A 72,089-nucleotide genomic window follows, 5' to 3' on the forward strand; every position below is an offset into this window, starting at 1 on the left:
ATGAACCCGGGAGGTGGAGCTTGCAGTGAGCCGAGATCGCACCACTGCACTCCAGCCTGGGCGACAGAGCGAGACTCCGTCTCAAAAAAAAAAAAAAAAAAGAATTTGGATTTTTGAAAAAATGCTGCTTGTTAGATAAATCTGAGCTCTTGCCATTTCCTAATCACACTGATAATTTAGAAAATTAGTAGAGAATCTATAGACGGGGTCACACTCCTGTCACCCAGGCTTGAGTGCAGTGGTATGATCATGGCTAACTGCAGCCTTGACTTCCTGAGCTCAGGTGATTCTCCCGCCTCAGCCTCCCGAGTAGCTGTGACTTGAGGAATGTGCCACCACACCCGGCTAATTTTTTATATTTTTAGTAGAGATGGGGTTTTTCCATGTTTCCAGACTGGTCTCAAACTCCTGGGTTCAAGTGTTCTGCCTGCCCTGGCCTCCCAAAGTGCTGGGATTACAAGTGTGAGCTACCGCACCCAGCCATATTTTTATTCATTCATATAATGAATGGCATCTGATTTATGTTTCATGCCAGACCAATGTTCCAGGGTCTTGCACTGATTCCCACATACATTATGTCAATGTCTGGCATAATAACACTGTCTTATAGTAACAATAATAGAATCTATTTATGAGGATATTTTAGAAAATCAGTGAGCTATAAAATCTACTTGATTGAAGCAGATTGTAAACCACAGCTATTGTTTTGTTGGGTTAATCAAAGCATCAAAAATTATAGATTAAGGACTTCTCTATTTTCTGTCAAAAGGGAACTAAGAATATGTTCTCATGGGTATGAAGTGAACAATAATTCTCTCTCTTTCTCTCCCATATTCACTTTTCTATTTGTCTCTAAGTTGAAAATTATCCAGTAGACACTAATGGTCTACATGGCTGTTTAGATAATTTTTTTTTTTTTTTTTGAGATGGAGTCTCACTTTGTCACCCAGGCTGGAGTGCAGTGGCGCAATGTCGGCCCACTGCAACCTCCACCTCCTGGGTTCAAGCGATTCTCCTGCCTCAGCTTCCCAGGTAGCTGGGATTACAGGTGCCTGCCACCACGCCCAGCTAATTTTTGTATTTTTAGTAGAGGCAGGATTTCACCATGTTGGCCAGGCTGGTATTGAACTCCTGGCCTCAGGTGATCCGCCCGTCTCAGCCTCCCAAAGTGCTTGGATTGCAGGTGTGAACTACCGTGCCCAGCCTTAGAGAAAAATTTATGCCAATTGACTACAAAATGATCAGAGGTAACACCATCAACCAGAGACGAGTAACATGTGAAGGGCATGAATTCTATCTGGATGGATTTATTGGCTCAACCAATAAATTACAATTACATATTTGGCATTTACCGTGCATTCAGTGTGGGAGCACTTATAATTTACTGACCCTATACTTGCAACTTATTTGGACAGATGAATGTGGTAAGATGCCTTAGTCTGTTTTGTGTTGCTTATAACAGAATACCTGAAATATGGGGTAATTTATAAAGAAAAGGAATTTATTTCTTATAGTTATAAAGACTGAGAAGTCCAGGGTCTAAGGGCTGCATTTGGTGAGTGCTGTCTTGTTGGTAAGGACTCTGCAGAGTCTTGAGGGGATGCAGGGCATCACATGGTGAGGGAGCTGAGTGTGCTAGCTCAGGTGCCTCCTCCTCTTCTTACGGAGCCACCAGTCCCACTCCTGTGAAAACCCATCCATTGACCCGTTTATCCATTAATCTATGAATGGATTAACCCATCCTTCATGACCCAGTCACCTCCTAAAGGCCCACCTCTCCATACTGCCACGTTGGGGATTAAGCTTCAACATAAATTTCAGAGGCGACAACCACTGAAACCATAGTGTAGGATAATGTGCAAACAACCAATGTATTTCCCATTCTTCATTCACTCTCATTTGTATACTTTAGACTTGTGACTCGACCGCATTTTGGCCAGCCAGAGGTTTTTCAAAGGGAATCTGTCATGAATAGCTTTAAGACAGGAAAAAATTAGGAAAAGAAGTGATTGGGCAGAAGCAGCCACCCACTCCACCACTGTATAAGCTAATCTTGTTAAGCTGTAGAGGGAAGGAGGGAGTTAGACAACCATAATCTTAGAAAACATAGAAAAAGGGAATATTACAGCATTTCTTATTAAATGTAGGAATGTAAGTCTGAGAGTAGAGAGACTAAATGGCTGTTTTCACTGGAATGCCAGAAAGTGTAGTCTTACAGATGTGTCCTTGCCATAGACGTGACAATAGGCAATGAAAAGAGCTGTTTAGAAACTATAAGTGGCAGAGAGAGCTAAAAATAGCCCTAAATATCTTTTCATCCCAAGAGAGCAGCTAAATTTTCTCAGTACTTTAGTAAAAGGTGTAGAAGTTTGCTCAGCAAGAAATCCTACTTCCCAGAGAGGCGTTACACAGATGACATGGGTTATAGAATTATATTCTGTCAGTCATCTATTGCTGCGTTACATTCCTGCCCTCCAAAACCTAATGGCTTCAAACGACAACCGTGTATGTGCCCATGATTCTGAAATTTTGCCTTGGGTAAGCCAGGCTGTTTTCCGCAGGCCTCACCTGGGCTTACTCATGTAGTAGCAGTCATCGGTGGCTTGACTGGGGCCGGGTAGGGAGGCTGCATCGAAGGTAGCATCCCTCTCATGTCTGGGGTGTTGGTGTTGGCTATTGCCTTTATAATCAATGATCTGTGAAATCTCTTATCCTTCAAAAGCTGGATCCAGGCTTCCTTAAACAACAAGGGTAATTTCCAAGCATGTAAAGAAAAAGTTGCAAGTCCTATTGAGAATGAGGCTCTAGAACTCATACAACACTTTTTAATCACATTCTGTTAGTCAAAACAAGTCAGAAGGTAAGCCTATTTTCAAGGAATAGGGAAGTAGATTCCACTACTTAATGACAGGAGTTGCAATGTTTTTGTGGCCATATTTAATGTATCACAGTCCTCTCTCTGGCTACCATTATTTACATTCTTCCCAAGCAACACATGCTGATCCCTCCTACAAAAGTCTCATCTCTTGAAGTGTTTAGACTTGTACAATGCATTACCATGGCTATGTGCCACATGTGGCTACTGAGCACTTGAAATATGGCAGGTATGAATTGAGTTGTGCTGTTATTGGAAATGCACACAGGATTTCAAAGACTTAGTAGGAAGATTGTAGAATATCTTTTAGATGCCTTTTTATATTGATTATGTGTTTACATCATAATTTGGACATATTGGGTTAAATAAAATATATTTTAAAAATTATTTTCACCTGTTTTTAAGTTTGCTTACTTTTTTATGTACCTACAGAAAAAAAATCACATAAGTGGCTTGTATTATATTTCTATTGCATAGCAGAGATTTAGACCAATGGTTGGTGAACTTTTTCTGTAATGGACCAAATAAGTATTTTTGGCTTTGTGGGCCACACAATTTCTGTTGCACCTATTCAACTCTCATTGTCATACAAAGCAGCCATAGATAATATATAAACAAATGAGCATGGCTGTGTTCCAATAAAACTTTATTTACAAAAATGGGTGGCAGACTGGATTTGGCCTGTAAGGCAGTATTTTGTTTCACTTGTCTGAGATCATTAACATTTAATGTAATTATTAATATGGTTGGATTTCAGTGTACCATTTTGGGGAACGGGAACGTGCTTGTTTTTTCTGTTTTTTGTTTCTTTTCTCCTTTTTCTGCTTTCTAGTGGATTGACAGTTTTTGTTTTAATATTTCATTTTAATTTATCTGTTGTCTTTTTGGTTACATCTCTGTATTTTTAAAGTGGAATTATGAGGATTATCATATACATACTTAAACTTTTATAAATATCTAGGGCTAAATACACGTCTTAGATCTTTTTATGTTAATCCATAGATCCTTTAGGCTATAGATATTTAAAAAAACATTTTTTCTCTCAGTTCTTCATATGGATACTTTTTATGGACATATCTCCAAATTCACAGAATCTTTTCTTTGTCACTTCATTCTACTTTCTTTTTTTTTTTTTTTTTTTTTTTTTGAGAGGGAGTCTCACTGTCGCCCAGGCTGGAGTGCAGTGGCGCGATCTCGGCTCACTGCAAGCTCCGCCTCCCGGGTTCACGCCATTCTCCTGCCTCAGCCTCCCGAGTAGCTGGGACTACAGGCGCCTGCCACCTCGCCCGGCTAATTTTTTGTATTTTTAGTAGAGATGGGGTTTCACCGTGTTAGCCAGGATGGTCTCAATCTTCTGACCTCGTGATCCACCCGCCTCGGCCTCCCAAAGTGCTGGGATTACAGGCGTGAGCCACTGCGCCCGGCCTCATTCTACTTTCAAGACCATTAATTCACATTTTTATTTCAGGCATTGTATTTTTTTAGTCCTTAAGTTTTCACTTCTCTTTTTTATAGTGTATATATCTCTATTGTGATTTTCTATTTTTCATTTATTTTTTGTTTTCCTTTTTGTATGGATGTAGTTATTACAGCTGCCTTTCCGTTAAGAATGAGTCTTTGGGGCTGGGTGCGGTGGCTCATGCCTATAATCTCAGCACTTTGGGAGGCCAAGGTAGGCTAATCACGAGGTCAGGACTTTGAGACTAGTCTGGGCAACATAGTGAAACCCCGTCTCTACTAAAACTACAAAAAAATTAGCCAGGTGTGGTGGTGTGCACCTGTAATCCCAGCTACTCGGGAGGCTGAGGCAGGAGAATCACATGAACCCGGGAGGCGGAGGTTGCAGTGAGCTGAGATCGCGCCATTGCACTCTAGCCCAAGTGACAGTGCAAGACTCTGTCTCAGAAAAAGAAAAAAAGAATAGGTCTTTGTCAGGTAATTTGGATTTTATGCAGCACATTGTAAATGTTATGAGTATAGACTCTGGCTTCTGTGAGATTCCATTGGAGGATGTTGTTTTTGCTTTAGCAGGTAATCAACCTGATTAGTTGCACATTATGAGCTTTGACTCATTTTCTGTGCATGGTACCTTACATCTCTGTTCAGTTTTCTAAGCCTTTGCTACCCTGATTTCTGTCTGTCCTGTGCATGTGTGGTTCAGAACCTAGGACAAGACTCTTGTGAGTTCATAAACAGAATTAGGAGAAACTTTTTATGGCTCTGTCTCTTTTACTCTCCTGCCTGCTAGAGCTTTTTTTCATGACTAATCTGGAAAAAGAGAAGGTGGGGTTTTGAGTTTTAGATGTCTGCATTGTACTACTCTCCAACGGGGGTCCACTCTTGGAGCAAAAATGGAAGAAAAAAAGTGAAACTTACTCCTTTGTGTCGATTACTTCTTCAAGTTTTGTTTTGTTTTGTTTGTTTTGTTTTGAGACAGAGTCTCGCTCTGTCACCCAGGCTGGAACGCAGTGGTGCGATCTCGGCTCATTGCAACCTCTGCCTCCCAGTTTCAAGCAATTCTCCTGCCTCAGCCTCCTGAGTAGCTGGGATTACAGGCACATGCCACCAAGCCCGGCTAATTTTTGTATTTTTATTAGAGGCGGGGTTTCACCATGCTGGTCAGACTGGTCTCAAACTCCTGTCCTTGTGATCTGCCCAACTTGGCCACTTCTTCAAGTTTTAACTCCCTTCCCCTTTATGTTTCAGAGAGCCTCAGACAGTTCCCCCTGCCCATGCAGAGTTTTCAGTTATAATCAGCAGAAAACGGGCTGTAGGAAACTTACACTGCCTCTTGAAGACAACATCAACTTTGATTATTGTTTGATTTTTTCATTCTTCATCAACCTTCATGTATTTTCATTTATATATGTCTTTAGCTAAAAAGAATTGTTCATATCTACTCTGAAAAATTTGTCATTTCACTGTAGCGTTGTTTACATTTAATGTAATTATTTATTTATACATTTAGATTTAAATCTACCATCTTATTTTCTAGTTTCTACTCATCTCCACTGTTCCTACTATTTCATGTCCCTTCTAGCTCAGAAGTTACTTATTCATTTTCTACTTATTTGGCATTACACTTGAAATTATAAGTGCTATATTGAACTATCAATTCACTTTTTTATTTTTTTAGACGGAGTCTTGCTCTGTCACCCAGGCTGGAGTGCAGTGGCGCGATCTCGGCTCACTGCAAGCTCCGCCTCCCGGGTTCACGCCATTCTCCTGCCTCAGCCTCCCGAGTAGATGGGACTACAGGCGCCCGCCAGTACGCTCGGCTAATTTTTTGTATTTTTAGTGGAGATGGGGTTTCACCGTGTTAGCCAGGATGGTCTCAATCTCCTGACCTCATGATCTGCCTGCCTTGGCCTCCCAAAGTGCTAGGATTACAGGTGTGAGCCACCACACCTGGCCAGCCCTTTGATATTCTTGAGAAAAATTTTGCCTATAGTTCTATGATTATCATTCCTCCTCAGGTTTACATGTAGCATAATTTTACTATCCTTTTACATCATCTTCAGGTTAAGAATTCCATTTATAACTTGAAAATTTATGATAAAATTTAGTGTTAGGGAAATATCACAGTGACATTGGTATCCAAGTTCACAGAATTATTTTAATTAGAGAGCTTCACAAACATCTTTATTATGCACATCTGTTTGTAAGATTTCTTTCTAAGAATTGTTTAAAATATTGAACAATCTAGAATTTATGCAAAAAACTGAGACACTGGGATGTAAAATTTCACATATCACAGGTTCTTTAGGAAGGCAATGAGTAGATATTTCTAATAATAGGCAATGAGTAGCTATTTCTAATAAACTATCATATATTAAACTAAGTTTCTAAATTCAGAATTTTAGGCATTCTTATTAGCTTTTCATGACATTTTAGATCAATGCATTGGCACAATTTTAGATATTTGAATGAATTCTCTTTCCCTTTTTGTGTTAAATCTATTTCTTTCATTCTAAAGGAGCTTAACTATAAGATTTTATCCCATTTTTTAAAAAACTTTAATTTAAATTCTATCATAGTAGCAACATATCAAGTAAATTGAATTTTGAGAAGAGTTTTCACTATCTACTTCTAATGGGCAAAATACTGCAATGCTACCTGGACAAAGCAAAAAACCAGAAAGCTACTTACCATAATAACAAGCGAGGATTAAGATAGGAGCTTGGACTTGCCACTGCTTTTGAATAACACATACGGTGCGTTCCAAAGGCACTGTCTCTTTTAGCAATTCTTTAGCACAGGATTGTCTTGCATAGAAGTATATTGTAAATGATACATGATTCCCAATATAGCATCAAGCTACAGTCCTGGAAAAGCTTCTATTTATATCTTTTAGAAACAGCTTTTATCAGGAAATGGTTTCCCTTCCTCGTTTGCCTTCTTATAATCTTCATGAAAATATATTTTCTTCTGTGACACAGAGAAGGCCTAGAGCTTGCTTGTTAAATAAAACGTATGATAGAATGATTAGATACATATACTGTAATTAGGAAATTTAAAAAAAAGGTAGAATGACTGCCAGCTGCTACAGAACCCCAAACTGAGAGATCTGAACTGAGATACCACATTCATTTAAAACAAATCTTACTCTGTAGTGGACTCATGAGAACATTCAGTCCCATGTTTCTCTTGCTTGGTCTTGGTGAACTCCTTTAACTTTTTTCTTACTGTTCATTCCCTTAAACAAAGCTCAAGTCAACTACTGAGTTCTGAGGATAACTTTGTACCAAAAAAGTCATGTCTTAATTCAATCAGGCAAGAAGAAAAAAAAAATCACTTTTATGACATTTGGTTGGCCCTGTTGGATTTTAAATAGACTAAAAACCATAAGTCAAATTCTGCTGGTTCCTGATAATTATAATTTTACAAGAAATGTAAGCACAATATATTTAAAATAAAAACTTGCACCAGTGTTTGTTTCTGACCCATTTTCCCTTTACTGATCTGGATTTCTCTTTCTTTTAGAATGAATGGTTTTGGATCACACATCTTCGTGATTTGGGAATGATATGTGTGTTTATTTTATGAAAAATGTTAGTAATGAAGCATTTAAAATATATCAAAAGGTAAGAGTTGAAAACAGAATGGAAATATCCTTTTAGAATTTAACATTGAATCAGCATAATTAAAAACTAAGCAAGGGGAAAGATACAAGGGAATAAAGAGTTAAACTCTGACTCCAGTTTGGATCAATCGTGCACATACTGGAGACTTCCAGAGAAGAATGTTTGTCTTATGTATAAAAAACAGTTGGGAAGAGGGGGTGAGCAGGAGCAGCCACTAGGGAAGGAGGGCTATGTGATATATGCACCAGTGAAATTTTAGCATGTAGAAAGTGCATAACCATTCTTAATCACGTAAAATAAACACTTGATACTCAGGCCAAGACAAACCCTTTTAGCTTTAGAGAGAGTAGATCAGCATGGCACTTTTGTTTTTTCTTCGTCTTTCTGCTTTAGTGGTCTTATTGGAATTATAAGCCAGAATATTCAACATATATTAAGAGCTTTCCATGTCCCAGCCAAGCTTTAATGTATCAGTTCTTTAACTCTTTGTAACAAACCTATGAGGCCAAAACTATTTTGGAGGTGATGAAACTGAAGCATATGAGAGGTGAGGGTCTCTTCCCAAGATGACATGGCTACAAGTGGTATCCTAGCTCTAGAGTCTGTTTCTTCACCACTTACGTCAGACTCCAGGCAGTGTACCCTACTTAGCCTCAGTGACTACAGGATCATGTGGGTCATTCTTGCCACATCTTTCAGAATTGCCTAGAATCCTTAGGACTTAAGATTTAGAGAACCCTTTAGCCTTAGTGAACAAAACCTTACTTGCCTTTGTGTTTTGTGACTTAAAAACAATTGAATACTTCATTCGTATTCTATTATAAGGAATTTTATGGTCTTCTATAACATGTCTTACACAAGAGGAATAGTATTCCTCTCATGGGAATCCTATTTCCATACCTTCCTTTACCCTAAGAAAAGGACAAGAAGGTAGACCAGCCTACAGTTAAACTTAATAGATAAATATCTTCTTCCCTCGGGTGTAGAGTGCATTTCTGATATCACTATTCTCTCAGTAAAGAGATACTCATAGGAGACACTAGTGGTGATCTTAATTATGCTCAGAAATCTACAATACCACACAAATACGCACACATGGAGGGAAGCACTAAGGTAGTAAGAAAAGAAAAACTCAGATAATCTTTAGAAGATAATTGAAAGCAAAGGAGAGTCAATGCACTTGAAGTCTCAGTATTGACTTTCTTAAAAAGCTGTTGGACAAAAATGGGGAATGACTGTCCTGAGAGAGAGTGGTATGAATTGTATCAAGTAGATTTGGTGGCAGAAGCTCAACTGTTGTGTAGATGAGTCAAAAAAGAGGTAAAAATAGAGTTGCTAGTGCGCTTCAGAAAAAACTGATTATGAGGGAAAACTGTTAGCTTTTGGTATAATATTTGTTGCCAAGATTATAGTTAGATACTTTCAACAGCCCAACTCTATCAACAAGTCAAATATTGCATCAGGAAAACGGGCCAAGTTATGATAAAGGCACTGTGGGCTTACCTTCTACACAGATAATGAAATGAGAATACAACAGGGAGATGTTAGAACCAACCATATATTTTTTTTTTCAGAATATATGTTACCATTAGAAGAAAGGGACTATAGCGAGTCCTATGAAGGGGTCAGGGAAAAATCCTGTATCACAAGTATCTGTGCCTTTACTCACATTGCTCTCTCTACCTGGAGTGTCCTCCCTCCTTTGTCTACCTGCAAAACAACACTAATTTTTCAAGTCTATCTTCTTGTGACACTTCCTTTATGAAGCCTTCCTATTTTCCCCTTGGACATTCTCTTCCTTGTACCTCATGATTGCCTATAAATACTTATGTTGAAATGTTACTGCTTGCTGATTCTTTACTAAAGATCAGGCAGAATGCAAAATACTTTTCACAGACATACAATCCTACAAAACCCAACAATTTACTCCAGATTACAGATGGAGAACCTGAGAATCTCACAGACATGATGTAACTTCTCCAAAGTCTGGCAGTTAGAAATTTAAGGCCTGGGACCGAATCTACATATATCTCACTCCAACATTTATGTGGTTCTAAAACCACCTAAATCGTTCTATATACAGGTTTTTAAAAAAATAAACATAGAAATTGACCATATTTAAACATGGAAATAATTCTGGTCTTAATGCTTGAAATTTACATTTGTTTTATCTGAGTTCCTTCCTCAGGAAAGGACTACTAGATGTCTCAAAATGTATCAAAGAACTGAAACTCACCAGGTCCTCACATCCAGACCATGAGAGGCCAAGCCCCTCATTCATCATGGTTGCTTCCTGCCTAGTTCCTGTTTTACCACAAAGAGTTACATTTCTTCCCTACTACATAAACCCCCAATTTTGTTTGGTCAGGGAATGGAGACTGATCTTCCATCTCCTCAGCTGCAGCACCCAATTAAAGCCTTCTTCCCTAGCAACACTCATTGCCTCAGTGATTAGCTTTCTGTGTAGTGAGCAGCAGGACCTAGGCCAAACCCCTGGTGTTTCAATAACAGCTTTCTAATGCCAAATTGCTCTGTTTCTTTTCTATATCTTATACTGTGAGAAACTGAGAACCAAAATGCCACCTATACATTCCTATAATGTCTAGAAATTTTAAAATGGGTGTTCAAAAACTATTTTTTGTATGAATGAGTGTTTGGAGCAGTACTGCTATTCCAGATAGGTACTGTAGGAGCTGGAATTCCATATAACTGAAATGGGGCAATGTATGGTCAGATCAACTGTTTTAAGAATATATTGAGGAAACATGACAAAATCAGTTTCAATTATAGAATCTCAAGAAAGAAGAAAAGAGTATAATGGCATACATTGTAGCACATCTTTTTAAGGACAGGGCTATCTGAAATATAAAAAGTTTACCATAAACAGTCTAAAGAATCTGAAAATATTGGATGAAATCTCTAAGAAAAAACACCAACTGATATTGTTTAGATCTGTCTTCACCCAAATTCCATGTTGAAATGTAATCCCCAATACTGAAGGTGGGGCCTGGTAGGAGGTGGTTAGATCTTGGGGGTGGTTTCCAATGGTTTAGCACCATCCGTCTCATGGTAGAGCTTTCATGCGATCTGGTTGTTCAAAAGTGTGTGGCACCTCCCCACCTCTCTCTTCCTTCTGCTCTGACCATGTAAGACATTCTTGCTTCCCCTTCACCTTCTGTCATGATTGAAAGTTTCCTAAGGCTTCCCTAAGTGTTATGCTTCCTGTACAGCCTACAGAACCATGAGCCAATTAAGCCTCTTTTCGTTATAAATTACCTAGTCTCAGGTATTTCTTTATAGCAGTGTGAGAACAGACTAATACATCAACTATAGTAACAGAGTGGCAAAAATGCATTATGCTGAAAAACGTTCAAATTAAGTCACATCTTTATTTAAATTATCATATAAACACTACTTTTAAATATCAGTTTACTATGTCAACATTTAAATGCCTACTCTATGACAGTTGCAACTAAGATTAAGTCTCCTACATGACAGTCTGTATTAGTCAGGGTTCTCTAGAGGGACAGAACTAATAGGATAGGTATTTATAAAGGGAAATTTATTAAGGAGTATTGACTCTCATGATCACAAGATGAGGTCCCACAAAAGGTTGTCTGCAAGCTGAGAAGCAAGGAAGCCAGTCCGAGTCCTAACATCTCAAAAGTAGGGAAGCCAACAGTGCAGCCTTCAGTTTATGGTCAAAGGTCGGAGAGTCCCAAAGCTGAAGAACTTGGATTCTGATGTTCAAGGGCAGGAAGCAGCCAGCACAGGAGAAAGATGTAGCCCAGAAGACTAAGCCAGTCCAGTCTTTCCACATTCCTCTGCCTGCTTTCATCGTAGCTGGGCTAGATGGTGCCCACCCAGATTAAGGGTGAATCTGCGACTCCCAGTTTTCAAATGTTAATCTCCTTTGGTGACTTGCTCACAGACACACCCATGAACAGTGCTTTGCTGTTGTAATCTGATCAAGTTGATACTCAATATTAACCATCACAAATGCAAATATAATTCTGCTTTCTAAATGACAATACCTACAATATAAATGATTACATATATGATTGTATCTACTAGATGAGTTATATATATGACCATTACAAAGTTAAGTGATAGATTTCTTGCTGCTAAACAAATTAAAGTTTTGTAATAGATGTCAAACATACAAAGTAACAGAGGATGTAGGCTAGAGTTGTGTCTTGCGCTATTCTGAATCTGTATAGAATAGAAGAATGAGATTATCCTGATTTAAACCAATTATTTGGGGTGACATTAATGTTGGTCAGTCATTCACATTGTCACAATATCTCCATAGGAGAAACTAACAGAGAGCATCACCAAGGAGGCACCATTTGACCTGAAGAAATTGGGGAAGGCAAAATACATTAGGATAATTTAAGTAGCTGAACAAATTTGTAGAAACAAGAAAACCCTTGACATGTTCATGGAAGACTGAGTGGTTAACTATAACTGGAGAATAAGGTACAGATGTGGAATTCTAGGAAGGGCTAGAAGGGCTTGGATCACAGAGAACAATATATCACATGTTAAGTGAAATTGAAATTTATCTTGTAAGGTGTCACTCAAGAATTGTGTGTGTGTGTGTGTATGTACATGAAGTTAGTTTTTCCTTTTAGAAAGTTTGTCTATGTTAAGGAGGATTTATGATGGGAGGATTGGTAAGGGTTAGTTGATTTGAGCCTATGTTGCCTCATTTCAGTTATGTGGAATTCTAGCTCCTGAAGTACCTACCTGGAATAGTGGAATTGCTCTACACACTCATCCATTAAAAAATAGTTTTTGAACACCTGTTCACCTGTTGTTTAATTTCCAGACATTATAGGAATGTATAGAAGATTGATGATGGAGGGGAAGAGGAGAACTTCAATTGGGGAAAAGCATAAAGACTTTATCTAACATGGTGGAAGAAGAAATGGAAATAAAGGGTCAGGCACCAGGAATGTCAAAAAAGTAAACTCAGCTCTTCTGAGGGCCTAATTATAAATGTCCTCTGAGGGAGAGAGAGCAGTCTCAGATGGTGTCTTAGTCAGTTCAGGCTGCTTTAACAGTGTACCATGGACTAGGTAGCTTATAAACAACAAAATTCATTTGCTACAGTTCTGGAGATTGAAGTCTAAGATCAGAGTGCCAGCGTGGTTGGCTTCTGGTGAGGGTTGCAGACTGCCCTATTCTCATTGTATCCTCACGTGGTGGAAAGAGTGAGAGAGCTTTCTGGGGTCCCTTATATATGGACACTTATCCCACCCATAAAGGTCCACCCTCATGACCTCATTACCTTCCGAATAGCACTGTATGAAGGATTAAATTCCAACATATGAGTTTTGAGAGTCACAAACATCCATTCCATTAGAGATGACTTTTGGTTTTCTGACTTGAGGGACTTAGTAGATTAGGTTGCTCCTCACTTATATAGAAATATAAGAAAAGCAGTAGGATATGGGGAAGGCGGGGACAGTGTGTTGATGGAATTCTGTCTCATGTGGAATGTGCAAGCTTTTCAGTTATACAGATCTTAATCCATTTCTAGGTTGTTGTTGGCTGTGTGACCTTGGGAAAGTTGTTGAAGACATTGAGTCAAATTGAGAGAGACATCAATTCAGCATTTTAAGGAATAGATACAGTTATCAAGTTACCTAATGAAACATTGAATAATTAGAGAAGAATTTAGGTTAATAAGATTCTTTTATTGAGCCCTTAACACTAGTTTGTATATGTCCACAGTCTAATTTCATAAGCGTTCTCTGTAGACTAATATTTAGAGAAATTCAATTCCAGAGTGTCAATCTTAGGAAACCTTAATTAATTAGCTATTTGGAACATTATAAAATCACTACTGTCTACATTAATATTAGTAGATTGGTATAATATAAACATGTCTATATTAATCTGCATAATCTGCAGAGCCATACTAAACTGATGAATTATGGTTTAAAAATATTTTTTGTTATAATGCAAAATACAACCATAAATATGATCATTGCCCTCAAGTGAAAATAAAGCAGATGAACAAAAAACAGATATATGCTCAGAACAATGAAAAGAAATCACAAATTCCATTCCTAAAAAAGTTTTCCCTTTTCCAGGAAACTATAGTAGAAAAGATAAAAGGAAATAAGACCATCTCTTTAAAAATATTAGGAAAAGTTATTGCAAAGTCAATATTTAAAATAGCAAAAATTGACCGGGCGCAGTGGCCCACCCCTGTAATCCCAGCACTTTGGGAGGCTGAGGCAGGCGGATCACCTGAGGTCAGGAGTTCTAGACTAGCCTGACCAACATGACGAAACCCCATCTCTACTAAAAATACAAAAAATTAGCTGGGCGTGGTGGTGCACGCCTATAATCCCAGGTACTGGGGAGGCTGAGGCAGGAGAATCTCTTGAACCTGGGAGGCAGAGGTTGCAATGAGCGGAGATCATGTCACTGCACTCCAGCCTGGGTGACAGAGCGAGATTCCGTCTCAAAAATAAATAAATAAATAAATAAATAAATAGAAATAAAAATAAAATAAAATAAAATAAAATAGCAAAAATAAAGGAATTTGTCCTGAAAGCCTATCTGAACCTGTCAGGAGCAGGTATTGAAGTTCTCATTAAGTACGTGGTAGCCAGATAAAGACAGCTTTACAGGAGAGTAGATTCATTTTAATTGGAACAGGTCCCTGAGGAAAAAAGAAGTACGTCACTGAAGTTACTATCTAGACCAACAGTGGCTTTGAGTCTAGACTACTCAGTGAAGCAATCATTTTCTTATTTCATTAATTCTTCTTAAAAATAAACTTAGTCTGGATTTTCTGGAAACAAAAACTATAAAACTTGTGTATTTAACGGGAAGCGAATGTGTATGTTATGAATTCATTTGTCTGGAAGTCTGGAAAGTATTACTGAATGTGGTGAACATTTATCAATTTCAGCAACAACAAAACAGCACACAAGATCAGCAGTGAATGAGACAAAAATCTTTTAGGGAAGAGATTAGATTTCATCACCTATTTATGATCATTAACTGGCTACAAATTGAGTTAAGTCTAGCATATAGTAGATCTTCAAATATTCATTGAATGAATGTAAGATTTTTAAAAATAAGTAAAGGGCAGTGTTAATTAAGCTATATGTGTGGCATTTGATTATTATTTATTCACAGAAATCTGTTCCTTGGCTGTTATCCCATTTATTCAGTCATGACTTTTATCTGGCCATTAGTCATGGATTGATCTCATGTTTCAGAGCTTATAGCATATCTAGTATGATACATTAGAAAGACACCTTCCATTTATAATCATGTGTTTATGTCAGAAATTTATGACTGCCTTATCAAATAATAAAAAAATTATAATTTTCCTTTTGTTTCAATATGTAAATCCTTTTTCCTTGCTCCAAATAGTATAGGTTATAAATCTGGTAAGACATGTGTATACATAAGTGGGGGGTGTGCTTGTTTTCTGGGTTGAATTAGTTTATGTAACCATCTATATTTAGAGATTTGGGGGGCCTCCTTAAGAAGGAACATTCTAAGCAATCATTTTCTTGTAAATAATTTTCCAGGAGGCAAAACAAGGTTTTGGCCTGTCCTGTACATAATAGATAAATTATGTTTTGACTAGAATTTTTTTTTTATTCATCAACTGGTTCTACCTCCGGAGTTATGACTTTTAAATATTATCCATGCACTGAATGTTCTCAATATTCAAAATAAAATTTAATGAGATACAACGTATAAGTTTCTGGTTTGTAAGCTGTAGAGCAGTTATTCTCATTGTTTCTGAGAGAACAGTCTTATTGCTCATGCCTTGTGTATTCCCATTTCACTCATTCTTTTGGATTTATATTCCTTTTAGTCTGTGTTCTTTTCTCCTGTCAAAGAAGCTGGCAAAATAAAAACAAGCAGTGACTAATTTCATTTTAATATAATTCTTACACCAAAAAGCATGAGAAACATTTAAATGAGGAGGCAAAAAAAATCAACCTTGCTTTGACAACATAGGAAAGTGAATTTGAAAGTACACGGGGCTGTGAAATCAGTAATCATATTTTATTGTTCTCAGGTTCTCAAATCATTTTATTTCTCAGACCTAGGACTTAAAGAAAAACTTCTCAAAGCAAGTGGTAAGTTGTCTTGCTCTCTAGCCTGTTGACCTCATGAAAACTGTGAATACAAAATTCAAATTGCAGAGTGTCCCAAATATTTGGATTCTGTAACTATTAAGATGCCTTCCAACCTGAAATTCTGTGATTCTACAGTGGAACCACTTGAATTTGATTTGAGAAAGGAGATATCTTTACGCCTTGTATATGATGTATTAAGTTGATGGTAAGTAGTTGTTGTTTGATAAGGGGACGTGTTGACCATGAGTGTGTCTGGAGCTATATTTGAAAAAACGAGTTTGTGCTGGGATTCCAAGTATATCTGTTCTGGAATCAGTAAGTAGTGTGACTGTAGTTATATTAATTTACATTGATTGCAGATTTATACCACAGATCGTCCTCCTAAAACATAGCCTGAGGAGGAAAAACACTTAGCTAAAATTAATAGCTTGGGAAATTGTCTGTGGTTTTTGTCACTTAAGGGGTAAAAAAGGCAAGGTGGAAAAGAAATCTCCTCTCATTCCTCCACCTCCATCACTTCTCACATCCAAACAATGACAAAGTCATGCTAATGCTTCCTAAACATTCCATAAATCTGGCTTTCCTTTTTATTCGTCACCTCTACAATTACTGTTCCAGTTCAGTCTCTTATCCACCTCTCCGCTGGACTCTGCGCTGTCTATATAAGTTCTCACTTCTTTTTTTTTGCTTATGTTACTTTCTTTGCCTAGAATATTTCGTTCTTTCTAATTACCTCATCCTGTGTCTGATTAATTCCTTTAATATTTTAAGTCTCGATTCAGGACATTCCTTTGAGACTTACTGTCAGTTCTTTTGCAAAAGACTCTATGTCCCTTAGGAAGTTTGGGGGCCCCTTTTCCGTTCAATATCATGGGTATAGCATGCTCACTGCACTCACTACATTGCATTCGACTCTTCTGGAGAAGAGGGGATCTATCTTAGTTATCTCTGTGTTCTCTGAACATAACAAAGTACTTACTCCATAATAGTTGCTCCATAAAATATTTCTTGAGGGCCTGAAGTGTGCTCTGAATTTCCACTCTACAGTATCACTAGAGTCAGCTGTTCTTCCACAAATATTTCTTATCTAAGTTGCATTATCATTCATCTCTACACTGTTATCTAGCCATATCATCTCTCTATTTTCATTACCTTTTCATAATTTTCAAGGAACATTCAGGGTGAATTTACAACTCTGGTTTACCCCTTATAATACCCGTGGATCTAGCCTGTGCCTATTTCCCTTTCCAGCCTCCTCATTCTTCACTCTTCCACATGCATCTCTGACACAGATAAAGAGAACTACTAGTGCTTTCTCATAAGAAACATGTGTTTCAAGCTTTTATGACTGCACATACAATTTCTCTTTTGCCTAAAACACCTTCCTTCCAATGCCTCCTTCCTTCATCTAAATCCTGTCCCTTTCTTGAATTATCAACTCTCTTGGGAAAGACTTCCCAGAGCCACTTCCACTCACATCACCTCCCCAAATCTTAGCTACTGCTCTCTTGTGTATTCTTATTTCACACTGTGCTTTTTCTATGAAATGCCTATTACACTTCACCAACCTTGTCAGTTTCTGTTTCTATTTCTTCTATGTAAGTATAAGCTCCTCAAGAGAAGAGACTGTGTCTGCTTGGATCTGTGTTTTTGGCACTCAGTACAGTATTTAGCATATACTATAAGCTCAATTGCAAGGACAGAATAGGAACAGAGAAAAAGAGAAGGAGAAGAAGAGAGAGGAAATGGCAGTAGGCATGCACTAATTTCCAGATATTTGAAATCATTCCAAATAGTGAATTTTTTTTAAATAAACAAGAATCTCAGTAGCTGACTGAATACTGTTCTCTCTGTTTCTGTAATACTTCATAAAATAAAAATTAGTTTTATAATCAAAATATATTTGATCGTCACAAATGAGTACAAAAATTTTGATATTCCTATCGTTAAAGCTCCTAGAAGTTCATGAAGCTAGGAAGTAAGAAAAGCAGAATGTGAATCCATCTGATTTACACAAATTGGGATTATCTGATAGCATAAATAGGACCAGCTATGTAATTTGTGGGGCCCAGTGAAAAATGAAAATGTGAGTGCTTTGTTCAAAATTATTAAGAATTTTAAGACAGCAACAGCAAAGCATTAACAAGTTTAGATACCTCTTAAGTGCAGGGCTCTGTGCAATGGCAGAGGTCATACACTAGTGCAGTGGCTTTGATATGCCTTTCCATAGTTCTAAGGTGCTCTTCTGTTGAGTGCTAAGAATGTCGCTGGCAGCACATTTGCCAAAAGCAAACATTTTCTTGTTGGATTAGGCAACATCTGCCTTGTTGGACTAAAGAGCAAACGTATTAACAGTTAAGGACCAAGCACAATGTGGGATAAATGTTTTGATTATCTCATGAAGCCTCACAATAACCCTGCACATTCACTATCCCTTCTGTCTAAGCCACCTTTCTTTCAAAATCTTCTTCACCCAGGTGAGTCCTATACCTCTCTTAAAGCATCAACTACTCTGGGAAAGACTTCTTCAAGCCCATTCTTCTGCCTGGTCTAAATCATTGCCCTCCTATATATTGCACCCTCTTCTGCTCTAGTGGGTTACTCATGTTGATTTTACTCTGTTTATGTAAGAGTAAATTGAGGCTAGGAGAGTAACATAGCTAGGAAATAAATATCATTGGCTTCTAGCTCCTTTCACGACTAACTCAGCCTTCTTTTATGCTACTCTAACCTGCTGGAGGTCACTTGTCCACTTAGTGTTCAGCATTAGGCATCCTTGCCATCTTACCTTTTATGCCCCTAGAAGAAACACACTGAAGGCTGATGGAATGATAGCTATTTTCTAGGTAGAAAGTGACACACCATCACACATATGTATCTGACTTGGGCTTTGTGATCTGGTGAAGGTATATGACCCAGTGCATCCGAGTGTAAGTAGGCATCATTCTCTCTCCAGAGTTGGGAGCAAAAAGATGAGCTTAGAACACTCCTCTATCTCATTTATCTAAGAATAATACTTACCAAGCTTTCACATGAATCTGAAAAGGAAGGCCAATATTCCACACTTTCTGGGAAGCTAGAAGACAATATTTGCATTACTTACAAGACTTGATTTGCTGAAACACTAAGTGCTCTTTTTTTCTTTACTTTTTTAAAGTGACAAATAATAATTGTACATATTTGTGGGGTTCATAAGGATGCTTTCATACGTTAATGTTATATTGCAACTGTTTCAATGGCAAAATAGGCATTTTACTATGATATAATTTTTAAAAAGCTTGACTACAATTTAAATGTAAAAAATACATATTAAGATGTAATGTATGGGTCTCTACCTTTAAAAATTAGGATTAATATAGAAAGGATCGGGTAGGGATTAGTACTTGGCATGTAACAGAAGATATGTGAAAGGCAAAACAGCTTCTTGAAATGTGTTAACTGTGGAACCATCATCACGTGAACATTTTTCATAGTTTAATTGGCTTAATTAATTGAAAATGAGGTCATTGATTTTTAGGTGTTTAAAAAGTATGGTTAAGGATGGAAATCTTATAAAATGAATTCATAAATCTTTGATAATCTTTAAACAGAATAAGGAAGTGTTGGTTTCATTAAACTTCCCATTAATCCTGTAAGCCCACATGAGGTTAAAACAATGAGACCGTTGTTCGTAACCAGATGTTAATTCTCCATAAGCGGTAGTGTGGTTTATAGTAATACAGAATCTAATATGGAATTAATTTAAAAAATCAAAACAAATCAATTATCTGAGTATATTGGGAGGAAACCTCAATGAAACGAAGGAGATTTTACGTGGGTAGTCCAGGGAATCTCACTAGTTGTTAAATAACCTGTCTCTAGAGGTTTTTCAGCACTTATCTCCATTGTGACTAGAGGAGGAGCATTTACATTTTTAACTATAAAGATATGTGTGCAGCTGAGACTGACACATCTAATAAAGGACTGCTTCGCTGCATCTGCCAAGGTCTCTTGGCAAGGGCTTTGGATCCAAATACTAAGATTTCCTAATATTTCCTGAATGGGTACTCTTTCAGAAGCATAGCAATATTATCGCCTATCCTTCCAATTCAACCACTTAGCTTCTCCTTCAGTATTAGTGTAATGGGGGTCATACTTTGAAAAATTGAACTATGCATTCTTCTTTAGCTTTCCAAGCAAATAACATTTATTATAGTTGTCCCAAGAATTTATGAAACCTAGAGAAGATTAAAGTATGTTATTGCAAATGGAATGATGTAATAGCTTCTGACATGGAAAATAAGATTTTTAAAATTTCTTGTTTCATTTCAGTGTACCAAGAACACTGGTGGATGAAGACAAAGGAAAGATGTTACTAATCCAGCCAAAAATGTGTGTCCTTATTTTTCCTTCCTTGGGCTGCTGCTCAAAGACCTAAAAAAGAGTAAATAAATGAGAGTAAATGAGGCCAGAATTGGATTTTTATGCCCGCTTCTTACTTGAAGCTCTGAGCTTTGCAAGTTACTCCTTACATGATCTTATGAGATAAATGTTATTCTTATTTTTACAACTGAGGCAAGCGGAGATGAATAATTGATTCAAGATTACACAGATGGCACAGAACCTGGATTTGAACCCAGGACAGTTTGATTAACCACTCTTAATCACAATACCATATTGCTTCTCTGTGCTGCAGTGGGGTACACAGAGTTGCTAAAATTTTTAAAACTTAATTAAAATTATAAAAAAATGGAAGTCCATAAATTTTCACACTTTTATATTTATGAAATAAGTGAATTTCTGATCATATTTTTTTTTTTAGCTGGTATGATACCAGGGTATAGCATTTGCTATTCTGGTTTAGTAATGTATTATAAAATCTATTGTGTGTAGTAGAATCAAAAATTTTAAAATGTAACTTGGACTTCTGTGTATCATGCTAAAAAACGATTTGAAACATACTTTTGCTCAGTTGCATCTAAGCTAAAAGTATTTTTTTCTTATGTGACTCTCTTGAATAGTTTTGTAATTATTGATGATTGTTAATGATGATAACATTTCTGGTCTTGATTTATCAAGTACCATAAACATTCACAATAGATTTGTAATTTCCTCAGAGTTTCAGAAATTAAATTAATTGCCACTATAAAAATGATTTTTGAAGCTCTTCTAGGTAGGGTACTTTGTTTATATTCTAGCCATTTCCTGAGGAATGGTGTAAATATTTCATAAATGTTTTGGGAACCAGACTTTTTACACCAAGTCTCACTATCCAACACATAAATTATCTCTTTCGTCTAGATATTATTTTTTACTTTTAGGTACTTAGCTCTTTATTTACATGTTTTAAAGTATATTATTTCACAGTAGTTTATTTGAACTAAATGAGATATTTCTGACATCAACTTTTAAAACTTGATGTTTTCTCTTGGATTTTTTTTTTTTGTAGACTTGGTGTCTCTAGTTCAAGGCTTGCTTTTGCTTGTAAACCTATAATGTTACAATTAAATGATGTAGCAGTTCAAGTAATGTTAACTACCCTGGATTAAAATGCTCTCAGGCAATTAAACGGCAGTTGTAAATCATTGGAATTTGGAAAAATAATCAGTGTCATATGATAGTTGCATGATACACGATGGATCTGATTTTTAATACATGCCATCTTGATTAGAAAATGAAGATGGGCCTTCTATAAAATGTCATGCATAAGACAGAATTAAGTAGAGGAAGGAAAAAAAGAACAGAGAATATGTGAATTTTTATTTTCCAGAATAGTTAGGGGAGGCAAAATTTAACTCAGAAAAGTGATAAAACTGCAACAATTCCATTAAATCAGTTATGATCACTGTGAAACACAAGTCACAGTTTTCGTTTTACTGCGGTTAAATGAAATAAACATTGTATTTGATAAAAGCAAGTAAAAGTCATACACAACTTGAAATGACTCAATTAAATACTCCAGCATTGCCTTCCCCGTGCTTAGCTGGTATTGGTGGGGCTTCCTCTTACCTTTTTAGCTGTGTATCTCTCCATATAGATATTTTTATTATCACCAGTCGTTTGCTATTTTGTTCAAGATTGATTTGGTTTATTTCTATATATCTGTGATTATATACAAAGAAGGTCATAACAAACATTGGTGTTTTTATTTTTCAGGAAAATCTCCAAGAGTTGGTGAATCATGCTATTGCCAATAATGGTCATGTGACATAGCTGAACATTTCATCATCTTCAGTAAATAATCAAGATGGTAAGAATTATACCGGATATACCATAGATTGTTAAATTTGTGAAAGTAAGTTGTAGGCTATGTTAGTTAGAATTAGGTTTGCCTGCTACTGACAGAAAACTCCAAATAACAATGTCTTAAACAATATGGATGTCTTCTTCTTCAAATAGAATCTAATGTCACCTGTGCAGAGATGACATGCTGGGTCTGTGATCACCAGGGATCCAAATGCCTTCTATCTTGATTGCTGGGCCACAATCACCAAGTGGCTTCCACCTCACAGTCTGCTGTGTCTGATTAAACTCCAGCATCTTATTGATGTTCTAGCCGGCAGAAACGAAAAAGAACCCAACAAGGGCAAGGTTGAATTACAAAGGAAGGAGAAAATATCCATTGGAGGACTACTATCAACCTCTGCCACAATTTCTACATTTTCTCAACGTATGAAAAGTTGGTGGGTGCAGCGCACCAGCATGGCACATGTATACATATGTGACTTACCTGCACATTGCGCACATGTACCATAAAACCTAAAGTATAATAATAATAATAATAATAATAATAATAAAAGAAAAAAAAGAAATTTTAAAGTATACTACTAAATTTTAAAAATTATTCATATTCATATTTTCAATGGTAAAACTATCAAGCATTCTGTTGTTTGTGCCAATTGTTTTACCAAAAATTTTAGATATAAGAAGAGACATTTATAACACAAGGTGTTTCTAATTGGAAAGTAAGCCCTGGAAAAATTTAGGAAACAAGAGAGATGTGAAATGTGCTTTATGTTATTGTGATTTTGAAATCTATTTTTTGGAAAAACTATGCTTATAAATAATTGAAACTTTAAGAGAGGTTGAAGACAGTGGAGCACAATGAAATTTTGTGGTTAGAAGGTTGCATTTCTAAAAAAAAAAAATGTTTACTATTGAGAGGACATGACAGTGCTATGAGGGCAGGAATTTTCGTTCATTTTATTCACTTATATTTTTTGCAGCCAGAGTAGTGTGTCGAACAGAGTAGGGGCTAGATAAATGTTGAATTAATGATTGATCAATTGGTGGGTTAAATTAGAGTAAAAGATGAAGAAACATTTCTTTTTATTTGTTTATTTATTTATTTTTATTATACTTTAAGTTTTAGGGTACATGTGCACAACGTGCAGGTTAGTTGCATATGTATACAGGTGCCACGTTGGGTGAAGAAACATTTCAACAGATGAATTGCAAGTAGATTTTTACAAAAGAGCATACATTTAATACTAAATTTGAAAATTCACCAAACATAGTAATAACATTAGTTTTTCCTTAGCTTATTCAATAATATGAGAAAACCATGTAGCAAAAACAACTTGAGTACATATAAAACCCACTGAAGATGTCAAAATGTATCCAAATTTAAAAGAGCCTCTTAAATTTTATCAAGCTAGGAGAGAAGTCTGGGACTAAGCAAGAATTTATTTGTAGCAAGTGACAAAATAAAAATAAATTATGTGGCCTAGATTGCAACAGTCATAAAATTGTGGGAATTTTAATGAAGTTCTTTCTGAATTTAAAGAAAACCACAGAGGTTTCCTTATCATTATGCATGCCTTTTGCATTTATGAGTGATAATGTTTCATGAGTAAGTAAAAAAGTTGTAAAAACCCTAAATACTGTATGTCTTTATATGCTATCACTCAGAAATATGCAAAAAGATAAACACTTCCTCACAATATGTAAGCAGAACAAAGGCATTAGAAATAAGCTATGCAAGTTGTAAAACATGGGTTGACATGTACTTAGTCTTATTTTATTGGTGTAATTGAGACACATCTGGAGATTACTGAGTCTTGAAATATGCAGATGAATGATGAATTAAGTGTTTGGCTGACAGATTTCAAATTTGAAATTATAATTTCTTTAAAATGCTTTTTTAAAAAAAGTCTTCTGTTGTGATTAGAATTCTTTTTCAAGGATAGAAATGTAAATATATTATGGATCCTTTTCCTTGGCCTTCAACAGAGAGCCATGATTTCATTTTTTTGTCAAAGAGAGACAATAAATATTTTAAATATATTTGGGAAAGAGAGAAACTATATGTCACAAACCAATCTCTATCTAAATCTTTCAAAGTACACATGCCCTGTCTTTAAAACAGGCCATTCATAATGAATTTTTCTTACTTCAAGGAATGAACTCATATCAAGTAACGTGTAGATGTTCATTGAGAGCAGGGTTCAGTCTGTTTATTCACTGTATTCTCTGTACCTGGAACAGGTTCCTGGCACATAACAGATGTGATTGAGTGAATAAATTAATAAAGAATGAACAGCTAATCATATGCATATGTAATCCCAGAATTCCAATTTTACTAAAATTCTGCAAATTATGACCTCATCTATTATGTCGACATAATTAAGTTTTTCATTTTATGTATTTAAGGTGGCATTCATCATAACACTCAGAGCTGGCATTTAATGTTTTGAGTTGGCATTTAATGTTTGAGTTGGCCAGTCGTTACAGCAAGAACAAATGATTCACTTCCATTCTACTTTATCCTTAAGAGTACTTTAAGAATACTATAGAGAAAAATAAAATTAGTGCCTGCCATTAATGGATATTGGGAAATAACTGGTAACTAAACTGATGAACTCAGAAGGGCTCAGTAGCTCTGAGGTGAGACTTGCCACATGGTGGATGCTTCATTAATCATACCTCTAATAACTTATTGTTGCAATTTCATATATTCCCATAATTCACATTTCTGATTTTAGCTGGTCACTTCTAATGTATATTGCTTTGGTTATAAGTTGATGCTATAATAACACTGTTGCTGAGAATGACATTAGAATGACATTAGCATGATTTTATTAAAACCTTCCAGTATTATTAAATTAATAATCTATTTGAAAGATATTAGCCAGAAATTTCTCATAAAGCTTTTGTTTTGTTTAAAGTCCTTGCTTAGAGTAACCACTATTACCAGTTCCAAGCAATCACCACTATCTCATGGACAAACTCGAATTTTAAGTATTACGGTTCAGCCCATTAGGCATCTTGGGGATGAGAATATAATCATTTTAAATTGGTTGGAGAATTAAAGTTACAGAATAAGACTGATGGCCAGTTTCTGGAAAGTAGCATACCAGGATACCTAAAGGAAACCTAATGAAATTGTGGTGCAGCCCTCGGCTGAAATTATTCTCCTGTCATTATCAATGGATGCTGTGCCAATTTCCCTCACTTCTAGTCATTTATAAAGTCTCTGTTAATTTTATAGTATTGCACTTCCACTCTTCACTCAAGATTTATGTTCTTCTTGTTCCTTTCTCTCTGGCAGCTTTTACTTTTATCCTTCACTTTTGGCACTTCTGTTTTTTTAGTAGTCAGTATCTTTTGGTACTCAGTTTCTGGCTCCCTTTACATGTGTTTTGGGTTTAGGGTGTTCCTTTCTTCTTCTGAACTCCTTCTCCTCCTAGGATAGTGTGGGTCTCACCCTGAAAAGGAGAGGCTATGTATCCTTCCCATCTCATAACATTTTTCAAATATACATCTTCTCAAGTCACACTCCTATACACAATCCTTTCTACCTCCTCAGGATGAAGCTGAAATTCCTTAATATTTTCTTTCTTTCTTTCTTTCTTTCACTCTCTCTCTCTCTCTCTCTCTTTCTTTTTGAGATGGAGTGTCGCTCTGTTGCCTGTTGCCAGGCTGGAGTGCAGTGGTGTCATCTTGGCTCACTGCAATCTCTGCCTCCCGGGTTCAAGCAGTTCTCCTGCTTCAGCCTCCCTAGTAGCTGGGACTATAGGTGCACACCACCACGCACAGCTAATTTTTGTATTTTTAGTAGAGACAGGGTTTCACCATGTGGGCCAGGATGGTCTCTATCTCTTGACCTCGTGATCTGCCAGCCTTGGCCACCCAAAGTGCTGGGATTACAGGTGTGAGCCACCGCGCCCGGCCTAATATTTTCTATAAAGCTTTTATGATAGGTCAAAGCTCACCTCTCTCAGACTATGTCTCATCATTTAATATCTAACGATGTTGAAATATCTTTAGTTCTCCAAACATACTCACTTTTCTCTCCTTTCACATTCTTCTCCTTGTGCTGAGAACACTCTCCTTCCTGATGGATAATGCTATTTACCCTCAGGACTTAGTTTATGTAACTTGTCCCTCAGCAAACCATCACTGCTGCATTATGGCTGGTAGGGGGTCCAGCTACCTTCTCTCTGTTGCCTGTACTTATTACTGTCAGGGAGCTTATCCCTTATATTTTAATCATCTAGTTACATAAAGGAAGTAAATAAATAATAAATCCTTGCTGAATTTAAATTTCTTGAGCACAAGACCTGTGAATCTTGCCTATTTTATGTATAGAAAAATGCTGAGCACAAATTAAGCAGCCAATATTTTTTTCATAAATAAATGAAAAGGTAGGTATTTTGATTTATCTAGAATTGTATTCCCAAAACTCCAAATTATTAATATTTTCTTTCTGATTTCCTTAGATTTCTATGGATTGTTTTCCAAATTCTTGGATTTCAATTTATGAAATAAAAGACAAATAATTCATTTTAAACGATTTTAAATCATAATTAAAAACAAAATTGCCTTGACTATCTCCTGAAAATGTTGGAATAGGGGTCACTCATCATCATTAGTTCCTGAATAGTTTATAATTGTAGATTGATATTTTTGTTCCAATATTTAAGAAATGTTTCAAATTGTCAACTGACTTGGGTCTTTCTTCAGCATTTCATCTGTAAATATCTAGTTTTACTAGAGAAAGAATATAGGTAGTACATTTTTAACACTTTGGAATTTATCTAGTTTTTTTTGCAGATCAATATTATATTATATAATAAATAAAACATATCATACATAAAATATAATATATAACATACTATATGTTTTATATATTATTTTATATATAATACATATTTTATAAACTATATATAAAACTATATTTTTATATATATAGACCTTATTATTATATATATAGTTTTTTAAGGACTATGTGCACGGTTAACTCGTTTAAATGCTTACAAAATTTGATATATATAAAATTCTGAATTTCATTATTCTAATTTTTAATATATATTCTGTATAATTGTTTAAAGGACAGAAAATATGGATAAAATTGAATAATTCTATGTCAAATTATTGCTAAATACCAAGAATTTTGCTTTATGAATTTTGATATATTTTATGAGTTTTACCTCATATTATCTTAATGACCCTTTTTTTACTCATGTGAAAAAAGCTACTTTCAGTTCTACTGTCTTCAAATAATATGGCTATTGTTACATTTTTCTTGATTTTCCCTAATACATTGTGGCCAACTGCTTTCTGTTTACCTTTTCATGCTATTTAGTTTTAATTATATCTCTTTAAGCTGAGATTACTTGAGTTAGACTGCTGTGAAATGTCTCCTTCAACTCCCCTCCAGCTGAGTAAGAGGGGATTCAGGGTAAGAGGTTGCTTTGTGAGCCTGCGGTCATGGAGCAGAAATTGCTGCTAGAAAAGCCTAAAGGCACAGGCTGCCCTGACCAGCCCTTCTGCAGTTGTCCAGGGAGGAGGCTGGTTGCCTCAGGAACAGCCTGTGTTGCCAGAGGTCTTCGGAAGGAAGGCTCCTGAAGGCCAAATGGAAGAGAGAAACACACCTGAAGTCACCTTGGAGTGGTGATTGTCTCCTTGGAGAGTGTAATGGACCTCAAAAAATCAGAGTGAAGTCGTAAGTGGCCAGGCAGAAGAGACCTCAGCTGTATTTAAAGAGCAACAGTGGGAGAGGAGATTCCATTGCCAGTGACAGGGTTCCATAGGAAGTAAAAAATGCTCCAAGAATCAGGAGAAACCAAATCCAGACCATATTGGTGCATGTCAAGTGAGAACTTTCTTGGACCTTACTGCTTTTTAATATGCCTCCCACAGATCTAGATGATCTGAAACCAGTTGTTGAGAGAGGGAGGTGGGGTGAACGTTTTAGGCAGTGAAAAAAACACCTAAAACTTAAAAAAAAAAAAACAAAAAAACCCAAAAACGTTGCCCTTTCCACTCTGCAGTCTAGCAACCTATTCCTTAGCCTAAGCCAGGAGACGATAAACTTTAAATGAAGTTTGGAGCTTTAACTATTACTTGAGAATATTTTGAATACCGAAATCAAGCTTTTTGCAACTAAAAGTGACTAGAGGACTTTATATTTTCTGAGTGATCAGAAGAGACATGGCATCTACTTAGGTTTTGTTAAAATGATCCAAAGAGCCTCAGAAAACAGATTTGCATGGGCACCGAGGGAAAATAATAGTTTTCTGTTCTATCTTTTGGGGAATAATTACAGCTATTGGTGACATTATGAGTTGTCCCTCTGTGTATTTTTCTGAATCCCTGGCTTTCAAACTTTAGTACATATCAGAACACCAGAACTCAGAAAGAACAGAGAGGGGCAGGCTTATTGAAGAGGATAGACCTGAGCCTCTGAGGGCTCTACCAGGTTCCCAGGCGATTCTGATTTCAGCTAAAATTTGAGGACCACTGTCTTGGCTATCTTAGTGGTAAAGTGGATGAAGCTGTGTCGTGAAATGCTTGCCAAATGCAGATTAAATTAGAATACGTTATGGCAGAGGTCTTTAATTCTATTCATTTGCATGTTTCTCATATTGCTGATTCTTCCTGTTTATGTTTCAACAATCGTATTCCTGTTTCTCATTTCTTTACATCCTGAAAAACTACTGCCCTTCTTACCATTCCAAATTCATTCTACTTTATTTTATATCTAGTTACTGCAATTAGGACACCTCGTATTTCATTATAATCCCGTGTGTCATCAGGCAGTACAATGAAAGCCACAGAAAGATTACTAGCCTTGATACTGTGATGTCTTATTATTATTTTTTTTTAATTTCGAGATGAGATCTCACTATGTTGCCCAGGCTGGACCCAAAGTCTTGGGTTCAAGTGATCCTCCAGCCTCACCTTCCTGAGTAGCCAGGACTACAGGCATTTCTTTTTTTATATATTAAAATAACCCACTTTATTGAGGTACAATTGACATACAAAAAGCTACATATATTTAATGTATACAACATCATACATTTGGATATAAGTAGACACTGCAATCTGCCATAAAGGTATCTATTAACTCCAAAATTCCCTCACACTCTCTTCACTTATTACTAGTACCATTATTGTGATGAGAACACTTAAGAACTACTTTATAGTTTTAGTAAAATTTTAAGTATGTAAGACAGTATTGTTAACTATAGATGCTTTACAGTAGATCTCTTACAGAGGTTCTCTGTATTTCCTGAATTTGACTGTTGGCCTCTCTAGTGAGGTTGAGGAAATGCTCATGACAATATCCCGTAATATGTTTTCCAAGTTTTTCACTTTTTCCCTGTCCCTTTCAGGGATGCCAATAATTTGTATATTTGGCCTCCTTACACAATTCCATATTTCTCAGAGGTTTTGTTCATTGCTTTTTATTCTTTTTTTTATTTTTGTCTGTCTTATTTCAGAGAGCCAGTCTTCAAGTTCTGACATTTTTTGGTCTATTCTGCATTAATACTTGTGATTTCATTGTGAAATTTTTGTACTGTATTTTTCAGCTCTGTTAGATCAGTTAGGTCCCTTTTTTATACTGGCTATTTGTTTGTCAGCTCCTATTTTGTCTTATTTTGATTGTTAGTTTCCTTGGACTGGGTTTTGCTATTTTCCTGAATCTCAATGATCTTTATTCCTATCCATAGTCTGAATTCTATTTCTGTCATTTCAGCCAACTCAGGCTGGTTAAGAACCCTTTTTGGAGAATTACCGTAGTTGTTTGGAGGACACAAGACACTCTGGCCATTTGAGTTGCCAGAATTCTGTGCTGTTTTTTTTCTCATCTCTGCATGTTGGTATTCCTTTAACTGCTGGGCTGTTTCTAATGGAGGTAATCAGGCAGGGGCAAGGCAGTTTTACTGGAGTCCCAGGTCAGGCAGCCCTGCCTAGTGAGGAGAAGTGTGGACTAGGACCTGCATAGAGAACAGTCTGGCCACTTTTCTGTGAGGTGGGTGCTCTGTGCTGGGGATCCAGACCAGCCCCTGGGCTTCATGGACTCCCCAGAGCCTGGAGGCAGCAAGGGTGTGGGCTACAAGACAGCAAAGATGGCAACCTGCCCCTCTCACTGGGAGCTCTGTCCCAGGGAGTTGTAGAGCTCCTACTGGCTCAATAGTCCCAGCAGGGGGTGGCTAGAGACCCAATCCTGGAAGACCTGCCCAGTAAGAAGATATAAAATTTGGGACCCAAATAACAACCAGCCTGGCCACTTTTCCCTAGGGCTGCTGCAGTATGCTGAGGGTTCACTTCAGTCCCCAGTGACCTTGGGTTTTCCTGTGCTTGAAGGTGTCAATAGCAAAGGCTGCAAAACAGCAAAGATGGTAGCCTGCTGTTTTCTCTGGGACCTCCATCCTAGGGAGGTACGAACCTATTTGCTTGCCTGAACACATCTATGGAGGTGGTTGTCATCCTCGGTTTGGAGATTCTGCCCAGTAAAGAGAAACAGGATCAAGGACTTGCACGAAAAACCAGTCTGGCTGCTTCTCTGTAGAACTGCTGCACTGTGCTCGGGAGCGCTTCATTCCCTAGTTTCCTCAGACTCCCTAGAACCTGAAGGCAACAATGGCTAAGGCTGTTAGACAGCAAAGATGGCGGTCCATCCCCCCAGCTGGGGCCTCCGTCTCAGAGAGACTCAGAACCACTGCCAGCTGGAAAACACCAGCAAGAAGTGCTGGTGACCCGTCAGGAGGTCCCACTGAGTGGGGGTCATGGACCTGCATAAAAAACAGTCTGGCCACTTTTTCATAGGGCACCTACACTGAAGGCAACAATGGCTAAAACTGAGAAACAGCTAAGATGGCAGCCCACCGCTTTCTCTGGGAGCTCCCTCAGAGAGGTGCAATGCTGCTACCAGTGGCTTACTGGAGTTCCAAGTCAATGGGTCCTGTGAAGTGTCACGGAAGTGGGGCCTGCAGATCATCACTGCTCAGCCTTCTGGAATCAGCTGCTTTCCAAGGGGTATGTATGAGGGCCTAGCCTCCCACTTTGCCAGAGTTGCAGCCACTTTTGCTGGGAAGCCTGGGTATCTAAAGCTCCCAGGGATTCACGTGTGCTTGAGTGGCTGATGTAAAGACTCCATGTAGCTCTGTGCATCAGATTGCAAGCCCTTGTGGAGTGCTTTCCTGAGGGGATCTCCTGACACAGGGGTGCAAAGATCCATGGGAGAAGCACGGGTGTCCGGGGTTGCTCACTCACTCACCACTTCCCTGGGCTGGGGAGCCTCCTCTCGCTTGGTGATTGTACTGCCTTGCGTTTCTCCATTCTTCATCGCTTGAATTGTTTTCTTGATGAATCCCAATGCATCCACCTGGATGTTTCAGTTGAAGGCACTGTATTCACTTGCTCCTTCTATTTCTCTCCATGACAGCAGCACACACTAGCTGCTTTTAATTGGCCACCTTCCTCAGTTTTTACATTTTCAATCCTTATTCAATTCAGGGTTTTTTTAAAAATTATGACATGATGTGCAAGTCAAATTTATCTTTTCTCATAACTGATAACTTTTTTTTACTCCATTTATTAAAGAGTCCCTTCTTTTCTCATCTCTGCATATACCAAATTTCCATACTTGAATATTTCTGTTTCTGGGCTTCTATACTCCATTCCATTGGTCAACTTGACAATCACCAGGCCACCCACTCTGTTAATTATCATAGTTTCATTCCACACCCCAATTGTTAAAATTTTTAAAATAATTTTTTAGATTAAAGAGATACTTCATAATATGATCCATAGATTAAGTATATTTTGAATGTGGTATTATCCATCTTAATTATTTTCCTTTCAAAATACATGTTTCAAAAGTAGTGAAATTAATTCTGAAATCAAATATTTATTGAATATTCTAAAATGGAAGAAATTAAAATATTTTCTTAGTATTGGTACCTTTGGGATTTTGTTTATAGAGTGATTGATTTTTAAATTAAAAAACCCACAAGTTTTAAATTCTAAGTTAATAGCCTCTAAGGCTACTGCTCGCTGCCTATTTCTCCAACTGTAAAATGGTCTGATGCAGTATGTACCTCAAAGTGAGTATTTGGTAATAAAAAATGACAGATTTAATATCTTTCAATTAAATGGTATTCACTTATTTAGCATTTACATATGCTTGAGATTTTAATGTATTTTAGATATTCAAGTTTCAGCACATTAAAAAATTTAGCTTTTTTAGGGTTACATTCAATGTAGTTTCTGATAAATTCATTTGCCTGGAGAGTATCCTCATAAAGAGAGGAAAATTACTGTAATCTGATGACTGTACTTTTACATATCCAGCATCACTTGAGGGGAGCCCAAATATGCTTGAGGATGGGAGTAGAGTATGGCTTCATGTCATTAGTGTAAAACCTTCCTCTAGCCTACCCTAGAGACTACGACAGCCTAAAAATTACAAAAAAATTGCTTTTGGACTTAATCAGCACTAACTCTGAGCTAAAAACTAATTGTTTGGAACCTTGAACACTATTGAATCCACTTTTTTGAGTGACAGTTTTTGAGAGGTCAGATGATAACTATAATTTTGATATAAAAATCACACCCTGAATCCATCCCGTTTTTTTTTTTTTTTCTCAGTTTCTCAGTGTAAAGCTGAGATAGATATATCAACAATCAGCTAAATTCTCAGTCGGCATTTTGACAATACGATAAAAGTCACCTGGTAGAAATAGCCAAATGGAAACTCCTGGAACTTCCATCCTGACCAAAAGAGTACCACCATTGCAATTCCTGTTGACAAAATGAATTCCACTCTCTCTTTGCCTGTTTTACTCAATCCAAGTTCAGAGTCTCAGATGGAAGCATTTGCTTGGAGAAGCCCAGATTTTGTGCCAACGCTCTTGGTGCTGGTGGTGGGAGACAGAGAGACAAGTAGGTTTTGGCTCTTTTCAGGTTCTGTAGAAGGAGATTGTTCAACAGAACACATACCCTTGGGAATTCTCTAGAAATATAAGGTAGGTCAGATTCTAGGCAGCCAAAATCCTACGAGTGTAACTGCCCAAGATCACAGAGCTAAGTGAAAGAGCTGAATTCATTAACTCCAAATCTTTCTGCTCCACAACACTGTCACCTTTATTAACTAAAAGACCAATAGTAGATATTGTATATGATTAGGTAAATAACGATAACACTTTGGATTTATATCTCAAAAAATAACACATTTTGAACTACGTTAACACTTCTATAAACTAAAAAACTCAGTAGTTTAAAAAAACCTTATTGCCTTATTTAACAGATACCCAAACTGAGTTAAAGATAAATTAAGTGACTTCCGCATGGTCAAACTGTGGTAGATTTAGCATTATTTGTTTTTCCTAACTCTGTTTCAACACCTTAGTATCCATTACCTGCCTTCTGAAAATAAAAGGATATGCCCACGAACTAAACACATGGAAGGTGAATGATATATTTTCTTCCCAGAAACTGTTTGTATGATGTAGGGATTAGTAACAGGAAAACTAAAATTTAGGAGACATAGAAAATAACAGATTTAGTCAGACTGGGCTATGAGAAGATTAGAGCTGAATTTACTTACCATAGCTTTAAATAATACAAGGTCCGGCTTAGTACATGTCCCTCTCTTAAATGGAAAGGTACTTTTAAAACTTCTTGGCCTATTTCCACTTCAATAATCCAACACCATCTGTGAAAACAAAACTAGTATTATAGGTCTCCACTAAATGGATTATATGTTTCTTAGCTGACACCTGTTCAGAGCACTTAGGTATTAGGTGACTCAGAGATCGAAAACATATCCATATCTATTGATTGAGCCTAGATAGAAAATTTAAATGTCAGGAAACAGTGGCAGTTTTACAGCAAAAATATAATGAAAACATATTATATATTTAAAGCTCCTTGAATTTGAGATTATCAAAGAGAAAAGGAGATGGATTTGTATAGAACAATACGATTTATGAAATGCTTTCACAGTACAACTGCATGGTGAAGCACTGGATACTATTAGGATCATGTAGTTATGTTGTCATATATCATAAAGCTAACAAGTCATGGCATTAGGGTGGATCCGTGGCTTTGCTGAATTGCACAACTTGAGGACTTTCTACAATATTGGGCATATGTGGCCTGCCTGGCTCAATGTGGTGGCCCTGGCTTGAGCACTAGAACTTAAGTGTTATCACGCAGCCCAGGGGTGTATTTTTTGTCTTAATTTGGGCTATCCTTGGCCCAGAAAAGAATCCAGAATGAAAACAAGCAGAGACTTGAGTTTTATTATAATTTGACTTATATGATAGAAATACACCAAAGTTTTAAAAACATTTAGTAATTCAAGAAACGACAGCAAAAATTATATAGGAAGGAATACTAGTTGCAAGAAAATGTAGCCCATACTCTAGTAATGCTTTGAAATTCAAAGAAACCAGAATTATCCTGGACTCTGATATAAAGGAGAATGAATGTTTTTTCCAAACTTGGATTTTATTGGATGCATGGACTGGCATACTTTCTAGATGGTCCAAGACCTAGGAGCCAACACTGCATCTCATGAAAAGGCAACATGTTTATGATAAAATGCAGCCTGAACTAAGAAATAGTGTAACTTATCATGTTTCTTAAATATTTAGGGAGCAATAGCATAAATATTTCAGTGAATATGGCTATAGAAAAATGCATGAAGAGGCCAGGTGTGGTGGCTGACGCCTGTAATCCCAGGACTTTGGGAGGCCGAGGCAGGCGGATCACTAGGTCAGGAGATCGAGACCATCCTGGGTAACATGGTGAAACCCCGTCTCTACTAAAAATACAAAAAAATTAGCCGAGCGTGGTGGTGGGCACCTGTAGTCCCAGCTACTCAGGAGGCTGAGGCAGGAGAATGGCTTGAACCTGGGAGGCAGAGCTTGCAGTGAGTGGAGTTCACGCCACTGCATTCCAGCCTGGGCAACAGAGCAAGACTCCATCTCAAAAAAAAAAAAAAAAAACCCAAAAAGTACATAGAAAACTCTATCATAAAGTGACTTTTTCTTTGTGGAAAATAAAACAGGACAATAATTTTTAAGACTGTTAATATATACACCATTGAATTTGCTTCCCAAGGAAATCAAAAGGCATAGAAAGGCATGTTAGTGAAATAAAATACGTTAGAAGAAAGTAAATAAAGAATAAATATGTTAGAATAAAGCATAGAACAAGGCCTAATGCAATGTGCTGCAGGGAAGAATAAAAAGTGTGTTGAAAGAAAAAAACAGAAGAAATATAAGAAATTTGGCAAGTAAAAGACAAAAGAGATTATTGAGAATGACCTTCTAAGTCCTCATAGAGAGATTAAGAATGTTCTGTGAAGACGGGAACCCATGGGGGCAATTGGACTGGGTTGGTTTCAAGTTGAGGCGTTGAAGAAAAAGAGGAACAATGATTGTGAGATTATAGAGCTAAGAGAGGTTTGAAATATGAGTTATGTTCTGCTGACACCTCTCCTTGAAGCTGATGTGATGCTGTCATAGGCGTCACATGGAAGGGGCTCTCTGGTCCCTATTCATAAATCACAGAATACATCTTTAATAATATCCCCCAGAACATTGAATTAATACCTAGTACCGTGTCCCACTCTATGTCCTGGTCTTAAACTTCATTACTTACTTCCCTATTTTTAAATCAGCTTCATACTCTGGACTTAATAGTTACAGTAAAGCTTTGGCTTTGACCGTGCTCTGCTCTCCACGTTTGATCCAGTCCTTGGCACCCTCATATCATGACACACACCCAGCTGCTTGTGGCTAGCCTGAACCTACTTTGTTTTTGTCCTCTGAACAAGACTTACAAAAATAAGTTCTACCTATTGTGAAGCTAAATAAATGAGGCAATATAGACGTTAGGTAGCTTACCAAAGCTACTCACCTTTGGGCCATTTCTACTTTCTCTAATTTTTTTTTTTTTAAGGCTGAGGAGTGCAGAAGTGTCTCCTCTTAAACATGTTCCCCATCAGCACATTCAGCTGGTGAGCAGACTGTCCTGGTCCAATTACATCATTACAGTTATTTTCTCACCACAAATTCTCTCATTTTCTTTTCTTTTTTTTTTTTTTTTTTGAGATGGAGTCTCACTCTGTTGCCCAGGCTGGAGTGCAGTGGCGTGATCTCGGCTCACTGCAACCTCCACCTCCTGGGTTCACGCCATTCTCCTGCCTCAGCCTTCCTTGTAGCTGGGACTACAAGCGCCCGCCACCATGCCCAGCTAATTTGTGTGTGTGTGTGTGTGTGTGTGTGTGTATTGTGTATTTTTAGTAGAGACAGGGTTTCACCATGTTAGCCAGGATGGTCTCGATCTCCTGACCTCAAGTGATCTACCCACCTTGGCCTCCCAAAGTGCAGGGATTACAGATGTGAGCCACCACGCCCAGCCTCATTTTAATTCTAATATTGTCTTAACATACCTTGCAGATACATAAGTTCAAAATCTGGTCCTCCTAGCAAAAATTCATTTTTTTTTATTATTTGCAATTCCCAAATAATAATGTTAGCCTTTTTTTTTTTTTTTTTTTTTTTTTTTTTTGCATACAAGTGCTACTGGGTGAAATGTATGCTCATGCCTCCTCTTTTCTTAGGTACTACTTGCTGTTATTTATACCACTGAAAGATTTAAAGGCATTCTGACTTACTGAAGAGAACAAGTTTAGGATGTGTGAAATATGTTGCATGTTTTAAAAGCCAGAATAATGCTGGAATGAATAAACATGCTTAGTATAAACAGTTCACAAAGTACAGTATTCCTGTTTTTGTTCACCAGTAGTTAAGCTCATAAAATGCACACTACATAGCCCTAGTATCTAAAACTTAAGAAAAAGTTGGAGAACCTGAACGGAATTGCATAGACCTGAATGAAAATGGCTGTCCATATTGTGAGGGCTGATAGAAATTGGCCATTTCAATTTTACTCTGCACCGTATGGGTTCAGAGTTAGCAATGTCTTCTGAAGTGACATCATCTTAAATGGCTGTGTCTGTTTGGCATTCATGAAAGTTCTCACTTCAGGTCTGGCCATGCTATCTTGATATACATGTTGCAGATGAGAAATTACGGCATGCAGCCTCTGCCAAGGTGGAGGAAATTGTGTCGCTAAAATAATAAAGGCAAAGATGAAGGCATGTCTGAAGCACTTTTCATGTATATATATCTCCAGTGTTTTATTCTGGGCAGACTATCAAAATATAACCCTATACATAATCCTAAAAAAGCATAAACAGACTATTTCTTTTTGTTACCATTTTCACTTCTTTTACTCCAACCTATAAACACTAAGAACATTTTCCGGGCTTCAACGTTTATAAAATTACATAACCTAGATGCTTTCAGTGTAAATTAACCTCTAATAGAATCCTAGAAGCCCAATTTAAGTGCTCAGAATTCTATTCTGGGTTCTAGTGATATAAAATATGAAGTTTCCAGTAAACTTAAATGATTGCTATTGTGTGTACCTGAGGTATAAAAGTCATTGCCTTTTATGCTCAGGTTTAGCTTTCATTAGTTTTAGCCCATCTGCAGAATTTTGGAAAGAATGGCATCACAGAAATGCCACTTGACTTATAAGGTTTGACCACTTGGAGGAAACGATCTGAGGCAGAAAGAGAATGAATGTGGTGGGTTGGGGTGGTGTGGTGGATGGGGGACTGCCTGGAAACCAGAGAAATGAAAATAGCTGAGGGAGAAACTTTCCTGTGTGCTTTAGCAATTACTGCCAGAGCAATTGTTCCACATTTGCAGTTTATAGATGTGAGACTTCAGGAACATATACATGAGAAAGTGTTACTGCAAGTGACAGCTTAAGCCACATGTACCTACACTTTCACCAAGTCCATGCATTCAAAATCAAACCTGGCATGTACAAATTAACCCACAATTCAGGAATGACACTTAGTCCTTAAAAATTATCTGGTCAGCTACTGATGACTTGGACCCAAAATACCACATTCACTGTGTGAAGGATGGCCACTGAGCATGTTTCATTATCAAGCTCATGACTGCATTATTCAGGTAGAAATGGAGAAGCATTTCTAAGCCCCCAACTTAATTTTCTATAACTGTTAATCATTTTCTAAACCAAATTATTTTATGACCCTAAATTCCAATCCTAAAAGTAATATATAAATCCAATCCTAAATGTTACAGTGCAGTATTGGAGGTAGATCTCAGGATATATATTATCCCAGCCTACTCACCCTGCATTTTTTGACTTCTCTGTGTCTCAGTGCTTTTAACACTGAACCAGTTGATAGTGTCCAAATCGAGCTGTCAATGGTGAAGCTGGGAGAGGAGAGTTATTCAAGATCTAGAGAAGTATCAAGGATCAATAATGAAATGACAAGATTGTGAGGAAGGCAGACAGTGGCAAACTGTCAGCATTTTGGTAACGTTTTTATCTTCAGCTGTGATAGGGTGATGCAGAGTCCAGATGGGGATGAATGGAAGCCAATAAATCAACAGGCATAAATGATCAAAATACTACAGAATATTTACTTATTTATGCTGGAAAACTCACTATTTTTAGACTTCATCCACTTGGCCACTCAGTAACATTCACGCAGTTGACTGATCTTTTTCAGAACCACAAACATTCTAGATGATACTTTGCACTTTGCATACCTTATTTTATTAAACATTCATAAGGAGACTATGTCAGCTTCTATTTTATCCCCACTTTTCACGTTAAAGAGACTGAAGCTCAGAGAGGTAAAGCAACTCACCCTGCATTACACATTCAGGTCTGTGGGACCCTAGAAGCCTAGACATTGACCAGTGTACTTGGTTGTGTCTTTTGTATCATATTGGAAAGGAAGTGAAGACCTTAAAGGGGATATATATGGATGATGACAGGGATTAGTAGAGTGGATGTCTCTAGGCAACATAAGATCATTTTAAAGGAATAGTTAAGCAAGCAATCTAGAAGCACAGAAGCTTGAGGTCAGGTGGGAAGTATTAATAGATGACAAAAGACCAGGTGCAGAGATAAAAGGAGAACATTGAGGACTGAAAGAACAAGAACTGAAAGAACATCAAGAACTGAAAGAGCAAGTTATTTGGTGCTTCATTCAGATGAATGGTGACATCACCTAGATGGTGTTCTCAAAATGCATGTATAAGATGAGCCACTGGAGTATGAAGGAAGTGTCAGAATGTTAATCTAATACTAGTTACATAATATTAGTTATGAACAATAAATATTTTATGAATATTAAACATATAAATTGATCCTAGTGGTAGTGTCAGCTGCTACTGTTTCTGCTCTTCTGATTTTTCTCTTCCTACTTCTTCTAATTCCTATTTCTATTCCTCTCCTTTTTCCTCCTCTTCTCCTCCTCCTCCTCTTCTTCCTTCTCCTCTTTCTCCTTATTCTTCCCCTTGGACATACATGAAGCAGTCATGTATAATGTACATTTCCCGATATATCCTGAAAGATAAGCAGAAATTTTACAGCACAGAAGGGTTGACAGTGTATTGTGGTTTACCTGAGCCTAATGCAGTGAATTTATAAATTACAGTATCTGGTTTTAACTATAGTAACCCTTTTCCAAATTGAAAAATGGTTCTAAAAGATTTCTGAAGAAAACTATGGATTTGCAAAAATTAACAATGCAAGAGCGAGCAAAGAAGACAATGGCAGAGCTGCTGTAATTTCTGCTTCTAGCACAAGTGCTTGGTTGGCCACATTAGAAAGTAAAATATGGATGATTAATCCCACCAACATATTCATACCACAATTCTCTTACTGAGAACACTCATGTTTTTGTACATTAAAAAATAAAATAATATGAATTTATGTCATTTTATTGCTTCTTGAGATTTAGATTCACCTGTGGCCTTGGAGAGAGGCCTAATAGATGTGGGGTGGGATGGAGCATTCTGCATTGGGATGGTCCCATGGGCAGTGGCAGCCGTGGAGGCAGATTTCGGGAATCTGCATCCTTGGTCCAGTAGGTGGAATAGGTGGTCGAAGTAGCCAGTTAGCAACAAGCAAGCACATATAACATTTGTCATAGGGGGCAGGCTGAGGTGGTAGGCAGTGGTCCTGAGCATCGTGGATGTGCTAGTCTGTGCTCCACACTTCACAGTGAGTCAGCAGTGGATTGTGTAAGAAGTTTAGATTTCCATTTTCCTTTAGGCAGAGAAAATTTGTTTCCCCCTATCCATGGCTTTTAGATGGTAGAAAAGTTTACTGGTTTAAATTATTATCTTCTCTCCCCCTTCTAAAGAGATATTCAAGTCCTAACCCCCAGTGCATGTAAATGTAACAGATACTTACTTGGAAATAAGGTCTTTGAAAATGTATATCAAGTTACAATGAGGTCATAGTGGATTAGGGTAATCCCTAATCAAATGACTGATTTTCTTTTAAGAAAAGGAAAATTTGGACACAGAGACAGACATGTAGGGGACAATACCATGTGAAAATGGAGGCAGATGTTGGAGTGATGCATCTACAAGCCAAGAAATGTCAAAGATTGCTTGCAACCATCAGAAGCTAGCAGAGAGGCATGGAACAGATTCCCTCTCAGAACCTCCAGAAGTAACCAGCACTGCTGACATCTGGATTTAGGATTCTAGCAGCCTCTGTACTGTGAGAGAATAAGTTTGTTTATTTTATTTTAAGTTCCAGGATACATGTGCAGGATGTGCAGTTGTTACATAGGTAAACCTGTGCCACGATGGTTTGCTGTACCTATCAACCCATCACCTAGGTATTAAGCCCCGCATGCATTAGCTGTTTATCCTGATGCTCTCCCTCCCCACCCTCTCCACAGGCCCCAGTGGGTGGTGCTGTTCCCCTCCCTGTGTCCATAGTTTCCATTGTTTTAAGCCATTGAGTTTGTGGTAATTTGTTTTGGCAGTCCTGGGAAACTAATATAGAAAGGTAGAGATTAGCTCTCTATTTTAGGAGGAAGTTAGTTGATTTGCCCATTACACACCACTATTAAAGGGTAGATTCAAGGCTAGCTATATGAACTTGGATGTGTTACTACTATACTTGGACTTTAATTTCATCTAGAAAAGGAATGGGCTAGAACCTTGGGGCAATTTCCAGTTTTCATAAATTTCTTCAAGTCAAAAATTGTGTACTTAAATGTGCTCCTCTTTCTCTTCTTTCCTCCTAATAATAAAACATTGAGTTATTATATGCTACTTTGTTTTCAGCAGGAGTTAAAACATAACTAGTTCAATACATTTTAGACCAGGGGTGCTCAAACCTTAGCATGCATCTGAGTTACCTGTAGGCCTTCATAAACACAGAGTACTGGTTCCCACCCTCCAGAGTTCCTATTTAATAGGTCTGGGAAATTGCATTTATGACAAGTTTTCAAGTGATGTTGATGCTGCTGGCCTGAATGCCACATTTTGAGAAACATTGCTCTAGTATCATGTTATCTAAGCATCTTTTTGATTTTAACCAGGGTCACTGTGATGTTCTTGTATGATAGTGAAGTGAACTAGTAGCAAGGCAGGTTTGACCTGCATATATGTTAATAGAGTTGGTGGGCGAAGATGATGGCATTATCTTCTGATTGCTTCTGTTTGGTAGTAGAATAGGGAGTCATCAGATGACAGTGAGGAGAGCAGGAAGAAGTATGGGATGTTTGAAAGTAGAGGACTAGCTGTGAAACTGTCAACATGAAGAGGGGGAGAATCGACTGATGAGAAAATGTGGTAGGTTTTCTGGGCAGTTCCAAAGGCTCACAGTTAGTGGTTTAAAGTGAGACTGGTTAGCAGTGTGGCTGGTTTTTATCAATCATGGGAGCTGCTTATGTGCAGTCATGAAGTGTGCAGAGATTTAATCTAGCTAGAGTTGGACTTTTGTCAGGCAAATGCAACGAAGTATGATGCCAGAAGAGTTGAGGATATACATAAATAAATGGCAATGGTGATAGACCATGGGCTAAGGTGGGAAGGAAGGGAAGTGAGGTCTGGGTGGACAGTGAAAAGGTGACCAAGTTAATGGACTAGATTCAAAGTTGGGATGGACAGTTGTTGAAATTGGGGTACTGGAAATATAGGAGTCAATGGTTAGATACTTAGATTGTGATTTTTGTAGATAATAGAATAATGTCAGTAAAGAAATCACTTAGTTGCCTATAATAGCAAACCTAACTAAGGCTGTCTTTATGGTTAAGTCTATTTATTTATTTATTTATTTATTTATTTATTTTTGAGATGGAGTCTCGCTCTGTCGCCTAGGCTGGAGTGCAATGGTGCCATCTTGGCTCATTGCAAGCTCCGCCTCCTGGGTTCACACCATTCTCCTGCCTCAGCCTCCCAAGTAGCTGGGACTACAGGTGCCGGCCACCACACCCGGCTAATTTTTTGTATTTTTAGTAGAGACGGGGTTTCACTGTGTTAGTCAGGATGGTCTCGATTTCCTGACCTCGTGATCCCCCCGCCTCGGCCTTCCAGAGTGCTGGGATTACAGGTGTGAGCCACTGTGCCCAGCCAAGTCTTGAATTTAATTTTGACACTTATCAAGAAGCCTCCAGGTAGACAATCCAAGACAGTTACTTACTGTTGCCATCAATAACTCAGTTTTCCCTCCCTGGCTCCCCGTTTTTATATAGTGATGGATGCAGTTTTTTTTACTATTTATTTTATTTATTTTTAGGACTTTGGGATCTATGTTCATAAGAGTGATTGAACTACATATTTTTTTCTTTTCTTGTAATATCCTTCTAACGCTTTGATTAGTCATACACTAACCTCATCAAAGAAGCTGTGCCATTTTGTTTTTGTTTTTGTTTTCCCCTATTCTCTGGAAGGGATTGTGTAAGATTAATGTATTTTTTTTTCCCCTGAGTGGCTGGAAAAATCCCCTGGTAAAGTCATTTGGATCTGGAGTTTTCTTGGTGTAATGTGTCTGAAAGATTCAAATTTATCAATGCAGTTGACTCTTGAACAATGTGGGGATTAGGGACACCAACCCCCATGTGGTCAAATAACTATGTATGACTTCTGAGTCTCCCAAAACCTAACTATTAATCACCTACTGTTAACTGGAAGCCTTACTGATAACATAAATAGTTGATTAACACATATTTTATATGTTATATGTATTATATACTGTATTCTTACAATAAAGTAGCTAGAGAAAATAAAATGTTATTAAGAAAATCATAAGGAAGAGAAAATGTATCTACTATTGAGTGGAAATGGATCATCATAAAGGTCATTTTCATCTCTTCAGATTGAGTAGGCTGAGGAGGAGGAGGAAGAGTTGGCCTTGTTGTCTCAAAGGTGGCAGAGGTGGCAGAGGTGGAAAGAGAGGTAGGAGAGGCAGGCACATTAGGTGTAACTTTACAGAAATACAGTAATTTCTGTCTGACTTTGCACTTTCTTTCTCCAAAAATGTTTCTATATGGTACCAATACTTCATCCACCATTTGCTTTAGTTTCTGTGCCTATATCATGGAAGGGTCCATGTAGTGAAAGAAGTCAAAGGCAGTCTTGAATAATTGGAACCCTTCTGGCAAATTGTCTGATGTCCATTTGTTTTCTGGCACCACTTCTTCTATGACTTCTTCCCCACCATCTGGTACTGGCTGAGAAGCATTCATCTCCATAATGTTGTCTTCTGTTAACTGCTTGCATGTGGTGTCTATTAGCTCTTGAATTTCTCTAAAACCCATATCTTGAAATCCTTCCATCCATACCTGCTTTCCATATTCACAGTCTCTTTTATGATTTATTTGATTGGCTCTGTCATAAATCCTGTGAAGTCACACACAACCCCTCGACAAAGTTTTCTCCAACAGAAATGTATTGTTTCAGGCTTGATGGCTTTCATGGCTTTTTCTAAAACAACGATGGCATCTTCAATTGTGTAATTCTTCCAGACTTTCATGATGTTTTCTCTATCAAGGTTCTCACCCATGGTGTTAAAATTTATTCCATTGAGTGCCAAGGGCAATGAGCCTTAAAGATCCTGTAACCCCATGGTCTAGAGGCTGAATTAGAGACATTGTGTTTGGGGGTAAGTAGACCACTTTGGTGCCTTTGGTGTTAAACTCATGGAGTTCTGGGTGGCCAGGAGCATTGTCTAATATCAAAAGAACTTTAAAAAGCAGTCTCTTACTCTCAAGGTACATCCTGACTTCAGAGACAGAGCATTGACAGAATCAATCCAGAAAAAGGGTTCTCATCAAGGCCTTCTTGTGTACAACAAAAAGACTGGCAACTGGTGTTTATTTTTTACCTTCAAATCTCAGGGGAAGGCTGAGCATGGTGGCTCTTGTGTGTAATCTCACTGCTTTGGGAGGCCAAAGTGGGAGGATTGTTTGAGGCCAGAAGTTCAAGGCTGCAGTGAGTCATGATTAAGCCACTGCACTCCAGCCTGGGGAACACAGTGAGACCTTGTCTCTAAAACAAAACAAAGCAAAACAAACAACAACAAAAGCAACAGAAACCTCAGGGGTTAGCAGCTTTATAGATAAGGATAGTCCTGATCATAAACCCAAATGTATTTGCACAAAACAGTAGAGTTAGACTATCCTTTTCTGCCTTAAATCCTGGCATTCACTTCTCTTCCTTACTAATAAATGTTCATTGTGATATTCCTTTTTTTCTGTAATAGGGCACTTTTATCTGCATCAAAAACCTGTTCAGGTAGATGTTCTTTATCTTCAACCATTTTCTTTCTTTTTTTGTTTTGTTTTGTTTTGTTTGAGACAAGGTCTCACTCTTTCCCAGGCTGGAGTGCAGTGGTGCGATCTGGACTCACTGCAACCTACTCCTACCAGGCTCAAGTGATCCTCCCAGCTCAGCCTCTTGAGTAGGTGGGACTACAAGTGCATGCCACCATGCTTGGCTACGTATATAGATATATTTTGTAGAGACAGGGTTTCACCATGTTGCCCAGGCTGGTATGAAACTCCTCGGCTCAGGTGATCCACCCACGTTGACCTCCCAAAGTGCTGCAATTACAGGTGTGAGCCACTGTTCTTGGCCTATCTTCAATCATTTTCTTAATGGCATCTGGGAAGGTATCTGTTGCCTTTTGACTGGCAGAAGCTGCTTTTCCTATTGTTTTGACATTTTAAAAGCCAAACTTCCTTCTAAAATTATCCAACCATCCTTTGCTGGCATTAAATTCTCCAGCTTTAGATGCTTCATTTTCTTTTTGCTTTGAACTGTCAGCTGCATTTTCAATATAAGATAAAAGGGTATCTCACAAAAAGTGCAAGGCTTTTGCACCTGCTGGTGTAGCTGCAGCTATGGGTTCACAAGCTTCCTTTCCATTTTTTCAATGGTACTTATTGCTGGATTTATTTCTCTTGAAATGGCGGGGCTACTGCAGTTACAAGATCTCAATCTCTGATGCGTATCCGGCAATTCAACTTTGTCTTGTAATGTCATGACTGCTGTGTGCTTCTTGGGAGCATTGCCAGCATCACTAGTGGCATTTCGTATGGATCACATGGTGTGATTCAAGGTTTAAAGTATTGCCCTAAACACAATAAAAAATATGTGAGAACTGCAAGAGGCCATTTTTTTCTGTGATGTACGATTTACTGTTGAGACAAACTGCTCATGCAGAGATTATTAGCATCACAAGGCATTTAAAATGGATATTTGCAACACTTGAGCTCACTGCAATAGCCATAGGAGGTGGCTATGAAACTGTTACAGTAGTACAGTGTGAACTACAGTTAATTTCATGCCATTTTAAAACCACATCTTTACATTTGTTTATGTTTCTCTTGACTGCAAATGGTACCATGTATGGTGTATGTTTGTGTACATAACTTTAGTTAAACATAAAGCTTTACTTTGATAAACCTAAACTTCTTATAATAGCTTTCTGTATGTTTTATGGTAGTAAATAAGTAGACTAGTATCTACATATATTTTATACATTCAAGACATATCCAACTTTTTCTTATATTTTTTAAATATTTGAGAGCTTTTATTAAATTGTCACAAATCTCCTAAATTTTTTTCAGTATATTTACTGAAATAAAACCTGTGTATGGGTGGACCCATGTAATTCAAACCCAAGTTGCTTAGGGGTCAACTATAGATAAAGCTATGAAGATTTCATATTTGTTTTTGTGCTAATTTTGATAAATTTTGTTTTTCTAAAAAATATTTTTAAAATAAAATTTATTGTCATAAAGTTGTTTATATATCCTAGGATGAGATGTGGTTCCTTAACCAAAAACATCAGTATATTCTGGGATATTGTTAGAAATGCAAATTCTTAAGCCATGTGCCAGACCTACTGAATAAGAAACTCTAAAGATGGGGCACAACACCTTGTATTTTAAGAAGGCCTCAGGTGATCCTAATGCGTGCTAACGTTTAAGAACTGCTGCTCTGTTAAGTTTCAGCAGTACCCTGCAATATTGGTATGCAGTCTTTTCATTATTATTTTATCATAATATTATTTTATTTTAATTTTCTACTGTGATTTCTTCTTTGATAGAAGGGTTAGACAGGTTTTGCTTAATTCTTAAATATTTGTGGGGTTTTTTGTTTTTTATTTCAAACTTAATTTCATGATGGTCAGAAAATATATTTTGTATGAGGTCAGTTTTTAGAAATTTGTACATATTCATTTTTGGTACTGGTTTCATGTGAACCAGAAAAGAATGTGCATGATGAAGTTTTTAGTATAGCGCTGATATATATTAATTAGGTCAGGTTTGTTAATGTTCAAATCTTATTCATGCTTACTTGTTTTACCTCTTATATGTGTTTGCTTATTTTATCTCTTTTCAACATAATTATGTTAAAATTTCCCATTACAATTAGAATTTGTCTTTTTCTGGTTTTAGTTCATTAAATTGTATTTATTTGAAGGCTACATTATTCAATGCATAAAAATGTAGAATTGTTGTATCTCCTTAGTTGATTGACAGTTTTATCACCGAAATGGTCCCCTTTATGTCTAATAATGCATTGACTTATCTTTATTTCACCTGGTGTTAACATAGCTATGACAATTTTCTTTAAGTTAGCGTTTCATGGTGTATCCTTTTGAGATTAAAAAAATTTTTACATGTCATAATTAAGGTGTGTCCCTCAAAAGCGGTGTATAAATAGGTTTTAATTTTTGTCAGGTTTAAAATTTTGTCTTCTAATCGAAGTACTTATTTCATGTTCATAAATCTACCATTTTATATCTGTTCCCTATTAATTTCATGTTTATAAATCTATCTTGTTCTACTTTCTCTCTTAGCTATTTTTTTAACTTTGGTTTTGCCTAATTTTATTCTTATTTTTTTCTGTTGGCTTCTTAGTTTTGCTTCTTAAATTTTCACTGCACTTTTAGTAGTTAACCTATTGCAGTATCAATCCTTGATTTATTAGAATCGTCCTCATATTGGTACTTAAGGCAATTTCCCGAAAATGTAAGAACATTAAGTACTGTAATTTCATTTACTCCTTTCAAATTTTTGCACTATCATTATGTATTTAATTCTATAAACATTATACATTCTACAAGGCATTATTATTTTGTATGCATTTAGATATGCCATATATTAACTTTATTAATGTTCATTTATTTATTTAAATATCTGCCTCCCAGAAGAACTTCCTGTAGTGTTTTCCTTACGTTTGCTTAGAGTAGCTTTGCTGCAGACAATTTTTCTTTAAAAAAAATTTATTGAGATAAAATACAACTTACCATCTTTACCATTTTTAAGTATACAGTTCTGTAGTAATTAATATACTCATATTCTTTTTCTTCATCTTAAAATTTTCACATGTTAAAATTTTAAAGATTAAATTTTTTTTTTTTTTTTAAACAGACTTTCACTCTCGTTGCCCAGGCTGGAGTGCAATGGCATGGTCTCGGCTCACTGCAACCTCCACCTCCCAGGTACAAGCAATTCTTCTCTCTCAGCCTCCCAAGTAGCTAGGATTACAGGGCATGCATCACCACGCCTGGCTAATTTTTTTGTATTTAGTAGAGATGGGATTTTACCATGTTAGTCAGGCTGATCGCAAACTCCTGACCTCAGGTGATCCACCCGCCTCAGCCTCCTAAAGTGCTGGGATTGCAGGCGTGCACCACCACGCCCGGCCTAAAAGATTTTTTTAAAGATAGTTTTGCTGATTGTAGATTTCTAGGTTGGCAGTTATTATCTTCCAATATTTTGGCATATATTTTACTTTCTCCTTCAGCTTCCATTGTTTCTTTAGAGAAGTCAGCTAACATTCTTATTGTTGCTTCTTTGAAGGTATTATGTCTGGTTTTTCTGGCTGATTTTAAGATTTTTTTGCTTTGCTCTTGGTGTTCAGTAATTCACTGTGATGTGTCTCAATATGGTTTTCTTTATATTTATCACAGTTGAATAGTAGTATTTCTTATATGCGTGGCTTCTATTTTCCCAGATATTATGACTTCTTCTATCTTTTCTTCCATGTCTTCCATCAGTTCTCCCCCACCCTCATCTTATCCTGCTCTTCTAGTTCTCAGTTTGACAATTAGACTGATACAAATTAAACCATGGCCAGAAGTGGAAGGCTTAGACATTTTTCAATGTTTTGCTCTGCTACCCTCAGTATATTGGCTTTGATCCTTATGCTTCTTACCTCATGGCTTCCAGTAACTGCTGCAACTCCAAGTCACATGTCTGTGCTCCAGGCGAGAAGAAAGAGAAAGTGAAAGAGGCTGTGGACTTTCATTTATATTTAATGTGGTCACCATGTGGGACCCTAGAATAAAGCTTTTAGCTTTTGCACTCTCTACGGTAGATGCAGGCAAGGGAGAGTTACAAATGATCTTTGGATAGCTAGTTGTCAACATCTGCCACAACAATTACTGGCAATGACAATATCTAGGTTTCAACAATGCAAATGGGTGGCTGAATTGGGATGGCAGGTAAGATCATTGAGAGTAAGAAAGTTAAGAACTGAAAGACTAAGATCTAAAATGAACATTCTACATGAATATTGAAATCAGCATTGGGGAATATTGAAATCAGCATTGGGGAAGATGGGATGGAAGTAAGACTTGAAAAATTACCTATTGGGTACAATGTTTACTATTTGGGTGATGGGTACAGTTAAAGCCCGAACTCCACCACTATGCAATATATCCATGTAACAAATCTGCACGTGTGTACCCTGAATCTATTAAAAAAAAAAAAAAAGCAAGGAGAAATTTGTATAAAAGTAGCAAAAACAAAACTGGCAGCTGATATAAGCTGCAATATAAATGCCACCACATCCCTGACTCCTGGGGGGAGCCACTCTGTTATACTCAGTATGATTCCTCAGTGGGTCTTTAGAAAGATTATATACAGTAGCTCACAACATAATTCACGTGTTTGCATCCTTCACTGGCTTTCTTCTTTCCCTGTCTCATTTTGCATACTCTCTAAATTGTGTTTTCTGCAATCTCTGGAATAAACTACATGTAAAGGAAGAGGAAGAGGAAGAAGAAGAGGAGGAGGGAGGAGGAGGAGGGAGGAGGAGGAGGGAGGAGGAGGAGGGGGAAGAGAAAGAAGAAGGAGGAGGAGGAGAAGGAGAAAGGAAAAGAAAAGAAATCAGCAAGAGTCAGATGTAGTAAGGAAGAGAAAACAGTGATTTGGTGCTAACACATTTAATATCTATGATGGGAGATTACTTGAAAAAGAGGAGTAAGAGATGGCATTGTCTGATGCATATGTTTATAAGTAGCTGTGTGTGTGTGTGTGTGTGTGAGAGAGAGAGAGAGAGAGAGAGAAATAATGGTCTAGACCAAGAAAGATACTATGTATTTATGTACATTTTCTGAACATTATGTTACTTACTGTCCTAACTGAATAAAACTGGAGTCTCCTTGAAGACACTACTTCTCTTGCAGTGCTCTCTTAATTAAAGTCTTCCTCAAATCCCCACCATTGATGTGGAAGTAGCAAAGTTTCACTTTGGTTTTTATTGCTACTTTTCTTATGTCTCCCTCTTACACTAAAAGTCACTAATATTAAATCTATCAAACTGAACCACATCCTACCTCCTAAACTTTTTGGAGACAACTGCAGAACTCACTAATCACTCTTCGTTATTTCCTGAGTGGTTGAATTTCAGGTTTGAGGGCACTGCCCCCAACACTGCTCCTGTCTGCATTCATCTTAGTGACTGTAATATTAACATAATCTTTCAAATATCCTGGTTTTTCAATTCCTAAATCTCCTTTATTCTAATTATTTTGTCCTATATTCTATCTTAGCCAACTATTGTTCTCTGGGCCATAATGTAAGACTTATTACCAATAACTAAAAGCTTTTCTTAACCATAACTTCAGTTATTCTGTTTTCTGACCACAACTTCCCATCTTTCTAGTTTATTTCTGCTGTTATTCCAACTCCCAAAATTATTTCTACTCCACCTAAATCTACCGCCTTCTTACTATCCCTCACTTCACTGAAATCATTTTTCTCTTTTATTCAGCATAATTTCAATTGTCATTCACTATAAGAAATGATGCCCTTGTCTTTCTGTCCTTTTGCTGTGCTTGCCAGCCGTAATCCTTAACTCTCTGTTTAGTCAGCACATATCCAGGTGAATGTACTGGAAACAATAAGAAACTGTGCTGACTGCTCTCAGTTTAAATTCATGACCACAAAATCATAAGTATATCCTTAAAGCTGCCCACAATCTTAAAACATTTCTATACACTATTCATTCCACTAGGCTAGATTTTGATTTTACATCTTTTCTCTGCACCAATCTCCAAAACTTCCTCTCCTACCTTACTTTTAGCTAATGATGTTGCTTCCAATTTCACCAAGAAAATAAAAGCCATCAGAAAAGAACTTCTGCACACTCCTAACACCACATCTCCCAATCTACCTATATTAGTTCCCATTATTCCTTTTTTCCTGTTACTGCCAAAGAATTATCCACATATCTATCAAAGGTCAACATTTTCACCTGTGTACTGGATTTCATCTTCCTTGCTCAAAGACTTCACTCCAGCAATTTTTCTTTTTTATTTATGAATATTATTATCAGCATAAAATACACTGAAGTTTCTCACTTTCAAAAAAACTTTCTTGATACCACACTCTTTGGATCAGTTAACTTTTAATGTATGAGAAATTATCCTGAAATGTACTGGCTTTTAATGTATGAGAAATTATCTTGAAATGTACTGGCTTAAAACAATACTCATTCTCTCTTGAACCTACCCTACTCAACACTTTGACCCACCACTCCACAGATGCATTTTGCCAAAGTCACCAATGACCTCCATGTGAGTAAATCTATTTTCAGTCATTTTCTTTCTTAACCGTCAGCGGTTGATTTATTACATTTTCTTTTTAAAATACTTTCTTCACTTAACTTCTAGGATATCACATTCTACTGTTGTTGTTTTTTTCATATCATTGAATACATTAAGTTTTCTTTGCTGGTTACTTCTCTTCACTTTCTAAATATGAAAGTGGGCGAAGGTTTGGCCCTTGGACATTTTCCCTATCTATGCTAATTCTCTGGCTGACCTCATTTAGTTTTATTCCTTAATCAGTGTTCTCTTAACTCCAACATTTATATTTCCAATCTGGACTTAATGCCCAGATTCTAGACACTTTTATCAAACAGCTTACTTTTATATGTCTAGTAGGTGCTATAAATGTAACATACACAAAATAGACTTTGTTATTTTCTTCCAAACCTACTCCTCCAGAGTACTCCCCTTCTATGTTCTTTATAATCTTCTTTAAAAATTATTCAGAATTCAATGTTTTCTTAACAACCAAATTTATATATCATATATTGCCTGGACTATTACAATCCTCTCCCAGTTGGCTTCTCTGCTTCTGGATTTACCCTCTTTTGGTCTGTTCTCAGCAAATCAGAATAATCCTTTTAAAACTTAATTATATCTCATTAACAATTTGCTCAAAACCCAATAAATATTTGTTGAATGAATGAATACTAGGAAGACTGAATAGATTTTCGTATTTATTGGACATTTGGATTGGTACTTCCCAGAATTGCTAATTCATATCCATGATCAATTAAAACTTTTTTTAAAACAAAACCTCTTTAATATTAATCAATCCTTTATCTTTAAAAAGCATTACAAATATATTTGCACAAACTATGGTTTTCCTACTGACTTTTTAATTGAACTTTTTTTACCCGTATAGTTAAAAATATATATAAATTGGCCAGGCACAGTGGCTCACACCTGTAATCCCAGCACTTTGGGAGGCCGAGGCAGGCAGATCATGAGGTCAGGAGATCAAGACCATCCTGGCTAACACAGTGAAACCCCGTCTCTACTAAAAATACAAAAATATTAGCCGGGCATGGTGGCAGGCTAATAAAATAAAAACACATTTTATTTAATATTTTTTTGAATTTTACATTATTTTAAAATTTTATTTGAAATTTTTTATATATGGTACAAGATAGGTAAGATATGAAGATAACTTATTGTACCATCATTATTTTATAAACTGTTCACACTTAATTTTTCATACATTTATTTCTGATTATATTGGTTTTATCTTTGTTAACTGGTAATGTCAAGTTCCTTTTCAATACTCTTAGTATTCATGAGTACTATTTCAGAAATTTGTTCTTTCTCTAAAACCTAAGATAATTTTATCTAGCTCTTCTTCCCCTTTCCCAAAACAAGAGAGTTGGGATTAAAATTGGGGAGACATTACATTTTTATGTTAATTTTAGGATAATTTATATTTCCCATTCAAGAACATACTTAATTTTGTTCAGATAATATTTCATATCCCCAATAAGACTTTATACTTTTGTTGGTAACTCTTTTATTGGAACTTTTACCATTTACATTTTTAGATAGTTATTGCTAACATGGAAACACTATTTTATATATTTACCTTGTATCTAGCCACCCTACCAAGTTCTTTTACTAAATACTATCTACTAAATTTTTAAGTATGCAAGCATATTATCTGCAAAGTAGATCATAGTATCTCATTGTTTCTAACATTTATATTAATTTTTAAATTTTACTTTTTTATTCCATTCAAAAGGACCTCCCCAAAAGTTTAGTTAATGATGGTAATGGCAAACATCTCTATGTTTTCCTCTGCATTTAATAAAAATGCAACCACTCGGATTGATGGCTACCTTTCTTTAAAGCTGAATAATATTTTCCCTATATATTAATAGTTTTTTTATATTTAGTTTTTTTAGTAAGACTGTCAGCTTATGACATTTGTAGTTTTGTGTTATTAACTTGATTATATTGACATGATTATGCCTTTCATTCATTATTGTCCTTGAGATATCCAAATTTATTCCACTTTATTAATAATTTTTCATAATTAACACAAAAATACTATAATTAATCAGAATTAATGCAGTTCTTTCCAGTCCCTACTTCCAAACTCAGCTTCCAGCTCATTTTGCCTATTTCTAAATAATCTCCTTGCTCAGATTAAAAAAATGGCCAGCTCATGAGAGAGTCTTTTCTTAAAGACTGTAAACTTTTTTGGAAGGCAAATGTGGTTTAGCATTTTTTTCCTGGCTAACTTAATAAAATTATTTAACACAGTGCCTCATACGTGGTAGGTACATAATAGTCATTTTTTCCTTTCTTCTTCTTCTGGACAACTATTTCTGGTTTCTCCTATTATTCCTTCTATAGCGTGACTTCAAGCTCCTACATTGTGCTGTTACTCTTTTCTGGATTTGTTCTAATGATTTATATTTTCTCTTTAAATGTCACTTCTAGAATGAAAACTAGAGCTCTAGATGTGGTGTGATCAGCAAGAGTAATGTTATATAGATGTAGATCTATATAAACATAGATCTATATAAACATAGATGTAGATCTATATAAACATAGATCTATATAAACATAGATGTAGATCTATATAAATATCTACATAGATGTAGATCTGTATAAACATAGATGTAGACATAAAGCTGTATATCTATATGATGTCCATATAGACCTATAGATGTAGACATAAAGATATATGTCTATATCATCTATATAAATATGGATGTAGACATAAAGCTATAGATGATACAGATATAAAGATACAGGACCGCACATGATATTCTCAGCATCATTCTAGGACATAGTAAGCTATGAATAAATATTTGTTTATCAGAAGCAGCAGCAACAGCCACATTATTAGCATCATTATGTTTTTAATTCACTACCTATGCAATTTTTTCCTAAAATCAGTATCTTGTATACTTTTTGAATTTTATTTTACTCTTTCTAGTATCTATGGGGCATTGTAAAAAAATTGGACAGCTGTTTGTTTAAAGTTGTATCTAATGTTCTAATGTTTACAGGTTTTCATATTGAGAAATGGTACTGTCTTCTCTTTCAGTTATTTTATCAGTGGAAATGCTTCAGATCTTTCTAAAATGCTGGTGCAGGTAAGTTAACTGAAATTAGGTTATAATTAGACCTAACAGTTTTTCCTGTGCACATATTTTATCAATAATTTGAAATACAATCTTGGCATTTGTTTTATATTGGTGATAGTTATACTAAGTCTCAGCAAGTGTAGATTTGCTGTGTTAAAGTAAATACACATCTTTACAACTGGAATTTAAGATCCCTTTCAGGTTATTAGTTAGAAAATGTAAGTTGTTTTCTCCCCATCTTCATGGATTTATCTACCTTTGGTCTTCGATGTTGGTGATCTTCAGATGGGGTCTCTGAGTGGACATCCTTTTTGTTGATGTTGATACTATTCCTTTCTGTTTATTAGTTTTGCTTCTAACTGTCAGGCCCCTCTGCTGCAGGTCTGTTGGGGTTTGCTGGAGGTCCACTCCAGACCCTGTTTGCCTGGGTAACACCAGCAGAGGCTGCAGAACAGCAAAGATTGCTGCCTGTTCCTTCCTCTGGAAGCTTCGTCCCAGAGGGGCACCCGCCAGATGCCAGCCAGACCTCTCCTGTATGAGGTGTCTGTCAGCCCCTACTGGGAGATGTCTCCCAGTCAGGATGCATGGGGGTCAGGGACCCACTGACGAGGCAGTCTGTCTCTTATCAGAGCTTGAACGCTGGGCCAGGAGATCTGCTGCTCTCTTCAGAGCTGTCAGGAAAGGATGTTTAAGTCTGCTGAAGCTGCACCCACCCACAGCTGCCCCTTCCCCCAGGTGCTCTGTCCCAGGGAGATGGGGGTTTTATCTGTAAGTCCCTGACTGGGGCTGCTGCCTTTTTTTCAGAGATGTCCTGCTCAGAGACAAGGAATCGTAAGCAATTAGATCTTTAAAATGACTTTACATTAGCCTACTTTCTTCCCATATGTACCATTTATACGGTATAATCTGTATGGGAAAGGAGGCACTTCAAGGTTTAAAAGAATATAAATTTTGGATTTAATGTTTTTGATCTTAACATATTTGTGTCTCAACAGGGAAGACAATTAGAAATGTAACAAGAGGGTTCTATTTGATTCATTTAAAAAATAGAAAGTGGCACCCAGGGTGAGGCTGGTATGTCAAACAATTACTGAGAGCAATGCCACCGTTTGCCTATGTGTGTGTGTGTGTATGTGTGTGTGAATTAGGATCTGTTTTTTAATGGACACTCTATTTACACAGTAACATTCCTTGAAGCAATATATGCAGATTCATTCTCGACATAAGTTTTTTTGCTTTTGCTAAAATAGTTTTTGCTTAAAGTTATTCCCTCTCTTTTCTGGCTACAACTACTTCCCAGCTTCTCCTTGATTTTTTCAATGACTCAGGAAAAGAGTAACATGATTTAAGTCCTGTTTCTCATGACTGTAATTACAAGACTAGTTTAGTTCCACTTTCTTGTAGACGAATTCCTACATTTTGCTGATGTTTTGGCCCATTCTTATAAACTCCACTGTCTGGGGCGCAGGAAGCATTCTGACAAATTGTCTCTTTGGGAAGAGAAGTATATTTTATTGAGTCAATTATCTTGATAAATCACGTTATATTTGAGTTTTTGTAGTTTTGTGGATAAACATTTTTACTTGGAATCCCTTTGTTGTTCACTGCGTTAGCACCCATTATTCAAACAATCCTTGATCTTGTCATTAGTAGTATATGTAGAGAAGAATTCACTGTAGGAATTTAAGAAGTGACTTTTCAACACAGCTTCTCTAGTACAGTATTTCATATCCCACACATAATTCAAAATAAAAGTAAGAAATAAAAATCTATTGGAAAGACTTGGCACAAAATTCAACAGATTCCACGTAAGAAATACTGATTAGAACATATTCTACTAGGGTGTAGAGATGAGGATTATGTCTCAAATATTTGTTTTAAGCTTATTGGAAATACCATCTATTAGTAAAAATTACTTCTTTGGAATGAGATAAGAAAATTCTGAATATGGACTCAGATGCCAAAATATGTTAATAGCATAAAATACAGACATGAAATGAGAAGGCAGTTTCACCAAAGACACAAGAGAAATTAAATCACATACATTTTACAATGTAAACTAAAATAGACTATACAAAAATACCTTGCTAATAGAGAAATGGGTGATCAGTTTGTTGTTGTTACTTTTTTTGTTGCTGTTTCTTAATGGTTATTTAATACCTACCTGTAGTGCAATTATATGTTGTAGAATTCTGTAACAAAAAAAGGCCTAAACCAAGGAGATGACTTAAATAAAAATAAACGTTTCAAAGATTCAAGTAATTTATCAGGAAATACTTAAAGTACATCCTATAATTTTTTTTTAAACTTGAAAATCGCACCTCACATTTTGTCTGGAGAGTTAGGCAACATCTGTATTTTTCAACTTTGTCAGTTACTCAGGACCTATTACAGACCACACAACTTTGAGCTTTGAAAGAAACCCACAAATATATAATTTAACTCATTGTGTAGTTAAGGAAATAGGACTGAAGAAATTAATGATTTACTGGACATCAAGTTACATGCAAGCCAATTTTTAACCTAGACTTCTAAATGTCCAGTCCAATGCTTTCACCACTATTGCCTGGTAGATATCACATATTATTAAGTTTGTTTTGTGTTTTCTGGATTGTATTTAGCATAATTCTGAGACTTAGAAGAGGTTCAATAAATGCTTATTACATGTATAAATGAAAAATGGCCTGGAGGTAGCATAAGTCAATATTCCATTTTTCTTCATAGCTTTCATCAAACAAACCTTATATTTATTCCTGGAATCTATTGCACACCACAAATCAAATGTGCATAGCAAATAGATTTTTTTTAAACCTAGCCCATCCAAACTGATCTTGAACTTCTCTGTGCTTGTTCAACAATTCTGGTGCAGAGTTTAAAAAACTTGTAGGTTTTATTTTGAGGTTACAAGTTTCAGTCCAGGACTGAAAATATTTAATAGTAATCTGCAAAGTTCAAGGATTGTAATTCTGGGAGCTCAGAAAGAATTCATAGCCCTTGTTCTCAGGAGCTCTGCAGACAAAGATGCCAAAGGCATATCAGATTGCCTTCTAATACAGGGAGTAACAAGTAACAATGACACACTGATTGCTTACTTATGAAAATTATTTCCATAATGATATAATATTAGAAGACAAATTCAGCTGCCTGACCTGCACAGGAGATGGAATTGAATGTAGGGTGTTAGATCAGAGTGGAGTAGGGTTTGAAAAAACAGAATAAAAGCAGTACCTAGGAAAACTATTGGGATAGGCAGAACATGAGTTCTGAAATAAGATCTGAATTGAAATGCTTCTTTACTGTGCAATTTAGACAATATAATCTGCTGAGCTCAATTAGCTTATGTATAACCTGGAGTGAAGATGCCTATCTTGTAGGGTTATTGTAAGGATAAAACAGGATTCGGAGGAGAACCAGCCAGTGTAGGCATTACCCGCTTTCGTGTTGTTTCAAATATATTTTTTATATTTTAGATACGTGTGTGTGTGTGTGTGTGTGTGTGTGTGTGTGTGTGTCTTCATTGCTGCACTCAACAATTTGACCCTAAGTAACTCACAGATAGCATTCTGGAGGTGCTTCAAAAATACTAAGGAAGTCTAACCTTCTGGATGTTAAAATACAACTTTTATACTGGTTCTACTTGCCTTCAATGGAAATTATTGAAGAAAAAAATCAGCCGGGAATGAGGAAATAATAAAACTGCTTTGAAATGATGAAGTAAAGAAAGTAGCTTGGAAAAAACATGCCTGAAGGCAGGTCACAACTTGAAATACAGTTGCTATGTTCCATACTGGGCAGAGCAGTAGAGTGTGTCTAAAGTACCACCAAAGTAGTCTAGTACACCACAATATCACAATATCCAGTAGTCCCCCCCACCTCTCTCTTTAAGCTCCCTCTGTCCTTTCTCTCTCTCTTCTCTCTCCATTGCCTCCTCTCTCTCTGTACACTCTCTTTCTTTTCTCTGACTCCTCCGTTTCCTCTCTGACTCCTCTCTCTCCTTTCTCCTCCACCCTATTCACAGGTTGGATAAAGTTTCTGACAAAGGATACAGCTATTCAGCTAGAATGCACGAGCCACTGAGAGCAAGTGCGAAGCCAGTACACCTTGAAGGAGCTTCTTGAGGCCCATCAGATTCTCAGGTTGGAATGCCGGGAAGTGTTCTTAGTGTTAGGAAGATTCCATGTGTAAGGCAGGAACTCACTAGTTCTGAAGAGCTTAACATATGGCTGTACCATTGCTCTTTTTCAATAGGGCTTACAATGTTCTTTAGGGCAGCATGTAGATTTAATATTTCTATTAAAGGGAATGCTTGTAGACATTAGGAGCCTCCTGGTTTTTAAGTCAACACAGCATCAGGACCATATTGTTATCCTGTGAAGAGCAAAGTGGCTGATTTCTCTCCTTATGTCCAGATACATTCTGGATAATCCATTCCCCACAGTTACAGTCTGACTCTGGATTTTGGAATATCTTTTTATGAAATGGATAGGTCTTATAGTGAATTGAGTCTTAGGACTAGAATCTTAAATCCATTCTCAATTTTTATGAAGTCACCAACCTTTCGCACACATGCTTTAAAAAAGCCTGTCTATGAACAGAAATTCACTCCTGTGCTTATCACCTGATAGAAGTACAAAACTGAATATAAAACACACATAATTTGTATTGGTCAGTGTATAATGCATTAAAAACAAATTTATTTTTCTTTGAGGAAACTTTGTACTGCACTCCCCTTTTTAAGATCATCAACTCGTTCCCCCTTTAAATGCCTAAATCAACACTAATTAGATTTGAGCAGCCATTTCTTCATGCTGGCCTTTTATTTTTGTCCTCCTATTTTTTCCCTTAACTCACCTAAATCTTCCTCTCGTTTTTTATCTTTTCTCCCTTCCTCCCTCCTTATTGCACATAATTCAAATATCAAAAATATAAAAAGTTATTTAATGAAACATTGCTTCCCCACTAGCTCTCTACTTTCTCAGTATGTATCTTGCCTCCCTCATTACTCAGGTAATCACTATTACTTGTTTCTTTTTTCACTTATAAAGAATTTTTATATAAATGCAAACCAATAAAATAGGAAATTTCACTTCCTCTTTTAAAGCTAAAAGTAATAGCATGTTATACACATTTTATTCAACAACAGATTGTATTCAACTTTCTGCTGTTAAGAAGAGTTGCAATAAATAACCTCATACATGCGTCACTTCACACATATTAATTATATCTCAAGATAATTCCTAGGAGTCACTTTGATAAATATTACCAAAATGCTCACCAAAGATGCAGTACCAATTTATACTCTCATCAGCCATGGATTAAAATCTATCCTAAAATTCTTCCAGTTGAATATGTCATGAACTTTTGGATTTTTACCAATCTGAATGGGAAGAGGGAAACATGTTTTTTCAGTGTTGTTTAAATCTGTATTTCTCTATTGTGAATAAGGTTAAGTATCTTTTAAAATATTTAAAAAAACTATATTTGCATTCCTGTGAACTGTCTTTGCATATTCTTTGCCCACTTTTTTCTTTTGGGCTATTGATGATTTTCTTATCAAGTGGTAGGTCTTTATATGCCAGGAAGATTAAGGTTTTGTGACAAAGTTTGGGAATATATTTTTAAATTTAGTTTGCCATTTGCCTTTCTGACTATGTTGATAATGTTTATTTTATGTGTTTCCATGCAAAAATTTAATTTTTATGTAGTCAAATGTATTCATTTTTTTCTCCCTACAGCCTCTGAATATTATGTCATAATGAGAAAGTTTTTGTTTCTAAACTGAGGCTATAGCCTCTGAATATTATGTCATAATGAGAAAGTTTTTGTTTCTAAACTGAGGCTATAAATTAATTCTTTCATGTTTTCTTCTATGATTTTGTATTTCATATTAAATATTTAACTTATTTAAATATTTCTTCTAGGCCAGGTGCGGTGGCTCACACCTGTAATCCCAGCACTTTGGGAGGCTGAGGCGGGTGGATCACCTGAGGGCAGGAGTTTGAGACCAGCCTGACCAACATGGTGAAACCCCATCTCTACTAAATACAAAAAGTCTGCCGGGTGTGGTGGCACATGCCTGTAATCCCAGCTACTTGGGAGGCTGAGGCAGGAGAATCACTTGAACCTGGGTGGGGAAGTTGTAGTGAGTCGAGATTGTGCCATTGCACTCCAGCCTAGGCAACAAGAGCGAAAATCCGTCTCAAAAATAAATAAATAAATAAAAATAAAAATAAAAAGAAACACAAATGTTTCTTCTAGTATATAGTCCATATTCTGAGATAGGCACCCAATTTTATTTTTTCTCATTGGCTATCTAGTTATACCTACATCTTGATATTATTAAAAAGTCTATCTTTTGGAGACTTCCACTCCTGGGAAGATGGAATAGATGTACGTTTCCCCCTTTCTCTCCCTAAGGAAAACCAAAATTCTTGGACATCGTTTGTAAAATAAACATGAGAAGACTCTGACAAGCAGAGAGAAAGATGTAATAACAATGTCATTGGAGCCCTGGAGTGAAGGATAAAGAAGGCATTGCTAAATAATTTAAGAAATAATGGCTGAGAATTTCTCAAATTTGTCAAAAGTCATAAGGAAGTCATCAGGAAGCTGTGTGTATTCTAATTAGGGTAAATCCCAAAAAACCACACCAAGACACATGATTATTAAGCTTGTAAAAACTAAAAACAGGGGAAAAAATCTTGAAAAGACCACAGTTACATTTTCCCTTTAAGGAGAAAGTAATCTCATTGAGGGTAGATTTCTTGTCAGAAACCATGAAGGCCAAAGGGGTGATATTTTGTTTCTCTCAGGATTCTATAACCAGCAAGCATGTAATTTGGGCTTTTAGATATATTTAAGATATATTTTATGACATTAAGATGAATCTACTTAATACTGTATTTTAAAAGATTATATTCCACGAGTGGATTTTTAATTGTCAATCTTTGTGGAACACTTAGTTTAATGTTGTGGTTCTCAAAGTTTTGGCCTCAGAACAACTTGTTTATAAACTTAAAAATTATTGAGAACCCCAAAGTCTTTTGTTTATTTAGTCTATATCTACCAATATCTTCTATATTAAAAATTAGAACTGAGATACTTAAAAAAAGAATTTATTTCAGAATAAAGATAAATTCATTACATATTAACATAAATTCATATATTTAAAAGTACACTTTTCAAAGCAGAAATATCTCATAAGAAGATTGGCAGTGCTCTACATTTGCTAATCATTTCAATGTCTGACTTAATAGAACACAACTGGAGTCTCATGTATGTTTCTGCATGCAATCTGTTTTAGTATATTATTTTGGTTGAAGTTTATTTAGAAAATCTGGTTTCACACAGATATATAGCTACAAAGTACAGAGTATTTGAATAGATTTTTCAGATAATTGTAAATATCCTTCTTTGACATGTCACTGAAATTCAACATTAAATATTAATATTTAATATTTCTTAAGTATTAACCTATATGTGGAATATTAAACCATATCAATGAAGTTTTGGTATTATGTTACATTAAAGTCCGTTGTCCATTTTGTACTTCAAATAGATCTTTCATCTATTTGTGCTTTTGTGAAATCACACTTTGGTCATTTGAAAAATATAGGTTCACTGACTTATGCAGATTTTCTAAATATTGACATATTTTATCAATATAAAGGAGGCTTTACTGACATCATCAATGATCTCATCAGAAAAATCTTTGTATATTGGAAAACTGAGAAGCTCAAAGTAGTATATAGAATTTTTTCAAGATTCTAATTTCTGCTTAGTGTTTTTTCTTTAAGAGGCTCACTTGGTTCATTTTTGAAAGTATGTCTGCTAAATATGAGAATCAGATTAAGCATGGGCTGTCAATTATTCTTTCAAGTAAAGATGATGCTTCATGAAAAAAAAATCTGATTCCACTTACAGCTGAAACAATTGTCCAAGTACATTTCCTTGGGATAATTATCATTCCTTGGTATGTAGAAGTATTCCATGGACCTCGATTTTGTTATACAGAATTTTGAAAAGACATTCCTCAAGGACTGAAATATAATAAGGTTAGGATTTTTAAAAATTTTTAATTTTAGTGGGTATATAGTAGGTGTATATACTTATGGAGTACATGAGGTATTTTGATACAGGCATATAATGTGTAATAATCATGTGATAGTAAAGGAGCTATCCATCCCCTCAAGCATTTATCTTTTCTTTGTGTTACAATCCAATTATACTCTTTTTGTTATTTTAAAATATACGATAAATTGTTGTTGACTGTAGTTACCCTGTTGTCCTATCAAAAACTAGATCTTATTCATTCTATCTAGCCATATTCTGTACCTATTAAACATCTCTACTACCCCACCCTCCCTGGCCCCACTACCTTTCCCAGCCTCTGGTAACCATCATTCTACTTGCTATGTCCGTAAGTTCCATCGTTTTAATTTTTAGCTCCCACACATAAGTGAGAACATGCAAAGTTGGTCTTCCTGTGCCTGGCTTATCTCATTTAACATAGTGACCTCCAGTCTCATCCACTTTTTTGCAAATGACAGGATCTCATTTTTTTTTTTAGTGGCTGAATAGTGCCCATTGTATATAAGTACCACATCTTCTTCATCACTCATCTGTTGGTGGACATTTAGGTGCTTCCAAATGTTGGCTATTATGAATAGTGCTGCAATAAACATGGGAGTGCAGATAGCTCTTCGATATACTGATTTTCTTTGTTTGGGGTATGACACTTAGCAGTGGGATGATGGATCTTTGGTAGCTCTATGTTCAGTTTTGTGAAGAGCCTCCAGACTGTTCTCCCTAGTGGTTGTAATAATTTATATTTCTACCAACAGCCCTCAAGGTTTTCCCTTTCTCCACATCCTTGCCAGCATTTTTTATTGCCTGTCTTTCAGATAAAAGCCATTTTAACTGTGGTGAGGTAATATCTCATTGTAGTTTTGATTCATATTTCTCTGATGATCAGTGATATTGAGCACCTTCTAATATACTTGTTTGTCCATTTGTATGTCTTAAGAAATGTCATTCAGAGTTTTTTGCCTTTTTAAAAATCAGATTATTCCATTTTTTCCCATATCGTTGTTTGAGCTCCTTATATATTCTAGTTATGAATCCTTTGTCAGATGGATAGGTTGCAAATGTTTTCTCCCATTCTGTGGGTTATCTCTTCACTTTGTTGATAGTTTCCTTTGCTGTGCAGAAACTTTTTAACTTGATGTGATCCCGTTTGTCTATTTTTGTTTGGTTACCCATGCTTGTAGAATATAACTCAATAAATTCTTACCCAGTCCAATGTCTTGAAGACTTTCCCCAAAATCTTTTTTTTTGATAGTTTCATAATTTCAGGTATTAGATTTAGGTCTTTAATCTATTTTGGTTTGATTTTTGTATATGTCATTCTTCTGTATGTGGATATCCAGTTTTCCCGGCACTATTTATTGAAGAGACTATCCTTCCCCCAATGTATGTTCTTGGCAACTTTGTTGAAAATGAATTCACTGTATATGTATGGAATTGTTTCTGGGTTCTCTATTCTGTTCCATTGATCTATGTGTCTGTTTTATGCTGTTTTGTTGCTATAGCATTGTAGTATAATTTGAAGTCAGGTAATGTGACTCTTCTGGTTTTCTTCTTTTTGATCAGGATAGCTTTGGCTTTTCTGGTTTTTTTGTGGCTCCGTAAAAATTTTAGGATTGTTTTTAGTATTTCTATGAAGAATGTTATTAATATTATGATAGGGATTGCATTGAATCTGTAGATTGCTTTAGGTAATATGGACATTTTTAACAATATTGATTCTTCCAATCCATGAAAATAGAATATCTTATTATTATTTATGTCTTCTTCAATTTCTTTCATAATATTTTATAGTTTTTATTGCAGACATCTTTCATTGTAGACATCTTTAATTTTCTTTGGTTAATACCTATTTAAGTTTATTTGTAGTTATTGTAAATGGAATTACATTCTTGATTTCTTTTTCAGATTGTTCATTGTTGGCGTATAGAAATGCTACTGATTTTTGTGTATTGATTTTGTATCCTACAACTGTACTGAATTTGCTTATCAGTTCTAATATGTTTTTGGTGGAGTCTTTAGATTTTTCTAAATATATTATCTGCAAGCAAGGATAATATGACTTCTTTCTTCCCATTTTGAATGCCCTTTATTCCCTTCTCTTGTCTGATTGTTCTAGCTAGGACTTCCAGTACTATGTTGAATAACAGTGGGTGAAAGTAGGCATTCTTGTCATGTTGCAGATCTTAGAGGAAAGACTTTCTGCTTCTCCCCATTTACTATGATACTAGCTGTGGGTCTGTCATATATGGTTTTTATTATGTTGAGGTATGTTCCTTCTATATCCAGTTTTTTGAAAGTTTTTATCAGAAAGAGTTGTTGAATTTTATCAAATACTTTTTCAGCATCGGTTAAAATGATCATATGGTTTGTGTCATTCTGTTGATATAATGTATCATATTAATTGATTTGCATATGTTGAACCATCCTTGAATCCCTGGGATAAATCTCATTTGGTAAAGATGAATGATATTCTTATGTGTTGTTGAATTCTATTTGCTACTATTTTGTTGGGGAATTTTGCGTCAATGTTCATCAGGGATATTGGCCTGTAGTTTTCCTTTTTTTGATGTGTTTTGATTTTGGCATCAGGGTAATACTGCACTTGTAGAATGAGTTTGGAAGTATTCTCTCCTCTTCTATTTTTGGGGATAGTTTAAGTAGGATTGGTATTAGTTTGTCTTTAAATGTTTGGTATAATTTATCACTAAAGCCATCAGGTTCTAGGTTTTTCTTTGCTGGGAGACTTTTTATTAAGGCTTTGATCTTGTTTCTCGTTATTGGTGTTTTCAGGGTTTTGATTTCTTCGTGGTTCAATTTTGGTAGGTTGTAGGTATCTAGGAAGTTATTCATTTCTTTTAGATTTTCCAATATATTGTAATATAGCTGCTTATATTAGCCTCTAATAGATCCTTTGAATTTCAGCAGTATCAGTTGTACTGTCTCCTTTTTCACCTCTGATTTTATTTATTTGGGTCTTCCCTATTGTTTTTCTTAATTAGCCTGGCTAATGTTTATTGATTATGTTTTTGTTTAATTGATCTTTTGTATTGTTTTTGTTTCAATTTCATTTATTTCTGCTCTGGTCTTTGTTATTTATTTTCTTCTACTAATTTTTGGTTTGGTTTGTTACTGCTTTTCTATTCTTTAGGATGCATAATTAGTTGTTTATTTGAAGTTTTTCTATTTTTGATGTAGTTACTTGTAGCTATAAACTTTCCTCTTAATACTGTTCTCCCTGTATCACATATGTCTTGGTACATTGTTACCATTTGCTTCAAAAATATTTCAATTTTTTTCTTAATTTCTTCATTGACCCACTTCGTTCAGGAGCATATTGTTTAATTTCCATATGTTTGTATAATTTCAAAAACTCTTCTTGTTATTGATTTCTAGTCTTATTATGGTCAGAGAAGACATTTCATATAATTTCAATATTTTGAATATTTTAAGACTTGTCTTGTGACCTAACATCTAGGCTATCCTTGAGAATGAGCCGTGTGCTGAGAAGAATGTATATTCTGGAGCTGTTGGATGAAATGTTCTATAAATATCTGTTAGGTCTATAATGCACATTAAGTCTGCTGTTTCTTTGTTGAATTTCTGTCTGGATTACCTGTGCAATGCTGAAAGTGGGATGTTGAAGTCTCCCGCTATTATTGTATTGGGGCCTATCTCTGTCTTTAACTGTAATGATATTTGCTTTATATATCTGGATGCTCCAGAGTTGGGTGCATACAAATTTACAATTGTTATATCCTCTCTTGAATTGGCTTCTTTATCATTATATAGTGACCTTCTTTGTCGCTTTTAAAGTTTTTTTCTTGAAATCTATTTTGTCTGTAATAGATATAGCTGCTTTTGCTGTTTTTTGGTTGCCATTGGCATGAAGTATCTTTTTCCCTCTCTTTATATTCAGTCTATATCTGTCTTTATAGATGAAATGTAGTGTGTTTCTTATAGGCAACAGATCATTAGGTCTTTTTTTTTAATCGATTCTCTGTCTTTTGATTGGAGAGTTTTGTCAATTTATATTCAATATTCTTACTAATAAAGTTTTGCTATTTCGTGATTTGTTTTCAGGTTGTTTTGCGGTCTGCTCTTTCTTCCTTCTCTCCTTCCTATCTTCCTTTTAGTGAGGGTAACTTTCTCTAGTGGTATGATTTAATTTCTTGCTTTTGTTTTTTCCGTATCCACTGTATTTTATTTGTAATTACCATGAGGCTTGCAAATACTGTTTTATAACCCATTATTTTAAGCTGATAACAACCTCACACTGTTTGCATAAACAAATAGACAAGTAAAAAGAAAACTAATAAAAGCTCTATACTTTAACTTTATCCCCTTGCTTTTTAACATTTTATTGTTTCTATTTATATTTTATTGTACTGTCTGTGTCTTGAAAAGTTGTAGCTATTTTTGATTGGTTCATCATTTAGTCTTTCTTCTTAAGAGTAATTTACATACCACAGTTACAGTGTTATAATATTCTGCATTTTTCTGTGTACTTACTATTACCAGTGAGTTTTGTATCTTCAGCTGATTTCTTATTGCTCATTAACATCCTTTATTTCAGACTGAAGACCTCCCTTTAGCATTTGTTGTAGGACAGGTCTGGTGTTGACGAAATCTCTCAGCTTTTGTTTGTCTGGAAGTCTTTATTTCTCCTTCATGTTTGAAGGATGTTTTCACCAGATATATTATCCTAGGATAAAAGTGGGTTTTTTTTTTTCTCCAGCACTTTAAATATGTCATGCCACTCTCTCTTGGCCTGTAAGGTTTCCACTGAAAAGACTGTTTCCAGATATACTGGAGCTCCATTGTTGGTTATTTGTTTATTTTCTCTTGCTGCTTTTAGTATCCTTTCTTTATCCTTGACCTTTGGGAGTGTGATTATTAAATGTCTTGAAGTAGTCTTATTTTTGTTAAATCTGCCTGGTGTTCTATAACCTTTTTGTACTTGAATATTGATATCTTTCTCTAGGTTTTGGAAGTTCTCTGTTATTTTTCCTTTGAATAAACTTTTTTTTCTCTCTCTGTCCCTCATTCCCTCCCCCACATCCCTCCCTCCCTCCCTCCCTCCTATTTAAGACTAATAACTCTTAGATTTGCCCCTTTGAGGCTATTTTCTACATATTGTCCAGGGCAGTTCATCCAAGACCAAGTTATTGTATCAGAGACCCCAAGCACCTGCTTGGTGCTCTAAGCCTCTGTGGCTGAGATAGTACCAAAGCTTCAAGACAAAGTACCCTTTACTCTTCCATCTGCTTTTTTCAAGTAGAAGGATTCCCTCCTCATAGTCAACACAGCTGGGAATGTTCTGGGTCACACTCGAAGCCAGCAAGTCTCTGAGTCTCATCCAAGGTACTATCTGGGTAACACTGATTATTCAGGGCCAAAGGGCCCTTTAGTCAGCAGGTAATGAATCCTGCCAGTACTGCATCCTGCCCTTCAAGGAAGCAGGTTTCCTTCTGGCCTAAGGTGTGTCTAGAAATGTCCTGGAGGTAGAGCCTGGAGTCAGGGCCTCAGGACTCTGCCTGGGGCCCTATCCTACTGTGGCTGATTCTGTATTGGAGTTGCAAGACGAAGTCCTCTTTACTTTTCCCTCTCTTCTCCTCAAGCTGAAGGAGTCTCTCCCAGATCTGTGGGCTACACTGCCTGGGGTTGTGGCACAGGCCCTCCCTTGGCTACCCTACCTGGTGTCTCACTAGGTTCCATGGCTCCCAAGTCCACTGGCTCCAATCCCAGCACGGCACCAGGACTTGCCCAAGAATTGCAGTCGTTGTGGGCTAAACTGCCTTTCACATGTGATTAGGACCCCAGAGCTCTTTAGCTTATGGTGGTGAGGCTTGCCAAAACTCAGTTTCTGACTGCTAGGATGGGCAATTCCCGTCTGGCTAGCAATAGTCTTAATAGTCCCTCTGTCGGCACTGGCTGAGTTGTGCCCAGTGTTTCCACTGTGGCAAGGCAGCCCTGAGTTCCAATGCAAATTCCCGCAGTCACTGGACTCTCTCTCCCCCAACTGCACAGATTTTCTCTCTGTGCTGACTGCTGCTGGCGGATGGGAGAGGGGTGGCATCAGCAGTTCAAGACTGTTTTTCTTACCGTCTTCAGTGCCTCTTTCAGTTATGTGAAGTAAAAACCAGGTACTGTGATCACTCACTTGATACTTGGTTCTTATGAAGGTGCTTTTTTTGTGTGCAGATAGTTGTTCAATTTGGTGTTCCTGTGGGGAAGACAACCAATAGAGGCTTCTATTTGACCATCTTGCTCTGCCTGACCTCAAAGTTCAGAATTTTTACAGCTTCAAGGACATACTTAAGTACATCTGAAAGTTTTTTTTTTTTTAACTAAAAATGCATGACAGTGAAGAATGTAATGAGTACTATTCAGTTAGATGTCACTGCTTTGATTTCTGCTAAAATGTAAGACATTATTTGGCAGTACCAGTGCAAATATCTACCCAGTTAGAAGAGTAAATACTATCTTAGTGTTATTATCAAAATATTTTGAACTCATGAACCTCCTCAAACTGTTGCTGGGACTCCCAGATATCAATACTCTGAGAACCACTGATCTAATGTTTCTTTAGTCAGTTTCTATTTGTTCTCTGCTATAAGCGAGCATAAAAGTAATATACTTCCGCCTCTCTCTCCCCCAACTGACTTTAGTCAATAGTACTATCTTTCTTCATATTTACCTTTGTATTGTTAAATATGCTCAAACATCTATTAATTGATCTGCCAGCATGAAATGATATCCTTTGACTCTAGAGATTACGTATGAGGTAATCAGCAAATTTACTATACCTTCAACCTTCATCGTTCTTCCTCCCCAAATTTCCATTAGTTCTATCATTTCTACATTGTCAGAATGTAAACATTACATTCTGTTCTGTTGCTTCAATTCCTACATTTGTTTTAACTTTAGTGTTTGTTGCCAATTCATTTGCCGTGGTTTCAATATTTGTCTTGTCTGGCTGAACTTCAGCCTGTAGTTGTTTTCCATAGAAATACTTATGAAAACACTACTTCTGAGATTTTATATATGCCTTCTGAAATATGTTTTGGCTATGTGTTAAAACCTTTATGCAAACTTTCTTTTCGTGAGTATCATGTACTTATGATACTTCCTTGAGGATTTTTCTTCATTTTTGAAGTCTAGTATCTTTGAGAGGATATCTTGGGTTGATAATTCTATTCAATTTTGCCTGGTCCATTACTTTGTATCTCTTCTTTGAATCTCAGTTGTATATATATTGGAACTTTTTAACTTTATCTTCTTTTTCTATGTTTATCTCCAAATTTTTATACTCTTTTATTCTTTTCCCCACTTTCCCAATTTGTATTCTCTATATACCACCTTGTATTTTTCCTGAAGAACTTAGAGGAAAACTGCACTTTATTTATCGGGGAAAATGCTTACAGTCATAGGGATTTTTCTTTCATTTTTTTTTTTTTTTTTTTTTTGAGACAGGGACCCACTTTATCACCCAGACTGGAGTGAAGTGGCTTAATCGTGGCTCACTGCAGTCTCAAACTCCCCATCTCCTCACTTCAGCCTCCCCAGTAGCTGGGACTACAGTAGTGTACTGCCATGCCCAAATAATTTTTGTATTTTTTGTAGAGACAAGGTTTTGCCATGTTGCCCAGGCTGGTCTTGAACTCTTGGGCTCAAGTGATCTGCCTGCCTTGGTTTCCCAAAGTGCTAAGATTATAGATGTGAGCCACCTCACCTGCTCACTTTCTTTATCTTAAGTCAAGCCAGCAGAAACATAAACCATAAGAAGTCTTAGGAAAAAGCAGTTAGTCAGTGCTAAGTAGTATCTGACATCTTAGACAATTCAGTTTCTTAATGATGTCATGAGAGATCCCATTTCCAGGAATTTAGAAGCAGATCTGGAGACTCATATTTCTTTTTCCTCAACATTGATGGTGATAGTAGTAGTGCAGGTAGGAACATTAAATATGTTTGAAGCTGCAATTCTGGTAGGTTTTTCAGCTTTGCATATCCAATTCTTATTTGGGTATGAAATCCAAAGGTGTAGCCTTGTAACCATAGATCCAAATTCAAATCTCCAATCCAGTTTAGCTATAATAAAGCTAGTATTTAGATCTATCAGACTCTTGCATTGATATCTCAGTTGTTTCTGAACTTATATGAATATAAGAGGTAAGGTGAGAATCCCGCTTCCAAACCTCAAAACTCCTCCTCAGTGTAACTGCTTCCTCCCAAGCCTCAATTTTTTCGGGTGTAAAATGAGACTTAATGTTTAGTGAGCTAAGGAATATATAGCTCCTATTCCAATGCCGAGTACATATTTTGTTAACAAAATATTAGCAACACCCACCTCCTTACCCCAAATATATACCATACTTTCTCTCAAAGAAAAGAGAAAGTTTTTTTAGGCTCAGCTGTGGTTTCAAAAGTTGAGTTGTAGAATGTTTTTAATAGATATTTTCTGAATATTATGTTTAGGCACTATCTTTCAGGCACTATGCTAAATTCTTAGAATTGAGTGAAGAAAATTAAAACAATTGAACTCATGGAGATAGAGAGTAGAATGATAGTTACCAGAGGCTGGGGACGGTGTTGCAGGGGAAGTGGAGATGGTTAATGGGTACAAAAATATAGCTAGAGAGACTAAATAAGATCTAGTATTTGATAGCACAGCATGGTGACTACAGTCAACAATAACTTATTGTACATTTCAAAATAAGTAAAGTACTATAATTAGATTGCTTGTAACACAAAGAGTAAATGGTGGAGGTGATGAGTACTCCATTTACCCTGATATGATTATTACACATTGTATGCCTGTATCAAAATATCTCATGTATACTGTAAATATATATATGTATTATGTACCCACAAAAATTAAAAATTAAGCATTTCTGTTGGTCTAAATTCTCACCAGTGATTGGTATTATCAATTTTTAGAAAAATTTAGTTGACCTTTTCTAACAGGTATGTAGTGGTATCTCATTGTTGTTAGCATTTCTCTAATGACGAATAATGTTGAGAATCTTTTCATATCTTTATTTACATCTGTATATCCTGGTATGGAGTTGATCAGATCAATTTTAATGAAGTTGTTTGTTTTCTTTTGTTGAATTTTAAGACCACATTCTATATTTTGGATATAATTCCTTTGTCAGATATGTGTCGTACAAATATTTTCTTCCAGTCTGCAGCTTGTCTTTTTATTCTATGCCAGTGTCTTTTGCAAAGATGAAGTTTTACATTTTAATACGTTTTTACTTAACAATTTTTTATTCCATTGATCGTTCTTTTAGTATTGTATCCAAAATCATATCACCAAACCCAAGATTGAGTA

At 36.4% G+C, this 72,089-nt stretch overlaps 2 long non-coding RNA genes across 3 annotated transcripts; one reads left to right on the forward strand and one right to left on the reverse strand.

Annotated features, from left to right (window-relative positions):
• Window positions 1-15,651: 15,651 nt before the first annotated feature.
• Window positions 15,652-58,808, reverse strand: LOC112135734 (uncharacterized). 2 transcript variants are annotated; one of them, XR_008511856.1, is made up of 8 exons: window positions 58,714-58,808; window positions 38,539-38,648; window positions 33,901-34,008; window positions 33,025-33,211; window positions 22,474-22,613; window positions 20,399-20,495; window positions 19,104-19,158; window positions 15,652-15,830 (listed from the first exon to the last, which is right to left on the reverse strand). It is a non-coding gene; the product is annotated as an uncharacterized LOC112135734 (long non-coding RNA). The 2 variants fall into 2 exon arrangements; XR_008511855.1 differs by lacking the exons at window positions 15,652-15,830; window positions 19,104-19,158 and having other exon boundaries at window positions 20,248-20,495.
• On the forward strand, window positions 16,020-20,454 carry LOC129049074 (uncharacterized). The gene is made up of 2 exons (XR_008511857.2): window positions 16,020-16,082; window positions 20,394-20,454. It is a non-coding gene; the product is annotated as an uncharacterized LOC129049074 (long non-coding RNA).
• Window positions 58,809-72,089: the final 13,281 nt, after the last annotated feature.

The sequence above is a fragment of the Pongo abelii genome, chromosome 10 (assembly GCF_028885655.2).
Source record: "Pongo abelii isolate AG06213 chromosome 10, NHGRI_mPonAbe1-v2.0_pri, whole genome shotgun sequence".
NCBI classification, from domain to species: Eukaryota; Metazoa; Chordata; class Mammalia; order Primates; family Hominidae; genus Pongo; species Pongo abelii.